The sequence below is a fragment of the Panthera onca genome, chromosome D1 (assembly GCF_046562875.1).
Source record: "Panthera onca isolate mPanOnc1 chromosome D1, mPanOnc1 haplotype 2, whole genome shotgun sequence".
Classification (NCBI taxonomy): domain Eukaryota; kingdom Metazoa; phylum Chordata; class Mammalia; order Carnivora; family Felidae; genus Panthera; species Panthera onca.
Genome location: NC_138348.1, coordinates 36,310,910 through 36,382,998, shown reverse-complemented (window position 1 = coordinate 36,382,998; position 72,089 = coordinate 36,310,910). Strand labels below are relative to the sequence as shown.

The 72,089-nt window shown below is 35.3% G+C and overlaps 1 pseudogene; it reads right to left on the bottom strand.

The window, feature by feature from the left end:
* Window positions 1-53,612: 53,612 nt before the first annotated feature.
* Window positions 53,613-54,176, bottom strand: LOC132662463 (vimentin pseudogene; annotated as a pseudogene).
* Between the last annotated feature and the right edge of the window lie 17,913 nt (window positions 54,177-72,089).

Below are 72,089 nucleotides of genomic sequence, written 5' to 3'. Positions count from 1 at the left end.
GAAGAAAAACCTGTGGATATTAGCATAAAGTTGTCATCGTACGTTTTCCAGATAGAAAGAGGATATATATTGTCACTCAAGAATTGTCTCCTTATTTTCTTGTCAGAGTACATTTGTAAAATGATAGTTACTTTATATCTATATTGAATACATTCCTTTTATATGGTAAGTCCTGGATAAAATAGGGCATTCTCTTATTTTTTTGGCTGAGGCATTTTTAAAAGGCAACTTAGTGGCTATGAGATAATTCATTTGCAAAATAAATAAATAGATAGATAGAGAGAAATCATGAAAACTATAGGAAGGGAAATGACCATAGGATTAGACAAAAATAGTGATAAATTAAATGTCTTCAGGTGTTAGGTATCAGGGGAAAGGGAGATGGCTATAAAGAATAGGATATGTGAGATGGCATAATGTCTGGACATTTCTTTATTAACTCATAAACGCTGCAGTGGGAGGGAGGAGTAGGAAAAAAAATGAAAAATTTTACTCCATGAAAATTTCCCGGTTGTTAGTAGGAAAGAGATTAATGAAGTTCCTCACGTCAATGGGTTTACTACAGAGGGGAAACAAATGATTAACAAGGGAACTACAAGGAAGTCATCAGCTGGGAGCATAGGGTTGCCTTGCTCAAACCTTACAGGGTTCTGGTTTTTGAAAAAGTAGGAATCCCTCCACTTAGTTTCCATGAAAGTCCAGGATTTTTACAATGTTATTCATAGGCCCAAAGACAATAAGCGATTTCTAAAACCTCTGTATTTAAAAGTAGTCAGAGATTTATATCCCATGCTTGATAATTAAATCTTTTATAATCCTGTATTGTTGTCTTCACTTTAGGCGCTAATGATTCTGCTCCCTATTCCAGTGTACAGAGGTTTTCTCCACACCAACAAGCAATTCTCAAACATCTGCTGGGTGTCCTATAATACAACTCAGTTTTGACACTGTCTACCCAGAGAGAGTTTTAGATCTCACAGGTTAAAGGTTCAGTCCCACAAGACCTTCAGATGCCAGTTGAAATTCCACACTGTCACCTTTCTAACCAAGCAGCTATAGATGGAATGTTCCAACCCATCTTTTCCTTGGGCTTGATTAATTTGCTAAGAGGTGCTCACAGAACTCAGAGAACCCCTTTACTTACTAGGTTACTGGTTTATTATGAAAAGCTATAACTCAAGAACAGCCAGAGAAAGAGATGCATAGGGCAAAATATGGGAAAAGGCATGGAGCTTCCATGCTCTCTCCCAGGGCACCACTCTTCCTCCAAATAGCCATCAACCCATCGCTCTCTTGAACCCTGTTCTTTTACGTTTATATGGATGGAGGCTTCATTGTGTAGGCATGATTGATCAAGTCATTGGCCATTGGTGATTGAATACAATTTTCAGCCCTTCTCCCGTCACCAGAGGTTAGGGGTGGGACTGAAAGTTCCAAATCTCTAATCACTTGTTTGGTTCTCTTGGCAACCAGCTTCCCCAATCTTGGAAGATTTCCAAAAGTCACCTCATTAACATAACAAAAACACCTTTATTGCTGTCATCACAGGATGTGCCAGTAGTTTTAGGGGCTCCCATGCCAGAAATGGGGATGAAAATCAAATATATATTTCATATTATAAATCACAGTATTACAGTGTCTTACATGTATACTTATCTCTAGAGATCTAGCTTCTTGAGATTCATAGCTTTCTTAGTTGACTCATATAAGGATGACAAAATCTATATAAAGAATAAAGTTTCGTTGTAATGAGCACTGGGTGTTGTATGGAACTGTTGAATCACTAAATTGTACACCTGAAACTAACATTAGACTGTATGTTAACTAAATGGAATTTAAATAAAAACTTAAAAAAATTTTAATAAGAACTTGAAAAAAAAAAAAGGAATAATGTTTCTTCCAATGGGTTCCTGGATGAAATCCAGAAGTACAGCCTATGCTTCTCTACTACAAGATGTTATAATGGCCCAGTTCACCCAAGATAGTGGTTTTAAAGCCAAGGACCTAGGATCCCTGTCGTAAGCAGTGGGATGTGATAGTGAAGACATAGCTTGAGAATTGGTACAACCACTATGGAAAACATTTTTTTTAAATATCTCTTCTCCTTGAATTGTGAGGAGAAAATTTACAGTATTCATTGCAACATTATGAAAATTGTATCTGGACTAACGGTGGAATATCCTAAAAGGTAGTTGTTCAGGAGCAAACTGCATGGGCCATGAGAATTCCAGAAGTCAACTTTATACAGAAGACCTATGAAATATTCTTATATGGGGTGGGTGAATGGTTCAGTCATTACGCATCTGACTTCAGCTCAGGTCATGATCTCATGGTTTGTGAGTTTGAGTCCCACACTGGGTGAGCTCGAGCCCCACTTGGGGTGAGTCCTGCTTCTCTCTCTTTCTCTCTCTCCACCTCTCTTTTACTCTCTCTCTCCCTGCCCCTCATGGGATTCTCTCCACCCCACCCCCACCCCTCGCTCACTTGTGCTATCTCTCTCTCTCTAAAAAAAAAGAAAGAAAGAAAGAAAGAAAGAAAGAAAGAAAGAAAGATTCTTAAATAAAGGGACATTCGTGGGCTTTGAAACCAAACAGACTTAGAATCAAATTAGAATTCTGACCTATGATCTATATATTGTTCTAGAACCATTTCAGAGGAATTGATAGAAGTTCAACTTCTTGCTACCTTAAGTATTAGGGAATTGATTGAAAAGATACTGAGATTCCTTGCAAAGTTAAAGGAAGAGGTGACAGAATGTGGCCAGACCATGGGACCATAGGAACCAACATACAGTACTCAACACCAACAGAACACTCTTTTATTTATACCTTCAATTCTCTTCCATTTCCTCCAGCCTCTATCCCCTCCTAAGGCACAGACAGGGCTACATTCACCTCTAAGCTGCACCCTTAAATAAGTCTTCTTAATTTTCACACCAGCCCCAGCAGGAAGTCCAGAATGGTACCAGTTTGGCCCTAATTCCCTTTCCAATCCAATTACCCAATCACTGTAAACATGAGGCTTCTTTTTTCAAAGCAAGCAGATCTGTCACAGAAAGAAACAATTTGTAAGGATTGTGCCAAGTAAAATCAATAGCTAATACAGGGTCTTATTTTATTTTACCTGAAAAATGTGACATTCTTATCCAACACATAGGTTTATAATAAGGATAAATTACATCATGTTATGGAAAGCACCGGGGGTACTCTGGGGGTTGAATAACCATTACCCTTACACCTCTTACCTCTTCTCACTGTCCTGGATAGCTGTTGCCTAAGACACGGGGTCATTAGAAGAGAAAGAGAAGGGGAGAAATTTTGCTATTGTACTTCTTCTTTACCTTAGTTTTCTGCCCCATGTTCCAAACATTTTACAAATCACCTATGAAAGTGGAAATAGACCAAGATGATGATACTCCTGTCAGGAGTTTCACTTCATGCCTTCTTGTCTGTGTTTTTATTGCATTTTATATTTTGCCCAATTATAAGATTATAGTTCCATCACAACGCATTATGTATATTTGTTTGCATATCTTTATCCCCTAGTAACTGATAGGAAGCATGTTTTATTCATGCATTAATCCCCATCAGAGATACACATGGTAAGTACTCAAAAATGAATAAATGAATGAGTTCCAGGGACTTGGGATTTATCCTGTGGTTATGTACTAAATTGCATCGCTTTTAGAAGATGCATAGTAATCACCATGATTTTTAAAGTGATGTGTCGTTTATTAAGATATATTTACTATATGACACACAGTACTAATTTCTTTTCATATATTGTTTCATTTAATTCTCATTACCCTATAAGGCATATAGTATTACTTCTACCCAACCTTTTCTTACTTCTACCCTACCCTTAAATTTTTCACGTACAAAAACTTGGAATTCAAAAGGCCAAGTGATTTTCCCTCAGTACCAAAATTAGAAAAAATCAGAGTCAACAGTCTGGGATATTTTTTAATATAACATTTGTCTGAATGTCACACACTTCACATAGGGAAATGTATAAGTAGAAAGCACTATATGCTGCTGGGGGCTTTGCTGGGGAAGATCATCTGTAGTTCATTGATCTGAGAACATTCCTCCCTGGGAGGGATTTGCTGGATCTGAGGCTAGAAGGTGATTGTTGTGTATTGCTGTATTTCTCACTTGTTTTCTTGTCTTATTTTGTTTTTTTATTTTTTTTACTGAAATATACCACTTTTTGAAAGCACTTTTCACCTAATTCTTTAGCATTGTCCTAAAAAGCACTTTCAAACTTATGTAGGGTAGCCCATCTTGGAATATTTATCTCAGAAAACTTGCAATTCAACACAATTATTATGGCTGAAGAAGTAGGTAAAGTCAGCCTTAAGAGAAGAATTGCTACCAATCACAGGGAAATCTGAATTTATGAGCCTCTCTCACCCATAGCAAGTGATGTTCTCATTCTTTCTCAGATATAATAACATCCTGGTAACAGCCTTCTACAAACTAAGCTCAGGTGAGAAACAGATAAACCTGGATTCCACTTTTTTCTATTGGTAATATGAAACACTGTTTAATGATGACAATGTCTGAACACTAATCCAGGATATCACTTTGAGGTAGGAAGATACATAGATAAGAAATATTTTTTTCATCAGAGCTTTTACTCAGTAATCCTAGAATGAGAATGGTTTGGGAAGAATATATCCCTCAACATCAGAGAGCACCAGTGAGCTCTAGATTGACACTCTGGACCACAGAATAGATTTTGTTTGTTTGTGCTGTTTTGGTTTTATTTGATTTGTTTTACTTTTCCAAGCAGTGGATTCTATCTTGGGTAGTATTAGATTCAATGACAAAGTTTCTTCTTTGCATTCTAGTTTTCTAAAATGGCAACATCATATCTGTTCATCTTCCCTTCTCAGTTCAGAAAATACTAAGCTGATGCCATATTTTAACACTTTTACCATAGCCCACGGTAAAAATGTGTTTTGCATTTACATGTATCCCTACTATGGATAAACATAACTCCAATGGAACAGACTTTCACTTAATAACCCTTACCATGACTCTGCATGATATAGTTAGATATTTTCTATCTTATCCTACTCTCTTCTTTTCGAATGTTATAAAACAAGTAATGACCACTAAATTGATTTCATGACCTGATAAAGGGTCTTGATCCTGCCAAAGCAAACTTCAAAAAGCAAAGCAAAGCTAGAGGTGTCACAATTCTGGACTTCAAGTTCTATTACAAAGCTGTAATGACCAAAACAATATGGTACTGGCATAAAAATAGACATATAAATTAATAGAACAGAATAGAAAATCCAGAAATGAACCCACAACTGTATGATCAATTAGTCTTTGAAAAACAGGAGAGAATATACAATAGGAAAAAGACAGTCTCTTCAATAAACGGTGTTGGAAAAACTGGACAACAACATGAAAAGGAATGAATCTGGACAACTTTCTTAAACTATACACAAAGACAAATTCAAAATGGATTAAAGAACTAAATGTGAACCACAAAATCATTAAAATCCTAAAGGAGGACACAGGCATTAACCTCTTTGATACTGGCCATAGCAACTTCTTACTAGATCTGTCTCCTGAGACAAGGGAAACAAAAGCTAAAATAAACTATTAAGATTTCATTAAAATAAAAACCTTCTACACAATGAAGGAAACAATTTACAAAGCTAACCTGTGGGATAGGAGACAACATTAGCAAATGACATATGTGATAAAAGATTAGTATCCAAAATATGTAAAGAATTGATATAATTCAACACCCAAATGCCAAGCAATCCAATTAAAAAATGGGCAGAAGACATGGATAGACATTTTTTGAAAGGTGTGCAAAAGGCTACAGACACATGAAAAGATGCTCAACATCACTGATAATCAAGGAAATGAAAATAAAAACTACAATGAATTATCACTTCACACCTGTCAGAAAGGTTAAAATCAACAACACAAGAAACAACAGGTGTTGGTGAGGATGTGGAGAAAGGGGAATCCTCCTGCACTGTTGGTGGGAATGCATACTGGTGCAGCCACTGTAGAAAACAGTATGAAGTTTCCTCAAAAAGTTAAAAATAGAACTACCCTACAATTCAGCAATTGCACTACTGAGTATTTACCCAAAGAATACTAAAGTACTAATTTAAAGGGATACATGTGCCCAGTGTTTATAGCAGCATTATCTATAATAGCCAAACTATGGAAACAGCCCAAGTGTCCATCAACTGATGAATGGATAAAGATGTGATATTTACATACAGTGGAATATTACCCAGCCATAAAAAGCATGAAATCTTGCCATTTACAATGACATAGATGGAGCTAGGAAATATTATGCCAAGTGAAATGAGTCAGAGAAAGATAATTACCATCCGATTTCACTCACATGTGGAATTTAAGAAACAAAATAAGTAAGCTTAGAGAGCAAAAGAGAGAGGGAGGCAAACCAAGTATAGAAGTGCTGAGTCAGTAAATTCTGCACCTGAAACTAATATTACACTATATATGTATATATATTACACTGTATGTTAGCTGGAATTTAAATAAAAACTTAAAAAATAAGTTGAGAATTAGGAGTTTCATGGATCTGGTTCAGTCTCCCATTTACTATATAACAATGCTACTTAAGAGATCCATCCACAGCCATATCAGCTGTTAAATAGTAATTAGAATAATGTCAATGCAACTGCCCAATAGAATTATTTTGACAATTAGATGCAGAGACATTTGAATATCATAACAACATGCTTCATAATTTACTTTTTCACCAGTGTCTGAAAAATAATTATGGCCTAATAACCAAAGTCATTCATTGTATATAATTAATTAATTTCTCCTTTATGTATCTTGAATGGGGCTAATTATCTACCATTCTTCTTTGCGGCTTGAGAAAATAATTATTCGAACCATTTCCTTCTTCTGTGTTCATATGGGAAACCTCAGTCAAGCCTGTAACACTTATATCCAGATTCACAAAGAATGCATATCTCTTAATCGATGCATCTTTTCCCAGAGACAGGCAGAAATCCAAGTATCTACTCTTGTCCACAGATTCCTGGTCTGTCCCTGTTTGCCACTAGTGTCATGCAGGTGCCCATCCCAGGGTACAGTACATCATGGAGGTACCAGGGAGAATATCTTACTTGCCATGCTAATTCACCCAAAACTAACCTCAGCTCTCAATGTTACAGCTATGTAGATTCACTCCCTTGACCAACTCAAAGGGCACCAGCCTGGCAGGAGAATGATTAGTTCACAACAGATCATGGAACCCATGACTTTATGGTCCCGGAGCACTACTCTTCAGAAACACTATATACTGTATACCTGCGTTTTGAGAAATAGAGCATATGTCTGAAATTAGTAGTATTGTGTCTATTTCCTCACCGTGTCAAATAATGGAAATGAATTAAAATATTCAGTTTTCACTCTCTATGAGTTTACTATCAAATAGGTGAGAGAAATATGTACTGTATTACTTTCATGCAAAGATACATTTTTTTTTAAATTTTAGCCTATCTATAATCTCAGTGAATCTCACAATATTTTAGTATTTATTTTTCCCTCAAAAAGTATTGTCATTAAGTCAATGAAGTGTTTTATCAACAGTGGCCTCTCAGAATCAAGTTAAGAAAAGATATTACTATCATATAATACAATACAAAAATCAGTTTGCACTGCCTAGATCTGGTTTAGTTTATGGATCTAATGAGAGAGACTTTGAATAGTGGAAGTTGTGGGAGCTGGGATATAGATATTTCTTCCCACTCTGTCCCACACACATACTATCAGCAAACAAAATTTACAATTGTGGGATACAAAGGAAGTCATTTTTGTGTTAGGCCATATTTTTTTTTCATCAATCTGAAGACATTGGTAAAAAAGAACACTACAAACACACTTCAGAACAATGTCATAAAGATTTCATACTCCCCTTACAGTGTTGATGTGGTCGGGTGCAAGTCGGTATAACTCCAGTTGTCTGTGTTAATTAAACACAAAGCTTATCTCCATGCTCTTCAATTAGCATCCCCATTTCCTATATAAGTAAGAATTTGACTGATGTATTGAAATCCCAAACTGAAACTTGGAAATATAAGGCCAAGCCATGGCGGGGGAAATGATGAAAAAAAGAAAAATTTCACTTGGCTTGTACAAAAGCTTAATGCTATCTAGAAAATTGATATTGTCACTCTTGTAGAAAGATTAGCATCTAGACTTACCAACATTCGTAGAATTTCCAGATCCATAGTCAAATTAGAGTCTACTATTGTGGTTTACAAATATTTACTTCCAAGTAACACATTTTTAGATATAACTGCAAATCTTTGAAAATGTTGCTTCAAATTATCTGTCTAGGGGTGTGTGTGTGTGTGTGTGCGCGCATGTGCGTGTATATCCACATTTAGATTGCCATAGAGTGATGAGGAGTTAAAACATCAAGCAACTTTGAGGTACTCTTATGACTACATTAAAAGGAAAATGCTAGCTTGAAGAAAAGTGATGTCTTTTGTTTTATTTTTATGTGGTTGTATGCCCACGTTCTTTCAAATTTTGAGGAGAATTCATTTTAATGTGGATGATCCTATTTTTGTAAATAGTGGCTCTCTGCTGGGAACTACCCTGAGGTCTTAGAGGCCACTGAAGTTTTCTGCCATTAGCCCTTTCTATATAGATAGTTCACAACATAACCATTTGCCTCTTCAAGGCCAGTAGGCGAGTCTTTCCAGTCTGCTAAGTGGAGTCATATAATATAATGAAATTATGGAAGTGACAGTCTCTCACCTTTGCCATATTCTATTTATTAGAAGTAAGTCACAGACACTGACCACATTCAAGGAGTGGGGAATCCACAGGGGCATGACTCATCATGGAGATGCATGTTTGACTCATCAGGTTTCAATACAGACAGGGTATTGTCTGTCTCAGAGGTGACAACCAATACATTTGCTCCTGTTTCCTTTGATCATATTTGGGCCATAAACATAAGGCAGGAGTGATTGCGGCAACAGCAGAGCTGGGTTGTACACACAAGGGAGATGAATCACTGCAGTATATTTGTCTGCATGTTCCTGGATCATGGCAGGTGAAGGGTGATTAATGCATGTGGAAACAGATGATTCAAAGGCAGATGTAAAGCTTGCTTTGTATGGGTCACTTAGCACTGAGAAGCCTGTGTGCACCTGGTCTATGGTAATAAATGCTAAAAATTAGAAAGAGGAATTTAGCTGGAAACGATCTAATTGCACCCCAGGAAGTGCTGATGATTTGCTGGGATATCTGCTAAAATGAAAGATTTTACAATAGACATCTAAAACAGAATTTATCACAGTACTGAAATTCCTCAATGTTGCCGATAGCACTTTGCAATTGCCTGTGTGAACAGAATAGGTTAGGCCAAAATAATCTCCGTGAAGTAGAAACTTCTTTGTGATATTTGTTTCACTCTCTTGTCATAACATCTGCTACAGGAAACGATCTCAAATCTGAGTCACCATTTTTATTTCATCTTTAACAGGTGCGTTTGAAAAATCTCAGCGTATGATCACACAAAGTTACTATCAGTTGATTTTTAAGGTAAATCATTATGGCAATAGTAGTAGTCTACAGGAAAATATATTGAATGCTTATTCGTCAGACTGGGTGAAGTAGCTATTAATGCAATACTCAAGATTAATCTTAAAAATTTGACTTCCTGTGTGCTAAATACATCGTGTCTCATGTATTATATCTGATGGTTAATGACTAAAGTGATACCCTATGTTATTTTCTCAGGCTATGCAATGAAAAGGAAGTCGAACTGGTCTTCAAATCAAGGTTTGTCTGACTAGCTAGTGTTTGCCATAATACTTATACTTTAAACCAGTGAAAAACAGATGTGCTCTTCTGAGGATGCTGGGAATGTGAGAGAGGAAAAGGGAGAAAGTATAACAAAGGAGCATTACAAGTCTTGTCTCATCAGAGACAAAAACAAAAAAACAAAAAAGCAACAACAAAAACAAAAACAAAACTGGGCAGAAGGCTGAAAAATGTTTCGTTGGCAGGACAAATAACAGTTGAGAAATGTTGCACTGAATAGTAGGAAAATTTAAACTAAGGTAAATTAAATATTGCAACATTTTTGCTTTTACATCTTAATATTGGCAATATTAATATGGCAAACACTGTATGGAGTATTATAGATTTTCTTCAATCAAGTTAAGTTATAAAATATCTGAGTATATTAATTTATTCACTTATTTATTAAACTTTTAACCTATGCCAGATAGTATGTTTAAATCTAGCTAAAAGGCTATAAAGACAACTCCTATCCCGAAGTGGCTTACAGTCTAATGAGTAGAGCCGGAAAAACCGTTACGGCTATGTAAACAAATGAGAATGCAAATAACTGCAGCTTTTTTTTTCACCAGTAGCTTCAATATCACCCTGGAGTCTAGTCACCATCATCTTTTGGTTTGATGAGGAGGAGGAATAGACTCCATTTCAGCATTTTTTAGAATATCTGTCTGCTGTTTACAGATAATCCCTTACCCACAATAGCAATGTTTGCAAAAGTTTTCTGATAAGGAATGCGAAGTCTTTGGAAATGTAGTACATGTGTGTTAGGAGGACCAACAAACAAAAAAAACTCATAATTATTTTGAAAAGAGTTTAACCAAGTTTTTCTGGTAATTATGTGTTTATGTAAAACAACTGGATATCCAGACACTAACAGACATGGAACAAAAATGTGGATAGGTCCTTGCTCAGTGGGTAAAAAATATGTATCATTAATTCATTATTCACAGGAATAGTGAAAAAAAATATGTCCTTATTGATTGATACCTGGGTTCCAACATCTGTGATGTTAAAATGTGACCATGAGAAATCTACTTATATTTAAGTCCTAATTATTTGTTTTAAAATTAATCATATCAAAGGGCACGCGGGTGACTCAGTTAAGCATCTGACTTCTGGCTCAGGTCATGATCTCTAGGTTCCTAAGCTCGAGCCCAGCGTCAGGCTCTCTGCTGTCAGCATGGAGCCTGCTTCATATTCTCTTTGTCCCTCCTCCACACATGCTCTTTGTCTCTCAACAACAAACATTTTTTAAAAAGCTATAAAAATAACCATAACAAATAATGTTAAGGGCTACTGTAAAAATTAAAGGTGACAAACTATTCACTAAGGGCTACTTTCAATATTTGCATATCATTAAAAGCTTAAGAGAACACAAGAAAACAGCTGTCACCTCAAAGTACAAGAAATACAATTTTATTTCTGTATCTCCTTATTTTCTTTGCATTGGCTCATGAATTGCTAGCAAATATGAAAAGAAATGTGCTTCCAGACCCCTCTCCCACTTGCCGCCCCCACCTCCATCTTGGTAATATAAGACATTAGCTTTTGTTTTTGAAGACATTGTTGAAAAATAACTTGACATCCCTTCAATAATTTTTAGTCCCTGCTAAGCAGGCATTTGTGGTTATCCAGAACACAAAGTACATTCTTTCTGTGGAGAATTAACAAATAGTCTTTTAGGAGATTTCATTGAAAATCTAGGCCTAACAAGGTGAAAAAGGCAAAAACAAACAAAACACAAAATTCATCATGTTCCTGACCTTTGCCCTTGTCATTATTCCATTTCCCCAAGGACTTAAAAGGAAACACATCCTCATCGATAAGAGATGTGATTAGAGAACGTTGTGTCCTCTGACTCTGGTCAGTGATAGATGGGTTTTTTATTCTCTGGTTTCTTCTAGAAAGCAAGTCTCACATTTTGATAAATATTTCTGAGAACACAGTATAAAAATAAAGAGAACAAGTTGCTAAAAATCTGACTTGGGACTCTTTCTGCATATAAAATTAAGGAATACAGGTGATAGATGATCTCTCTCCTGTCAAATCTCTTCATTTTAGAGATGTGGTACCTGAAATTCAAGAAACCTAAGTAATCATCCCAATATCAAACAGCTAGAAGAAAAAGGAGCCTAAACCCATATATCTTATTTCTGAGCCTAGAGTTCTTTTACTTATCTATTGACTGTAAATTCCACAGTTTACTATTTGCAAAAATTGTAAGGATAAGAAATTGGAGGGAATAGAAAAAGTACAAACATAAAACTGAAGTGTGTGCTTTCCTGAGTAATGTTATATATATTTTTTTCTTTCTCAGATGGCCCTTTTTATTATGTAAATAGAAAGTGTCCTTTATATTTAGATGGGAATGTGGAATGTGTTATTAAATATATTATAATGTTCACATATGTTTTTCAAAATATTTATATTTTTATTATGGAATATTTGAGGCATACAAATGAGTATTTTAGCAAGTATCTGTAATACTGAAATAAACACTCAAGATGCCGCCCCCAAATTTAAGAAGGAAGATAATACCATTATTCTGTTTCCCTTTCTGCCCTTCCTGGCCCCAATACCTTCTTCAGTTTCCCTTTACTCAAGAGATGATCATTATCTTGAAGTTTTTTTTTTTTAATTTTTTTAAATGTTTATTTATTTTTGACAGAGAGAGAGAGAGAGAGAGACAGAGCATGAGCGGGGGAGGGGCAGAGAGAGAGAGGGAGACACAGAATCCGAAGCAGGCTTCAGGCTCTGAGCTATCAGCACAGAGCCCGACGTGGGGCTCGAACTCACAGAATGCAAGATCATGACCTGAGCTGAAGTCGGACACTCAACCGACTGAGCCACCCAGGCGCCCCCTGAAGTTTTTTTTTTTTTAATCCTTTTCTTTTCTTCATAGACTTATACACCATTTATTCTTGCTTGCTTTTTAAAATCTACATAGTTATTTCATGTTGTATATTTTGCTCCTGTATTATATTCCTTTTCACTCAATAATTTGCTTCTAAAATTCACCCACAGAGATGTTCTATGATATTTAAAATGTAAAATAGAAATAGAAATTTCCAGACCATATTTGCTAGACAAAAAAAGTATTTTACGAATAATATTTGTTGAGACATGCCAAATTAAAAAAAAACTGAAATAATAAATTTATTTGTAAAGTGTTACGTCTTCAGATTTGGTAAAATTGAAATTCTCTCATCAAACACTTGAAAGTGAATGCAATACATTTGAACATAATGTTTAAGTTAGTTTGAGATAAAAGTCATGTTTCGTTGTGTGAGTGTACTTAAATTTCAGGAAATATAACATTCCTTTTTCTTCTTAATTGGGGTGGAAACACATACATGAAACTTACTCTATTAACAAATGTTTAAGTGTACAGTATAGTATTGTTAACAATATGCTTATTGTTGTACAACAGGTCTCTAGAACTTTTTCACCCTGCATGACAGCAATTCTGCTTCTCCTCTCCCTCTGCTCCGCCCCCTGGCAACCAGCACTCTGCTTTCTGCTTCTTTGAGTTTGACTACTTTAGAAAACTCACACAAGTGGAATCATGCAATATTTGTTCTGTGAATGGCTTAATATTATATACTCACAATTCACCCAGATTACAGCATATGCCAGAATTTCCTTCTTTTCTAAAGCTAAATAATATTCCCTTGAATATATATATATATATATATATATATATATATATATATGTATAATGCATTTTCTTTATACCTTCATTTATTGATGGACACTTGAGTTGTTTCCGCCCCTCGCTCCTTTTAATTCTTTTGGATATATAGCCAGAAGTGGCATTGCTGGATCATGTGAAATTTCTATTTTTAATTTTTTTTAGTATCTTCCACCCTGTTTTCAAGTTGCTGTGTATGTCCTGATTTCTCTATATCCTCACTTACTCTTGCTATAAAAATTTTTTTAAAAATTAACAGTTGCCTGTGAGGATAGGCCTGTCATCATCGAAATTAGCATTTCTGGTTAGTATAAATAAATCTTTACAATTTGTACCTTAAATAAGTACATGAGAATGAAGCCACAGTCTTATACACATAGCAATCCTATTAAGCCACAATGCGTGTGTAAGCACACACATGGACTTGTGCATTTGTATGTGGAGGTATATTGGATTTATCTTAGCAATTAATAGTTGAGTTGTTGCATTAATCTTTATCAAGTTAGTAGTTATTTAACCTTACCAATTGTAAATGATGTATTTTCATTATCTGATCTTTCGGTCTCTCCCAGATTTATACTTTCCTCCACACAATGAAAATAAAGTTTTTCTGCATATCAATCATGATAACTCAGAAAAAACAACCAATTTTTTGAATCCACAAGGAATTTAACATTCATTTTCTTGGAGGAAAAAAGATGCCTTATATTATGCAGAAAATTTCCATAAGCCTGCATACCTGTTATTCAAATTAGACTACCAGATTTCAATTTCAAACCAGCTTTAAAGACTACTGTCTAGGAATGAACTCAGGGAGGCTAGACAATATGACAGGTAATTGCTTGTTTTCACTTACTACGTGGTATGAAGGGGACTGGTACCTATAATGTCTGAGATTAATAAGAAGAGTATCAGCTCTGTCCTCAAATGCATGAAGTCTCTGGATATAGTTAAAAGGCATCTTTAAGTATTACAAGTAGCAACACTGCATTCAAATGCATTATACTAAATGGAAAAATGTCAAAGCCTGTATATAATAATTTTGGAGGTTGATATTTACCTTATCTGAATTAAACGTTCTTGAAAATGACATGCATAAGGTGTAGCAAGCATAAGTACACTGCATGGATTCAACCTTTGTAGGCAAGCGGATTAAGTGCCCTGCCTTTGTACACTAAAGAGATATAAATCCCATTACTGATTCTTATTAGAATTTAGACCATTTATGTATCCTTTCTGAACTTTTTTCCCTAAGTCCTAAAAGGAAAATAGTAATACTGACTCCATTGGGTTATCATGAGTATTCAATAACATAATATATACAAATTCCATAGCACAGATCCTGGTACATAGTGGACACTCCAAAAAATTATGGTTATTATTTTAATCTGTCAGATAAAAATAAGTAAGAGTTAAGCCTTTTATAACACAGTTATTTTGGGAAATAATCTACACCATAATCTTCTTTTTGTTGTTATCTGGAAAATCACTTCAATTTTATATTTTGATCATCAGGGCCATGAGAAATTATGAGAGATTTGAAAAGTGATAGGAAAAGTTCCTTCTCTCAAGAAACTCACAATCTGAGTTAGACTTTTACATAAATACTCCGAAACAAAAATCCATAATGGAGGTGTGATAGTTGGAGACATTAATTCTGGCAGGCTGATCTAGTATAATTTTATTTTAACAACACAGAGCCAGCCAGCGGAAAGATTTCTGTGATTGATCAACTCCTGCACTAAAAGTCTGTTTTACTTACAGGAAAAATCAATATAAAAGGATTGCTATGTTCCACTAAATATCTATAAATTCTTCAATGCATCTTATTTAAGGAGCATCATGCGTGCCACATTTGACTGAATTTGCTATTCAAAAGAATAAAAAGAAATAAGCTTAAGGAACAGATGACAGATTCATGCTCCAATGAAACTGGGCAAAAATCTCAGTCTCATGAATATAACAAATTATTAAGAAAAATTGTACTTTGAGGACTTTGCATGTCGGAGTTGAAGCAGTTAGGGTGGGGTGATGAGACAATTTATGCTTGGTGCTGACTAGAATGAATCACAGTTATGTGGCTTTCACTGAAGCTGAGATGCTTTTTATTTTTTCCAAACTATCAACAAGCTACTCTTCAGAAGCAAAAGATTATGAGTTTGGGTTTTTAGAATGGTAATAATTAACTTCTAAGAAAGGACTAAATACAATTTTAAAACTGTATGACACCAAAACACTTGAAGGTTAAAATTCTAAAGGATACAAAAATGCTGATTTTAAGGGGCACATGCACCCCAATGTTTGTAGCAGCGCTATCAACAATAGCCAAATTATGGAAAGAGCCCAAGTGACCATCGACTGACGAATGGATAAAGAACATGTGGCATATATAGACAATGGAATACCACTTGGTGATGAAAAAGTCAAATCTTGCCATTTGCAACAACATGGATAGAACTGGAGGGTATTATACTAAGCAAAATAAGTCAGTCAGAGAAAGACAGATATCATGTGATTTCACTCATATGTGGAATTTGAGAAACTTAACAGATCATCATAGGGAAGGGAAGGAAAAATAAAATAAAAACAGAGAGGGAGACAAATCATAGGAGACCCTTAAATACAGAGAACAAACTGAGGGTTGATGGAGCTGGGGGCGTGGAGAGTAGGTTAAATGAGTGATGGGCATTAAGGAGCGCACTTATTGGGAGAAGTGCTGGGTGTTATATAGAAGTGATGAATCACTGAAGTCAAGACTACTGCTACATATTTTAATATGAAATGCTTAGCCAAGATTTTTGATTATTGAGTTATTTTAGGTTACTCGCTTCAGTGTCAGTCACCATACAGCATTGGGCAAATATCAATCCAGTCTCTGAGTTTTAATTTACCATTTGTGAAACAGAAATATATAAGTCCAGTTAAGTTCACAATGTTTTCTAAAAGTCAGAAAGGACATCCCATATAAGAGCTGGTTACTATCTTCCTTAAAACTTATCTGGTCAGTGCATTCCTTGACTCACACCTCTTGGAGTTTCCTGGGGAGCCATCAAGGCCTAGCGGTGGGCTGGAGTGAATAGTGAGCCATGTCATTTAGAAAACATATTAAGATACTAAATGTACCAATATTGTCCTTGAGTGTTTATGTCCTTATATGTCGTTAAGAGTTTTCTTTCAGTATTTAATTCAGAAATTTAATGAATCTACTCAGTTTTTTAATTAACCATGATGACGTCTGTGAATGGTACTCAGTGTAAATCTCATTTTACTTTTTCATTCCTATTTGGATAGCTATTTTTTCTAGTTTCAATACTGACTAGTTGAGCCTTTCTCTCTGTTAATGCCATCTCTTTCTTAATCTCAGTCTTTATGTGTCCAGCTGAAAAGCTCTTTTCTCTTGGACGATTCATTTGACTTCTCACAGATCCAGTTTTACCCAAAAACTCTGGGGTTGAGTTTATGTATAATCTTAATAAAATTATAATCTATAATAATCTTCAGATCATTTTTACATCTAAAATTCAGTGATTCTAACCTCTCTGCTTATTCTTCATTCTCAAAATAGAAATGTATGGAGGAGTGGTGTTATAGGCTGAATTGTGTCCCCCAACAATTCATATGACCTCGGTACTTCAGAAAGTGACTGTATTTGGAGACATGACCTTTAAAAACGTCACTAAATTAAATTAAAATGAGGCCATTAGGATGGGCCATAATCTGGTATGGCTGGTGTCGTTTTAAGAAGAGGATATTTGTACAGAAGCATGTACAGAGTGAGACCACGTGAAAACATGGGGAGAAGACAGTCACCTACAAGCCCAGAAAAGTTTCAGAAGAAACCAGTCTTGCAGGTACCTTGATCTTGCACCACTAGCCTCCAGAACCCAAAGAAAATTCACTTCTGTTTTTTAAGCCACCCAGCCTGTGGTGTTTTGTTGTGGCAGCCCTGGAAAACTTCAAACATGCTAAAAATGTATTTTTCAAATTATCTAGTGGTATAAAAATGTAAAGCAGATATGTTTAATGCAGTGTTGCTAGCATTCATAAAACTACTGCAATATTTGGCCATCTGGTTTATTTCTTGCTCTATAGTTATACAGAACAAAATGAAGTTTGAAAACTGGAAACTGAATCCCTCCCTTTGGGATTTTTTGGACTCTCCCCCCCCCCCCCCGATTTATATCCTCCTACCTCTACTTCAGTGGCTGCAGTCTTGAGCTGATATTGAGAGCCACCTTTCTTTGTTTTCAGGTGATTTCCCTGCTGACTGGAGAATTCTTTTATCTGTGGCCTTTGAAAAGACTTCTATCCTTTCCCTTTTACAACTCCACTTCCAGTGATATTTGTTTAGTGTTCAGTTTTATGACCCATCTGCAGTCTTGGGCCCATGCAGTCCCAGGTTGTCCTTGCTGGTAATGGTAAAACATGGTTGGAAGTTCACAAAAAGTAAGAATTTGTAAAGTTTGGAGGATCTCCTGAAATCTCCTTGGCTTTCAGTCTCCAGAAGAGTTGCAGTGTAATACAGACCCTGCCTCTGCCTGTGTGCCTATAAACCAGTTGCTCGTCTTCTCTGAGTCTCAAAGTCCTTATTTGTAAAACAAGAACTTTAAAAATTCTCCATTTGGGGTACAAGATACCATATGTTTTCACTTTATGTGGATCCTGAGAAACTTAACAGAAGACCATGGGGGAAGGGGAGGGGAAAAAAAGTTAGAGAGGGAGGGAGGCAAACCATAAGAGACTTAAAAATTGAGAATAAACTGAGGGTTGATGGGGGGTGGGAGGGAGGGGAACGTGGGTGATGGGCATTGAGAAGCGCACCTGTTGGGATGAGCACTGGGTGTTGTATGGGAACCAGTTTGACAATAAGTTTCATATTAAAAAAGAATTCTCCATTTGGGAATTATGATGACCTAATTTGAAAACTGAATTGAAAATCTTAACTGCTTGCTTTTTATATTACATATGCTTGGTAATTCTACAAAAAGTAATCCCCACCCATCTTCATTCTTTAATATCATCCATTTTTAATTTATTATTTATTTTCTTCTAAGCTTTTATCAGTAACTGAAATTATATCAGTTACATTTTTTAGACCTATATATTTTTTTAAATTTTTTTTAACGTTTATTTATTTTTGAGACAGAGAGAGACAGAGCATGAATGGGGGAGGGTGAGAGAGAGAGGGAGACACAGAATCTGAAACAGGCTCCAGGCTCTGAGCAGTCAGCACAGAGCCCGACGCGGGGCTCGAACTCACATACCGCGAGATCGTGACCTGACCCGAAGTCGGACGCTTAACCGACTGAGCCACCCAGGTGCCCCATAGACCTATATATTATCTCAATTTCCCATGAAATCTCTAAGAGTACAGACTTTATTTTGTTCTCTGTTATATTCTGAGTAATGGGGACAGTGTCATTTATTATGTTCTAGGTAAAGATTTTTAAATAAAATAATAGAAATATTTTTCTTTAATTCTTAGGATATATCTTTGAAGAAAAAAATATGATTATTGTTTGACTATTTTTTCTCTAATTATTGCTAACATATCTAAAAGACCAGAATCTTTGCTTTTATATTCACAAAACCAAGAATAATGAAGACCAAGAGACACTATAATGTCTTATTCTATTTGGTATCCTATAGGCACTAGTACTGTAATTATGAACTAACTCAAGAGTTTTCACATAGGGAAGACTTGAACCATGGAAAAGAAATTATAATGTGCTCTGGTTCTCCAGTGCTTTTTCATATATAATCACACTTTAAAATCATTGGAGTTTAAAGCCAGAAGAACCATGAATTCTTGCTTTCTTACTATCACTAATGATGTTAATCACTCATATATTTACTGAACACTTATCTTTAACTGATAATGGTAAATCAAATAAATACTTTTTGTCACCCTATTAAAATTTATACTCTTAGAGAGAGAGAAAGTCATTCATTTATCTGATATACATTCATTGAATGCCTATCTATATATTTTTGAGTCATATTTTTCTTCTAGGTGTTTGAGACATGGAGAAAAAAGATACTGTCTCTATATGCAAGGAGCTCACCATCTGAAGAAGTAAACCAGAGACTATTCTACCATTTAATGGAAATAATAATAAGATATAGCAAATAATAAATTGGCAAGGCAATGAGAGGTTATGATCAGAAATGACATAGTATAAAAACAGGGAGGGGGACAAAACAGAAGAGAGTCATAAAATGGAGAACAAACTGAGGGTTACGGGAGGGGTTGTGGGAAGGGGATGGGATAAATGGGTAAGGGGCACTAAGGAATCTACTCCTGAAATCATTGTTGCACTATATGCCAACTAATTTGGATGTAAATTTAAAAGAAGAAAAAAAGAAATAACATAGTAAATTAGGTGATGAATGAGCTGTATCTTTAAAGGCATGCAAATCTGAACAGAACTAAATGGGGAAAGGATATTCTAAAGGAATCACCATGTGTGAAAGTGCAGACTGGAAGTGAGCATCATGTGTTTTTTATACTTCAGGTAGCTGTGTAGGCCTCTAGAAGAGTGATGGATACTGGATACTGATGGCTAATAATTCTAGAAAAGTGGAGACCAAAGCTTGGTCTCAGTCATGGTGCCAACTGAATTTTGATTTTATAGCTTAAGCTATTGTAAAGTCTAAGGGCAGGCCACTCCAAGATGAGCCACTTTGACATGAAGATTATTCTGGACTGAGGCAAAGGAAGCTCTGCAGGCTCGAGAAAAAATTTTGCCCCTCACTTGATCAATAGAAGAATCTGATTGCAAATCTTTCCCAGAATGAAGGTTATTAGCAGAAATAACTTTTATCAGAGTAATGTGTCTATGTGGCAGGGCAAATATCTTATCTAATTACCAAACATCTGTTCTTCAATTTATTGCCCTGTGAATTGCATTCCATTCCTCTGACGTCCCAGACTTCTACTCCTTTAATTCAGAATGACATTTATACCTCATTTTTCCTGTTTTTTGGAGTTTCCATGTCTGTGTGTATTCTCCATATGTAAGCTACTAAATCTGATTTTCTCCTGCTAATCTGTCTCATTCCAATTTGATTCTTAGTTCATCTAGAAGGACCCTTGAATGGGACCAGGAGTTGTTACTCTCTGACATCATGGAGACATATAGAGTATGACATGATCAAATTGGTACTGAAACACACACACACACACACACACACACACACACACACACAGCAATGTGGGGGAAAGAATGAAACAATTCATGAGATTGGAGGCAAGATAATGACCCAGACTCCCAAATGAGTACAGATCATTCAAAACCAAAGTAACATCTGAAACTAAAGACACGTATTTGTAAAGATCACATTTGGTAAATAAATTATGTAATATATTTCTTATATTTTACCTTTTCCTATTTATTTTTCTTTATCTTCAATCAATTCTCTTTGATTCCATCCACAATCATTTCTGTAACATATTACATGTTCACATTTTATAATTCCTCGTTCAACTTTCAAATGGAAAATTTATAAATGTGGATGCCATAGTTTTGCTAAACAATTGACTCAGAAAATAGGAATACTAAGATGTGTCTCACCAGATTTATGGTGAATATATCTTTAGATACTGTGTTTCCTAAATAATGGTTCTTGTATTTCACTGTCAAAATATAACATTCAGAGGAGCATGTCATATCTCTAACTTTTAAATATGATTTCTCGTGCATAAATTCTATATTTGAAATACCAATAGTAATAAAGAAGCTCTACATAGAAGTAGATCATAACTACAACTATTAAAATATTAAAAGCACCAAATAAACTCAAAATTATACTACTTGACTCTTCTAAAGAGCTTCATTCCTGGAAACATTATTGAAATTTCTGTTAAAATCTAAGAAAATTATAATTACATTGTCAACATAGCAACTTACTTAATTACAAAATAATAATCTGTATCACATTGATACTATATCATTGTTTAATTTGTATGATATAACCTGAATGGGTAATCATTTATCAATGAGTGCATTTATTTTTTTTATTTTTTAATTTTTTTAATGTTTATTTTTGAGAGAGAGAGAGAGAGAGAGAGAATGCAAACAGGGAAGGGGAGAGAGATGGAGACACAGAATCTGAAGCAGGCTCCAGGCTCTGAGCTGACAGGCAGGACTTAAACCCATGAGCCATAAGATTATGACCTGAGCTGAAGTTGGACACCCAACTGACGGAGCCACCCAGGTGCCCCATGAGTACATTTCTAATTATTTTTATATTATAGTCCCAAGATTATTAGCCTTTATAAAGTACGTTTTCATTAGGATGAAGGCAAAAAGCTAACGAGGTAATATTTTCTATGATTACTACATTAGCATTTCAGATTTGAAAAAAAAATTCTAGTGGTATGGTAAAGAGTGAAGAAGATTACTTTATTGATTATTTCTGTGATATTAGGCAAGTTATTAAACGTATCTCTTTCTCAGTACCTTCCTCAGGGAAAAGAGTATAATTTAAGTATATTTGGATTCCTTTTTAATTAGGATTTCATATGAATTTCTGAAATTTATTGTAATATTTAAATATTTATTGTATTCAAAATTACATAAGGAGGTTTACAAGAAAAAAAAATGAAACAGTTCCTTTAATAAAAGCTCAGAGTGGAACTTAAATTTCCATGGTTTTCAGTTATTCATGTTTTAAAAAGATGACTCTGGCAGTACTGTTAAAGTTGGGTGAGATTTTGGGAATGCAAGCTGGCGCAGCCACTCTGGAAAACAGTATGGAGTTTCCTCAAAAAACTAAAAATACAACTACCCTACAACCCAGCAATTGCACTACTAGGCATTTATCCATGGGATACAGGTGTGCTGTTTCAAAGGGGCACATGCACCCCAATGTTAATGGTGGCACTATCGACAATAGCCAAAGTATGGAAAGAGCTCAAATGTCCATCGATGGATGAATGGATAAAGAAGATGTGGTATATATATACAATGCAGTATTACTCGGCAATCAAAAAGAATGAAATCTTGCCATTTGCAACTACGTGGATGGAACTGGAGGGTATTATGCTAAGTGAAATTAGTCAGAGAAAGACAAATATCATATGACTTCACTCATATGAGGACTTTAAGGGACAAAACAGATGAACATAAGGCAAGGGAAACAAAAATAATATAAAAACAGGGAGGGGGACAAAACAGAAGAGACTCATAAATATGGAGAACAAACTGAGGGTTACTGGAGGTGTTGTGGGAGGGGGGATGCGATAAATGGGTAAGGGGCATTAAGGAATCTACTCCTGAAATCATTGTTTCACTATATGCTAACTAACTTGGATGTAAATTTTTAAAAATAAAATAATAAAATAAAATAAAAAGTTGGGCGAGATTTGGGATATCTAGAGGTTGAAAGACTAGAGACAAAAAGGATGATGGATGTTATGCCTAATCATGACTTACTCACCCATCATATATAATCTGAAGAAAAGTAAGGAGAAACAGACATCAAATTTAAGAATATTTTTTAAAAAACCACAACAGCTAAGAATAATAGTTGAGAATTGCATAAGGAAATCTTTGGCCTAGTTGAAAAACATACCAAATTCTAATCCAATAGCAGTCTGGGTCCCAGATTGAAACTGATGACAAAGTCAAGCTGGATTACTTTGGTGAATTTTAAAAACTGATTATTTTCAAATATTTGGGAGGTGAAGGAAGTAATCATAAAATAAGAGCATTGCTCCCAGTTTAGAAACATGGGTAGAAAGCCATTACCAGAATTCAGAGTGAGAGCTATATGGATCGTGGGACACAGGGATCCTCGTGGAAAAAAAATAAAGAGAATAAATATCCCAGTCTCATTTTCTTCTTGTTTCTTTTGAATTCATTCTGATACCTAACTGACTGAATTTTAGTAGAAGCTAGATGGCAAAGAGGCCTGGTATTGTCCTTAATGGTCAAAAACCTAGGGCACATAATGTAGTAAGAAAGGTAGATAAAATGTATTAAGGGTTAAATGGAAAACATTCAACGAAAATCACATAAAATAGTTACAGAAAGGGGATATCATCAGGAACACAGCCCTCTGGTAATTAGGGAATCATGTGCAACTGTACACATTATATTGCAGTTTTAAGATCATAGCCATCAATAAATCAGGCTACCATTGAATTCCAAACGCCAAATGTTTAGGAAGTATACAGTGAAGGCTTCATGAATTAATTAATGGAACAATGAGGGATTCAACTTACTTTTATCTTCTTACCATGCCCCATCTCTCATTTATGTCTACACTGTTATCTTGTGTACTTGGTGTGTGTGTGTGTGTATATATATATATACACACACACACACACCAAGTACATATATATATATGTTTATATATATATGTATATATATATATATATAATGTTGAACACATTGTATATTAATGTTGAACATATATGTTATACATGTGTGTGTATATATAGTGTTTGTGTGTGTGCATTTCTTTTAGTTCTGATTTGCAGCTTTACGTGAACATTGTCTGACCCTTCTGTCTCCCTCTCTCTGACTGCTTTATGTTAAAAAAAAAAAAAAAAAAGTCCCTATCGAATTCTGGTGCTGTAATCTCTGTTTTCATCTCAGTACTCACCTGAAAAGCATCATTTAGATAGAGTTAGATTCACATTAGAACAGTGGGAGATAATGATCAAGAAATAGTGAGAATGATTTTAAGCTATTTAACAGGTAGAATCAATAAGATTTGACAACTAATAGAATTAGGGTATAAGGGAGACATAGAGCCATAGTGAATGCCATGTAAAAGGGGGCACAAATTGAAACTGCAAAATATACCTCTTTGACATAAAGATTATCTGGAAGTGATTATTTTTTAAGAAATAGTAAGCATAGGAAAAGTTCTAAAAACTGCGAAGTTACCCTTTTATAAAGGACATTTACATCTCTAAGGGAAAATCTCCATTTGTGTTTTGCTCTCGCCTCTCTTCTTTCTCTCTGTATCAAGAAAAGGAGGGGAGGGGCGCCTGGGTGGCGCAGTCGGTTAAGCGTCCGACTTCAGCCAGGTCACGATCTCACGGTCCATGAGTTCGAGCCCCGCGTCAGGCTCTGGGCTGATGGCTCGGAGCCTGGAGCCTGTTTCCGATTCTGTGTCTCCCTCTCTCTCTGCCCCTCCCCCGTTCATGCTATGTCTCTCTCTGTCCCAAAAATAAATAAAAAACGTTGAAAAAAAAATTAAAAAAAAAAAAAAGAAAAGGAGGGGAAAGTGGGTGATGGGCATTGAGGAGGGCACCTGTTGGGATGAGCACTGGGTGTTGTATGGAAACCAATCTGACAATAAATTTCATATTAAAAAATAAATAAATAAAACAAAAAAAAAGAAGAGAAGGATGACTCTAAATCTTTAGAACCTTATCAACGGAAAGACAATAACTTAAGTCTGCATAACAACCTTACTCTTATGCACTGTGCCTTTCCTGGGAACTTCGCATAATTTCTGCCCCCATCACCCCCCCCCACCCCCCCGCAAGAAAAACCTTCTTTTGTCTTTAGCTGGAGATGGTATTTAGGGTGATGGCTTAGGCCACTTTAGAGATTTACTCAGTTTTCTTGGGTCTCTCCCATGTATACAGGGGGCATACATATCATTAAGCTTCTGTTTTTCTCCTGTTAATCTTTTATTATCAGAGGTGTCTCAGCCAAGAAGCTAGAAGGGTAGAGGGAAAATTATTTTTCCTCCCCTAAACATGGATTGTGACTTAATTAAACATTTCTATTGGTTGTTTGGAACCCTATCTTAAACAAGCAAACAAACAACAGCAGCAGCAATAACAACACCAATAGCAAAAAACAGTTCCAATGTGTTTTTAACAAAACTACTTAGTAGTTTCAAAAAGACATTGTTGTCTCCTAAGAGTCTGCATGAGAATTGCCATCAGAGCCCCACGGAGAAAATTGCATGACTGTAGAGAGTGTGCTGTGCACAGTCATGTTATTTAAGGGTACCCAACCAATTCTGGAGCTCCTGATGGTTAGCTCGTGCCAAATGAGATTTGTAATCACTGGAGAAAGTGATGCACATGTTGTGATTTAAAGGACTCTACAATGTTCTAAATACAATCTTCCCTATTTGAACATCTTTTGTAACATTTCTCCACTTTGGATTATAGTAGTAATGGTGAATGTCTTATCTACCCCTTTGTCTTGGTCTAGGAGCACCCTGATGTCAAAGGCAATGTATTTATTTATATCTGAATCTCGTTTAGTAACGACCATGGAACCTCACATAATCTGCCATATATTCTTATGTCTATTCTTAAGGCAGCAATGTAAATTCAGTTCTTTTCCATCTTTGAAACGGATTTTAGAAATGGCCTCCTAAGTACTATTCCTGACCTTCATCTTTTATCATTATAAGTCTCCTTTATGATATTTAATGCCTCATTATTATCCCCAAACCCACCGTTCTAGCCTTATCATCTTTTGTTTTGTCCAACCAAAGCTGGTATAAGCACCAATAACAATGACACTTGTTATTCTCTGAATATCCCTGCATTCTTGCCTTTGACTTTAGTCATGATTTTTCAAAAGCCTAGTCTCACAGTTATCATTTTTTACCCTCAATCTATTAAAATCTTCCTGGTCCTCAAGAACTATATCAAATAAAACTCCTACCAACTTTTAATCGCATAGCATGTTGGTAATAATTAGACTACAGCTCAGGGCGCCTGGGTGGCTCAGTTGGTTTAGTGTCTGACGTCGGCTCAGGTCACGATCTCACAGTCTGTGGGTTCGAGACCCGCGTTGGGCTCTGTGCTGACAGCTCAGAGTTTGGAGCCTGCTACGGATTCTGTGTCTCCCTCTCTCTTTGCCCTCTCCTGCTTGTGCTCTGTCTCTGTCTCTCTCTCTCTCTCTCAAAAAAAAAAAAAGTTAAAAAAATAAAAAATAATAATTACACTACAGCTTAATCCATGGGATATATTGGATGTTCAATAAATACTGGTTGTACTAAATCGAGTTGCAGTATACATTTCATTTAGATTTGCTCAATAGATAGGTCTATATTTGCCACTGAATTACATGACTGTGGTCAAGGACCAGGCCTAAATGATATTTGCACATAAGACAATGCTGTATATGTAACAGTCTTGAGATAAATTCTTGTTACTAATTGTACTAAATTTAAATATTTATTAAGTGCAAAGAAGGACATGTCCTTCCAAAGACTACCAGAAATACATCTTTAGCTTCATTAAATTGGGTTTTATGTTTTGTTTAATGAGGGAAAACTCACAGCTTGAGGAATGGTGGGGGTGTCTCACTAAGAGTGTGTCACAAAAGGCATGATTTGAACTTGTGCTTTAAGCTGTTCTGTGGATTGATGCTGGCAGAAAGGAGGAATAATTCTATGATTTGATATCTTTATAATTCTAGTCTAGGTTTAAAGAAGAATGAAGTAAATTTAAAGCTGTAATTTGTAAAGAAACAGCAGTTACTCATATCAGTAATGAAATATGGAGGTTTGTTTGTTGGTTTTCGGTTTAGACAATGTTCCTGTTTTTGTTGGTATTCATACGTGACCACCTAGTAATCTTATTTTTTTCCTACTTTATCATGGGCACAAGTAGTCTTGTCTGATGTGGTATCTTTGACAATTTTATGTTCAGCAGTAGTCCTTGGTCTGGCTTGTTCACCAGACCAAGTCCCGGCTGTCAGAAGCTACTTTTATTCTCACTAGTGAGTGGGAAAGCCAAATCTAATCTATGCCGCTATGGAGTAGCTGGTAATAAAGGAATGCTGGGCATAGATACGAACATCAGCAACACCACCTGCTGTTGCCAATATCATCATCTCTGGTAGAGATTAGTATTGCATATGTACTATGTGCCTAGCAAAGTACACAGAGGTCTGCAATCATCACCCCCATGTTATGCTCACAGAGACACTACGGACAAGATGCTACTAACCACGCTTACTTTACAGACCAAGAAATTACCCAGGTCAACCACATTGTAATAACTTGCACTTCTTTCCCTCAGTCACCTAATTTACTTCCTCTCCTGTCTTCAAACCCCTCAACTACCAGCTGTGTAAAACACTGAAGAGCTGTAATTTCTCTGAAATTTCACAAGTGTCAGAAGGTTAAGTCACCTTTAAGATATTTAGGAAATATAGAGGATTTGAAAACAGAACTCACAATACACTGATTCACTTTCTTTTCCTTCTAACACAGAATACATGCAGTCATGCTGAGCATTTACACTTTCTTAACACGTAACACCTCCTACTGAACGTTATAAAATTAAAATAGTGAAATCCACTAATATCAATAATACACACTTTTTTCAGGGAGTAATTTATTCAATACTTTGTCTTTCCTGAGGCTATCTGAGTCCACTGGTAGACTTCAGGAAAGATGAATTCTTTTAAAAGCAAAAGGCAGAAAACTCCCTGCCATCCATAATACTGAAGTACTTAAATTATCTCAGCCTGTTGGGACTGTGACCCTGAACCCATTTCTACTCTCCAGTCTCCCTCTAGAGTTTTTTTAGTCTCTTTAGAAAAGCGGTATCTGTATCACTAGCATACTGTTTTGAAATCAGCTGTAAAAACAGATTGTAGCATTTTTCAAATACAAATAACACAAGGAGGAAACTGGAGATGAATTATTTAAAATCATTTACAGCTTTTAAAACATAGTTAATTCATACTTGACTAAGTAAAGAAGGCGGGAGGGGAGACGTAGGCAAAATATTCCGCGTAGCAACTATGTTGTGAGTTACCACTTTTATTAATCCTTCTAGCCTTCACAACACCTAATACAATGCTTAACACATAGGAGCACTCAATAAAAACACTTGCAGAGGGGTTTTAGCAGTTAGACCAGTAAATTGGATTCTGTTGTTCTGTATCACAATCTCAACTCACTGATCATCATTCAGGGTGACTTTGGGGATATTACTTTAACTCCCTGTGCTTCATTTTCCATACAGTATAATACTACTTGGGTTTTGTCTTGCCTGCTGTGAGGGTGTCAGAATGTTATAAAGACCAAGCTTTACTGTCAATTACATTTGTATTCAATCTTAGTCAAAAGTTTGTTCAATCAGTTCTTTTCAAAGAGACGCAGTCCCCATTTGAAACTTTGGATTTTTCTGTGAATGGCTGAGGTGTCAGTATAACTCCAGGTAGCTGTTTGTGGGCAGATTGATTTCCTTCGACAGCATGGAAATAAAGTACAGTGGATGTAATAGTAAGACATATAATCAAATAAAAATGATACAGACCTGATTTAGATACAGACTTATATGGTACATGGCTTTTACAGTCCCTTGACAGACTACCATACCATAAAAGGAAATGTGCCTTTGATCATTTCAATGAGGCAATGCAGGAAAATCTACAAAATCCCAATATTTATTATCTGAAACTGAAGATCATAAAGATGAAAAATAAACCACAAGACAAGACTCAGTGTGGAATTGAACTTTGAAGACTCATTTAATCGAATGAACCGAAGGTTTGCCAAAGAGTGAAATCACACGTTATAAAGAGAGGAGGAAAAATTAAATGGACCAGACAGCTGCCGTCACTTTCACAGAAGCCAGAAAGAATAAAGTAAAACGGAATTTCAAATGTGCTCTGGAAAGTCCTCAGAGGTTGACGGGATATTTTATGTGTACTTTTGTACTATAAATCTATACACATGCTATCTCTTTCGATCCTGATAAAAGTCTGTGCTTGACTCCAACTTTGTGACTTGAGAGAGAATATGGCAATCGACCAGGCTTGAGGCAAGTGTGTACCTATAAAAATTGGGTGTGTTTAACTCCATTTAAACACAAGAGGATCTACTGGACAGCACGATGATTATAGTTAGTATTGTATATTTGGAATTTTCTAAGAGAGTAGATCTTAGGGTATTCTCACCAAGCACACAATGGTAACTACATGAGATGTTGGGTATGTTAATTAACTCGATTGTTGTAATCATTTCACAATGTATATGTATATAAAAGCATGCTCTACACCTTGAAAAACTCACATTTGAAACTTAAATATATAGAATTGCTGTTTGTCAACCATACCTCAATAAAACTGTGAGAACAAATAAACAAATAAGCAAACACACACAGGATTAAGAAAGACGAGGATTTTTTTTCTCAAAGGAAAATCAGTTTTTATTTTAGAAGTGATAATGGAGATTGGATGGGCAAAAGATATTTTAGGTGATTATTTCTATTTATATTGTATTTGTATTTAGGTATTTGCATACATGTACTTAGAGTGTATTTATATATTATGATGTATAAATAAATATATGAATATGCATGTATACTTATATATGTATGTATGCATACACACACACACACATACACTACAATAACTCACTTCTTTTCTACTCAACTAAAACTATTTAAGTACCAGGTATTTATTGATAATGCTATTTGTGTGAGGGCAACTTTGGGTGGGATTTTGCCTGAGATTTCAGTTTTGATTTTACAAAATAGTTTGTTCAGAGGCACATTTGGGTGATCTGATTTCATGAGTCAGATAACCTGCAGTATAATTAAGACCCCTGACATTTCTTGGAGTAAAGGCCACAAAGATCTAACACAAATTATTTTATTGTAGGTTTTGCAGATGAATTTCCAAAAGTATTGGAGCAATTTTATAGCTCAATCTATCAGTGGAGACTTGACATAGTGAATATTAATGCCTTCTTTAATGTTGTTCTAATACTGCAGGTTTTCTGAGTGAGTAAATTAAAACAAAACAAAATAAAGCACAGGATAGTGTCTTCAGTAAAACATAAAAATAGGCAATTTTAAAGATGGTGAAAGGGGTGAAATGCCATATCAACATATTTCACTGCAAAAGTGTTAAATTTGAAGAGCTTAAGGTAAGCTTAATGCCTTGATTGTGTAGCTTTCTTGTTAGCAACAGGTACTATAACTCTAATACAAGGCACTCTCAATAGTTGGTGAACATTAATATAATTAAGAACCTTAAAGAAATAAAAGAAGAAGTATAGCAAAACCAGGGCCAAACTTAATTATGCACTCAGACATTCCCCAAATTAAATCATAATCCCGACTGAATTATTTACACTGAAACTCTGATTGATGTAAGTGTCTCCCAGTCCCATTAGACTATGGAGGGTGGGCTGTCAGTGTAAATTTTGGATTTTCCTGAAATCATTTTTTCTGGGTACCGGGGCAGAAAAATTTTCCCTTCTTCCCTTCTAGATTTTTTGGCTGGTCTAATAATTAAATTTACATGAGACAGATTAATAGGAGAAAAAAAAACAAACAATTTTGTAGATACAGGAGACTTAAAGATAGGAAACTCCCAGAAGTGACCAAAGCAGACCATTTTAATACTTGTTAGACAAGGAAATAATATACTTGTGAAGAATTGACAAAACAATAGGGCTTGGGATTGGGGTAGCAAATTAGTGAAAAAGTATCAAAGTTTGTTTATACAGCCTTCTTAGTCCTGAATTCGCTATCTCTGGCACAGAGAGGGTACCTTCACACGGGAAACTCATTTCCTGCTTTCATGGGGACAAAAAAGAGGGTCAGAGTGTCCCTCATGTACTGGCTGTTTCTTCAGTAACTTTGATTCATATATATATTCAAATACATATATTTACCATAGAGACCTACTTCTGTTTTACATTTCGTTTTTACTTTTTTATTTTGAAATAATTATATTTTCATGTTGACTGGAAAGATACTACAGAAAGGTCCTGTGTGCCCATCACCCAATTTTTCCTAATGGCTTTATCTTACGTAATCATTGTACAATATCACAACTAGGAATTTGACATCGCTCCAATGTGTGTGCAGAGTTCTGTGGTAGGTTTTTAAAAATGGCTTCCGGAAGACATAGTCAATTCCTGATCCCAAGAGTCTGAAAATAGTACTTTATATTGCAAAAGGGCTGACTATTAATTTATAATGTAAAAGATCTGATGAAGTTAAGGATCTTGAATTATGGCAATCATCCTGGATTATCCAGTTGGGCCCTAAATGATATCACAGAGAAGCTATGCTTGATTGTTTACAAACATAGAAGAGAAGGCATTGGTGAAAAGAAGCAAGAAAGATGTAATCACAAGCCAAGGAATGTCTCTAGTCACTAGAAACTGGAAGAGGCAATTAAGGAATTCTCTAGAAGCTGTGGAGGGAGAGCAGACTTGCCAATATCTTGATTTTGGCATAGTGGTACTGATTTGGGACTTCTGTCCTCCAGCATTGTAAGAGAATAAATTTCTGTTGTTTAAGGCATCCTGGTTGGTGATAATTTGTTTCTCATTTGAATTATATGGAGAGATTGGATAACTGCAAATGCAATCAAGATACAGAACTATTTCATCATGCAAAGATCTCCCTTATGATGACCCTTATAGTTGCTGCCCTTAAGAATCTTTTTTATAATTTTTTTTATTTTTTAAAGTTTATTTACTTATTTCCATAGAGAGAGAGAGAGAGAGAGAGAGAGAGAGCGCAGAAGCAGGGGAGGGTCAGAGAAAAGGAGAGACAAAATCCCAAGCAGACTCCACACCATCAGCGCAGAGCCCTATGCGGGGCTTGAACTCACCAACAGCGAGATCATGACCTGAGCCAAAGTCAGAGGCTTAACTGACCAAGCACCCAGGCACCCCAAGAATCTTTTTATGATTTTTTATATAATGTTTTATTTGTATCTAATGAGAAGAAAAGAGAAAATTGCATCTAAATGTAATTTTAAATGTAAATGTAAATAAGGATGAAAGTATCCATCTTTCCTGGAAATAGAAGTCTCCAGAGTCTGTTGTTAACAAAGCGTGCTGTGGTTTTCCTCCCAAATAACATGGAAATCACATGTGAGTCCATTTGTGTATGCCTAGTTATATCTGTTGTGAATTCTACTGTTACCCAAAGGCAAGTACCCAGCTTGCACAACTACTCATATATTTTAATGGCTATTAAAGTCATTACGTCTGTTCTGTATTTATGTTTTAAACCTAAATCTCATTAAAAGAAGACAATGGGGGGGCGCCTGGGTGGCGCAGTCGGTTAAGCGTCCGACTTCAGCCAGGTCACGATCTCGCGGTCCGTGAGTTCGAGCCCCGCGTCAGGCTCTGGGCTGATGGCTCGGAGCCTGGAGCCTGTTTCCGATTCTGTGTCTCCCTCTCTCTCTGCCCCTCCCCCGTTCATGCTCTGTCTCTCTCTGTCCCAAAAATAAAAAAAAAAAAAAAAAAAAAAAAAACGTTGAAAAAAAAAAAAAAAAAAAAAAAAAAGAAGACAATGGGTTAGTAAAACTGCTTCTCTTCAAAATAAAACTTTGAATAGGAGATGATATGCATGTGTTCCAACAAATAGCAAATTGAAATTTTTTTTAAAAAAAAGAAATAAGATTTTTTTCAAAATAAAAATCGTTGAGGGCTGCATTTTTATAGGAAATTTGGAACAAATAAAAAAAAAATACAAAGCATAATACCCCCAGTACTGCAACCCCACCTCTGTGAGTTAATTACCAATGTATTTTTTATTTGATTATTCCTGTGTGATGAGTTTCACCAGAGGAGAGGAGACCAAATATGGAGTTGGCAAATGCCACTTGGCCTCAGTGTACATTTCTGGATGTTGTTCCCTCCTGCTCCCTAAATCCCTCAGAGTCTGTCTCAGATTACTACGCCTCTTTAATCAAAACAATATTTTAAATACTCTCTTTAGAACACTGTTCTTTCAAACACTGTGTACTCAGGTGAGGGACACCTGCCTGGGACTCTAAGCGTCTGATAGTCCTGCCCAGTGAATTCGGTGCCCTCTCCTGCGAAGTACTCAGGTTCCACTACTCGCAGGTTGGATTTCTCTTCCCCACCCTGACTGACCGTCCCCATCCCTGACAGCAGCAGGAATGAACGATTGGCCTCATTAGGTGTGCAGCGGGTGACCGGAGCGCGCGGGGCCAACGCTGCGCTTCCCCTCCCTCTCCAGCTGCAGACACAACGCACCCTCGGGCCTGGGGAGCAGCGGCAGGCGCCCAACAATCCCGGGCAGGGCTCTCATAGGCCCCCAGTGACATCACTGGCAAAGCGGATTCCAGGCGCCAGGCTCCTGGTTTCATCGATTAGTCTATCCCTGTCGGCTGCTGGGGAGGGCTCAGGGTAGGCTCGGCACCAGGAGTGACAGGACGTGGAGGAGGAGGGAGAGCAAAGGCAGCGAGGGAAGGAGAACCCAGGCAGGCGGCAGCGTGCAGTTCAACCCGGTGGGTGCACTCCTTTACTCCCTCTTCTGCTGGCGCTGGGCCTCAGCCCAGCTGGACCAGGTGAGTCCAGGACCATGAGTGAACCGAGCGTACAGGAGGGGTGTTGCCGGTGCGAGGCTGGCCCTACTGAAGTCACTTATGGGAGCTAAAGGCACCCAGTTTGGCTCTATGCATCTCCTTCCTCTGCTGGAGAGTTGCTAGGATCAGGATTCTGATCTACTGGGGCAGCCGAGGCCTTTTGGAGGAAGCCTCAGGACTGCTTCCTGTAAGGACAAAGGCTTTTTCTTACCAAAGGCATGTTTCTCCCCAGCTGTAAGAGCAGTGCTACTATCTAGGAGTTATGGAGACCAAAGAAGTGGAATAGAATCAAGATACAAGGAGGAAATTGTTACCAGAGGAGGTCCCTGCAACAACTTCCTAATGCAGGTGTCTGGTTTTAGGATGTAGAGAACCAGAGAAAGCAGATTGGTTCTAGGATACCTGAAACCTTGTACAAAAAGAGAGAGAGAAGCAAGCAAGCAAGCAAGAAAGAAAGAAAGAAAGAGGAAGGGAGAGAAAGAGAGGAAGGAAGAAAGGAAGGAGAAAGAAAAAAACAAGGAAGAAAGGGAAAGAAAAATGCACAGTTCTCTGAAATGACCTGTTTTAACTTCTGGAGGAGGCTAAGTGGTGAGAAAATGCATACTTTTTTCATTTGTGTGTCCTCAGACCTGAGCTAAACAGCAAATAGGGCCACTTCTAGGTGGAAACACATTCAGAGTACTGATGCTCTTTCACTGACTCCAGATGTGACTATTTAAAGCTATTATTTAGTATTCCATTGTGTATATAAACCACAATTTCTTTATCCATTCATCAGTTGATGGACATTTAGGCTCTTTCCATAATTTGGCTATTGTTGAGAGTGCCGCTATAAACATTGGCAATGAGAAAAAATGAAATATGGCCTTTTGTAGCAACATGGATGGAACTGGAGAGTGTGATGCTAAGTGAAATAAGCCATACAGAGAAAGACAGATACCATATGGTTTCACTCTTATGTGGATCCTGAGAAACATAACAGAAACCCATGGGGGAGGGGAAGGAAAAAAAAAAAAAAAAAAGAGGTTAGAGTGGGAGAGAGCCAAAGCATTAGAGACTGTTAAAAACTGAGAACAAACTGAGGGTTGATGGGGGGTGGGAGGGAGGGCAGGGTGGGTGATGGGTATTGAGGAGGGCACCTTTTGGGATGAGCACTGGGTGTTGTATGGAAACCAATTTGACAATAAATTTCATATATTAAAAAATAAAAAAAAAATAAAAAAAAATAAATAAATAAAATAAAGCTATTATTTATATATAAGAGAATACACAAATTTTAAGTGTATAGCCAGATTGAGTTGGGGAAAATATATGTAGATTAAGATACAGATACAGATATTTACATCACTTCAGAAATTCCCTGAGTGTCCCTTTTTAGCCCAAACCCATTCAAAAGTAAACACTTTTCTTATTTCTACCACCATAGTTTACTTTTGGGAGTTCTTTAAATTTTTATAAATAGAATCATACAGTGTATACACTTTTGTGCACAGTTTCTCTAACTTAGTAAAAAGTCTCAAATTCGTCAATATTTTTGAATCAGTAGATGACTCCTTTTTCGTGCTGAGTAATATTCCATTGTATGAAGAAACCATAATATGTTTTATCCTTCTACTTGCTCATGGGGCATTGTTTTCAGCCTTTGTCTTATGAAATAAAGTTGCTAGGAACATTCTTATAAATCTGTTTTTGGATATTGGTTTGCAATTCTTTTGTAAATCTCTCCTCCTCTCTCATTTTGATTGTAATTGCTGGGTTATAAAATAGGTATAGTTTAACATTTTTACAAAACACAGGCCACCTGTTTGTGAGAGTGTTTGCACCTTTTTTTTTTTTTTTTTTTTTTTTTTTTTTTTTTTTTTTACTGTGACCAGCAAGGTAAGAGCGATCTAGCTTTTCCACATCATGCACTGCTCTTGGAATTTTAAACTCTTTAATTTTAGCAACTCTAATCTACAGTTTGCCTTTTCTTTTTATTTATCGTACTCTTTGTAAAGCAAACAGTTTTTTTTTTCATATTGGTGAAATCCAATAAATCATCTTTTAATAATTAGTGGTTTTTGTTTTCCGTATCTAACAAATGTTTTCATAATCACAAAGTTGTAAAACCATTTTGTATATACGCTTCTAAAAGCATCACTATTTTAGCCTTTATCTTTATGTGTATGATCAACTCAAATTAATTATTTGTGCTTGGTATGATATAGGGGTCAGCGGTTTTTTGGTGTGTGTGTTTATTTCATTTTTCCATATGGATATCCAGTAAATAATTTCAACATTATTTGCTAAAAAAAAAAAAAAAAAAAAAAAAAAAAGACACGATTCTTTTCCCATTGGATTGCATCAGAGCCTCTGTTGAAAACCAATTCCGTGTAATTGTGTGGGTCTATATCTGGCATTATGATTTTGTCATTGACCTATTATTTGTACATCCTTATGATAACTTCAGATTATATATTTTAACAGACTTTTATAGTAGTTCTTGAAATTAGGTGGTATAATGTCTAAAATTTATTCCTTCTCAAAATGTTTTTATTTTCCTAACTTTTTTGTATATCTACATATATTTTAAAGTCAGCATATTAGTACCTGTAAAATGTCTATTGGAATTGGATTGATATAACATTGCCTCTCCTGAAAAGTTTGAGGAGATTTGACACCTCAACAATTATAAATCCTCCAAGCAATAAGCCTGATATCTTTTTTAATGTTTATTTATTTTTGAGAGGGAGAGGGAGAGAGAGAGAGAGAGAGAGAGAGAACAAGTAGGGGAGGGACATAGAAGTAGAAAATCCTAGGCAGGCTTCATGCTGTTAGCACAGAGCCGAATGTGGGATTCGAACCCAGAGCCGAGATCAGGAGTTGGACAGTTAACCGACTGAGCCATCCAGGAGTCCCAGCCTGATGTATCTTTCATTTACATAGATTTTTGAAAATTTCTCTGTGCAATGTTTTATAATTTTTAGTGTATCAGATTTGCACATTTTTGGTTAAATTTAATTCAGTGCAATTTATGTATTTTGCTACAATTGCAAATGGCAATACATTTTGCAATTGTTTGTTGCCAATTTTTAGAAATATGATCAAATATTGAATATTTACTTTGTATCCTTCAATCTTGTGACATTTGCATATTATTCCTACAATATTTTGTTGTGGAATCCTTAAAAATGTCGTATATACACAGCTGTTTTGTCTGGGAATAAATATGGTTGCATGTTTTTCTTTTAAACTATTATGTGCTTTTCATTTTCTTGCCTTATTTCACTGACTTGTTTCATTTGACTAGGTTCAGTAGCACAATGCTGACTAGGAGTGTGGAGTGTGGACACCTTTCCTTTCCTCAGTCTCAGGGAGAAATCACTTAATATTTCACCATTAAGTTTTCTGGTAGCTAAAAGGACCCATAACCAGACTCACAAAGCCCCTTCTTTTCCTGTTTTTGCTGAGAGTTCTTATGTATGGATGTTAATTTTTGTCATTTATTGAATCTATTGTAACTACATATTTCTTATTTATACTTTTATTATATTTGTTGAAATGATCATGCATTCCTGGCATGAACTTAATTTGGTCATAATAGCTTGTCATTTTATATATCACTAGGTTTTATTTCTTCTTTTTGTTTAAAATTTTTAAAAATATTTATTTATTTTTGAGAGAGAGAGAGAGAGAGAGAGAGAGAGAGAAAGAGAGAGAGAGAGTGAGGGGGGAGGTGCCAAGAGAGAGGAAGACACAAAATTGGAAGCAGGCTCCGGGCTCTGAGCTGTCAGCACAGAGCTCGACATGAGGCTCGAACTCACAGACCGCAAGATCATGACCTGAGCCGACGTCAGACACTTAACCAACTGAGTCACCCAGGCGTCCCCCCTAGGTTTTATTTCTAATGTTCAATTGATGAATTTTGTATTATGTTCATGTATAGTATTGCTTTGTAGTTTTCTTTTATTGTAATATCCCTTTCATATTTTGTTATCAGTATTATCGTGGTTTCAGAAAATAATTTGGAAAATGATATTTTTTTCTATTTTCTGAAAAAATTTTTATAAGATTGGGATAATTTCTTTCTTAAATGTTTTATAACATAGAGCAGTGAGTGAACTAAATAGTGCCTAGTGTTTTCTAGTTGCGAGGTTTGTGTTTGTGTTTGTTGTTGTTGTTGTTGTTTTTGTTTTTTAAGTAGGCTTCATGCCCAGTGCAGGCCAACGTGGAGCTTGAACTCACAACTATGAGATCAAGACCTGAGCTGAGTTCAAGAGTTAGATGCCTAACCGCCTGAGCTACCCACGTGCCCCTAGTATTTCTTTGACAAAAGACAGACAATAATTCAATTTTTAATAGATATAGACTTTCTATTCTTAATTTCATTTTAATAAGTTTTGTTCATTAAAGGAGAGTATATAAATTGTTGAATTTAGGGATCATGATGATGTTGATATTTCCTTTTAAAACTGTAATGTTTATAGATATAATAGACATATCTTCTCATTCATAATTTTAGTAATTTTATTTTCTTGATGCATTCTACATGGGATTTTTCAACTTCATTGATGTTTTCCCCCAAAAAAGCTTCTATTGGCTATATTATTTTCCCTTCTTGTTTGTTATTTTTTAGTTCATTTAATTTCATTCTCTTATTTTCTTTCTTGCACCTACACTGAATTTTCTAGTTTTCTTAGAGTAGAATCTTTTAAATTAGTTTCAAATGATTTTATTTTCTAAGTATTAAATCTAAGTATAAATTTTCCTCTAAAATTGTTTTAACATTTCCTCATAAATTTGGGGGTATTTTTTTGTTTATCTTAATTCAGGTTGAAATATTGCTTAATTTTTCTTATTCTTTCTTCTTTGATCTATGGTTATTTAGAAGTACAGTAAAAACTTGGTTTGTGAACATAATGAGTTCTGCAAACATGCTTGTGACCCAAAGCACTTGTATATCAAAGTGAATATCAAGAACCATTGGCTCAGTTGTGACCATGTGACATTCGGCCTCATAATACTTGTATCGCAAGACACTGCTCATTTATCAAGTTAAAATTTGTTAGAAATGTTTGCCTGTCTTGCGGAACACTCACAGAACAAGTTACTCACAATTCAAGGTTTTATTGTATTCTATTTAATTTCAATCACTTGAGAATTTTTCTGATATCTTTTTGTTACTAATTTCTAGTTCAATTCATTTTCCTGAGAATATACTGCATGATTTTAATCATGTAAAATGCATTAAGACATATTTTATTGTCCAGCATATGATCTATCATGGTGTATATTCCTTATGTGCCTGAAAAGAATGTGTGTGTGTGTGTGTGTGTGTGTGTGTGTGTGTGTGTGTGCGTGTGTGTGCTTGTTTTTCATTTAGTGTGTATTATTTAGTATTTCATAAATGTAAAAATAAGTTAATTTCTGTGGTAGTAATATTCAAAGTTTTGATTTTATTTATTTATTTACTTATTATTATTACTTGAAAGATAGAGTGAGAGAGAGAGAACAAGAGAGGGGCAGAGAGAGAGAGGGAGCGAGAGAGAATCCCAAGCAGGTTCCATACTGTCAGTGTAGAGCCTGACATGGGGCTCGATCCCACAAACTGTGATATCATGACCCGAGCTGGATGCTTAACCAATTGAGCCACCCAGGAACCCCCAAAGGGTTGATATTCTTATAAAAATTCCCAACTATGGATTAAGGATTAAGTACTGTTAATTTTTTTTCATCATGTTCTTTGAAGTACCTTTCTGAGGGACAAATTTTCTTAGGTTTTCCTTCACAGCGATTTGACCACTTTATCATTAAGAAACTTCCCTCATATCTCTGGTGATATGCTTTCTTTTGAAGCCCACTTTACATGACATTGGTATGGCATCCCCAGCTTGCATCTTTTCAAGTCAATAAAACTTTATTTTCAGGTTTTCTTGCCAATAGTATTAGGATAGAGCCTGTTCTTCCCTCTGGGATTGTCACTTATTTTATGCAATTATTCTAATCACCTGTAAGCACTGACTAGAGAAAAGCTACATAATGCACCTTTATCCTTGCACTTACTGCTTAGGCTTGGTAGGTAGGGGCACTAAATAGGATAGAGAAGTTCTTAACCTGCACCTCAGCAGGTGGCCACCTAAAGATCAGGAGACCTGGCATGAGCCCTTTGAAATTGTTTGCAAATTCAAAGATTGTGTGTGTGTACATTTTTCTAGGTAGGAGATCTGAGCTTTCTCCAGAGGATTTCTTACTTTCCTAACTAAGGACATCATTGAAACAGCATTCTGAAATCTGTAAAGATTCTGATTCTGATTTTGATTCTGATTCTGATTCTTAAATCAGATTGTGTAACTCGAGCCACTTTGCACCCAGTGCTACTCACTAAAACTTATTTGTGCTAATCCCTCAATGCTGCATCGTTGAAATTTTGGTTGCTACAGTTTATGCCTCAGCAGTTTTTATGCCCTTACGTAGCCTTTTTTCTATTAAGAAAGTTTTAAAACACATTTGAGCAAAAGAGATTTTTGATAAGGCCATAATTATCTCATGCTAATAGGTACAAATTAGAAATAAAATGAATTAAAGAAATACAGTGATCATTACATAGGGAACAACTTCTGCTAAAAAAGAGCACCCAGGCCCTGCCATACTCCCTCTTATTTCATGTCCTTTATAATTGTACGTTAGAGTACACAATATGGGTGCATCCTTGAATTGGGAATTCTTACAGAAGAACAGTAGCAAGAGCATCCCTGTTATGGAAGTGGAGTCAGGTGACCTGCATTTGGTATCAGCCCACGCACTACCTTTCATCATGATTATGGGCAGGTCATATTACCTATCTAAGACCCAGTTTCCACATCTCTGGGACCAATGCTATCCATTGGAAATATACTGTGAGCCACACATGTAAGCATATAGGCATTTGAAAACTTTATAGTAGCCATTGAAAAGAGTAAAAAGATAGCAAAATTAATGTTAATTATATATTTTAGTTAACCCAATATCAACATTATTATCATTTAATATGTAATCAATAAACATAGTATTAAAATGTTATATATTTTTCTCAAAATAATAACCAACCTAATATTAATGAAGATTAATTAAACTAATCAATTATTAATTAAAATAATAACTAATTTTGGGGCGCCTGGGTGGCGCAGTTGGTTAAGCGTCCGACTTCAGCCAGGTCACGATCTCACGGTCCGTGAGTTCGAGCCCCGCATCAGGCTCTGGGCTGATGGCTCAGAGCCTGGAGCCTGTTTCGGATTCTGTGTCTCCCTCTCTCTCTGCCCCTCCCCCGTTCATGCTCTGTCTCTCTCTGTCCCAAAAATAAATAAACGTTGAAAAAAAAAATAAAATAAAATAATAACTAATTTAATATTCCTATGTACTAAGTCAACCATCTGCGACTTTTACGGCTCAGTTTGGATTGACTGAATTTCTCATTGTGGATTGTGCTTTCCTGCCTCTTTAAATATCTGGTAATTTTTTTATTGGATGACATGGCTTTGTGAAGTTTATGTTATTGGGTTCTGCAGATTTTTAGGTTTCTAAAATTGTCCCTGAATCTTGTCCTAGAATGCCTTAAAGTTATTTGGAAACAGATTGGTCCTTCTAGGTCTTACTTTTATATTTTACTAGATAAGACCAGAAGGATGTTCAGTCTAGGTTTAATTTCCTCCACTGACAAGACAAGTTCTTTCTTAGCACATTGCCATGTGAATTATGAGGTCTTCTACTCTGGTTTATGGGAGCTGGTGTTATTCTTGGTCTTGTGTGAGTGCTAGACCAATCCATTTGGTTGGTTTCCTAGACCCAAGCTTTCCTAAGTCTGTAATCGCCTGTAATCCATTTGGTTGGTTCTTTCCTCAACCTAAAATAGTTTCCTTCTGTGCATGTAGTGATCAATATTCAACTAATAGTTGAGGAGGCTTCTTTGAAGATTTCCAGTGTCCTCTCTGTGAGAAGTTCTCTCCTCTCTGTATTCTTGTCCTGGGAACCGCAGCAGTCACAGCTTCCCCAAATTCCCAAGTTGACGTGCTTGACTTTGACAGCCTGAGGGGCTCTGCCTCAGTTCCCTGTCTCTACCCCATGCAGTGGAGTGGAGTAGAATGGTGGGCAATCATATGACTTATGTTTTTCTCTCCTCTCAGAAATTTTGTTGCCTGATGTCCACTGTCTAAAGAACCATTGTGCCATATAGTAAGTCTGGTTATTTAGTTGTTTCACATGGAAGGGTGAATCCAGTGTTTATTAATCCATTTGGGTAGAAGAATAAGTAGTCAGACACAGAACTTAGGGGAGTTGATCCCCTCTGAACCTTTTTGCAGTCCAGTCCCTCAATTTGGAGTAGCTTTAGAGACCCCAAATGTCATCCTCTCCCTCATCAGTCCAATAAGACTGAATTTTGCTATATGAGTTTGTCCACTGTGCACTGGATGGATGGTGATTTTTGTTATTTGTCCACATTTTCTTTTAAATATTTGGTCCAGATTATGTAATTTTTATAGTCAGTAAATTTAGCCCATTATAAATTATTCTACAAAGAATGTAGAATGTCCATTGAAATTATTTATATTCTGAATGTAGAGGAGCTATAAATATATTGAAAACTTAAAATGCAATGATTGAAGACCTTTGTGATTCTTCTCTTAAGGTCCAGAATTTGTGAGAGGTTTACTTTCTTATTCCAAAAAGGCCACATAGTTTTGAACCATTTCATTTTCCAGGGCCTTGTCTTTTGGCTTTTGAATACCTTGCCATTGACAGAAATCACTTTTCTTGTGGTGCTCATTTAAAACAAAATCTGGGGGCACCTGAGTGGCTCAGTCGGTTGAGCGTCCAACTTTGGCTTAGGTCATGATCTCAAGGCTCATGGGTTGGAGCCCCGCGTTGGGCTCTGTGTACACAACTCAGAGCCTGGAGCCTGCTTCAGATTCTGTGTCTCCCTCTCTCTCTCTGCCCCTCGCCTGCTTGTGCTCTCTCTCTCTCTCTCTCTCTCACTCTCTCTCTCTCTCTCTCTCTCTCTCAAATCAAATAAAATAAACATTAAAACAAAATCATCTGTCAAAGATAGAATTTTCATGAATAGAAACGTTATCTACTTGTGCATTGGAGGCAAGCAGGAGAATGAAATTAAAAACAAAATATAAATATGAAATTTCAAGATGATGTAGAAATTCTGTCATCTTCTAAGAAATGAGAATTTACAAGTCTTTGGTCCATTCCTAATCTATACTCCAGAGCGGGAGCAGAGTATGCCATCCAAGTGTGCCACATTGACATGTGAGTTGTTTTGAGCATAAGGCAGTTAAGACCCAGCAGGCTTAGGAAAGCTTTATGCCTTTCCCCTTAAACTGCCTAAAAGAATTTAGATAGGGGCCAGAACCACAAAGCAATTACCAGAGATAACTTTAATCCCAATGACTTTTCTGTATGGCATGGCAACCATTTATTTACCAAACTCTTGCTTTTCTCGTCTCTCTGTGAATTGTCTTCCTCCCTTTGAAGTCCCAGACCTCTGCCCCTTCTCCTAAGCTCTGGATAGTATACAAACCTCAATTACCTGAGTGCCTGGGAGTCTCATACTTCATGGGGCTCCCATATGTATGAAATTAAATTTGCTTTTCTCTTGTTAGTCTTCCTTTTCAAGTTTATTATTAGACAAGCCAAAGAACCTAAAAAAGAAGGAAGGAATTTCTCACTGTCACTCAACCTAGCATGACTGGGCTTTCCTTTCAGTGTAAGGATAGTTGTATCATTCCCAAGTTTTCTGATTCATCTTTGTTTGCATATGAAATCCAGATGAACTTCACAAAATAAAATATGAATATACATTATTCACTCTCTGCCTTGGTTTCCAATAAAGTTAATGCAATATAGATTGTCTTAAAGAAAGCATGCTGTTCCTCAATGTCATTATATCTTGCTCCATTTATAGATATTTAATTATTTTCAATTTTCAATATCAACCATGCAATTTAAATCAGAGCTATTCTTTTGAACTTTTTAGCCCTTTTATCTAACTCTAGAGTGGAATTTAATAATCTACTCTTCTAGAAAAAAATGTTCAAGATTTTGGACTTTAGCTGATGCTTCTCAACATATAACACTTACAAAATTGTAAAAAAATTATTATAAAAATACAATTTGCAATCCCTCATGATGCAATAATATTCAAGAGAGAAGAAATAATATTCTTAAAGTTGCAGTAGTATGTTTGAACATGCTATAATTTGTCTCAGAAATCTTTATAGTTCCTGGCTGCCAGAATATTAATGATGGTTAAATTAGGTAAAGAAAAAAACCATAAATAATTTTTACTGTGAGTTTTTACAGGATAAAGAATAAAGTATTTATTTAAAAATTTACATGTTTATTGGAACTAAAAATTAGAGTAGATGGGGCACCTGGGTGGCTCAGTCAATTAAGCGTCCGACTTTGGCTCAGGTCATGATCTTGTGGTTTGTGGGTTCGAGCCCCATGTTGGGCTCTGTGCTGACAGCTGGAGTCTGGAGCCTGCTTCGGATCCTGTGTGTCCCTCTCTCTCTGTGCCTCCCCTGCTCGTGCTCTGTCTGCCTCTGTCTCTGTCTCTGTCTCTCAACATTAAAAAAAAAAATTAAAAATTAGAGTAGTCATTCCTATTAGCTAATTTGGACAAGAAACTTTTGAAATATAAATGTATATGAAGACTGTGATTTTTGTTCCTTAAGTTATCCTCCACTGACAATTCATTGAGAGAACAGAACAAAATGAAAGAATGGTCTTGAAAAAACAAAACCCAAAGAATCAAAGCATACCTTGTTGGTGTCGTACTGTTTAATTACTTATATAACTGAATTCTTATGGTCTTCCATCCCTGGGAGGAAATTTGAAAATGAATATGGGGCTCCCAATGTTTCATTTTGCAAAAGAAGTTATGATTTAATTGACTTAAACAGAAGGCCACTCTTCTCCCTCTCTTCTTCCTCCTATTCCAGTCCTTCGTTTCCTTCTAGAGTTCCTATACACATAGAGTTATGATGCACAGATTCAGACAAGAACCATTTGCAAACACTGCTCTAGCACTAAGTGGCAAATTCATTTTCCTGACGCTAAAATTGCTTAGCTCTTCAGTGGTCACCTTTAACAGGCAGTTTTGTAGTTCAAAGAACTTCTTGTAACCTAAGTTCTATGTAAAGCAATATCTGTGCTTAGCCAGTATTGAATTCTTTTCAGATTTGGGGGAATGTGAGATTGAGGATCCTGATTCAAAAGCATATTCTATTACATAGTATTTGCTGGTTTTTATTTAATAGGTCAAAACATCAGCATTGTTTTAAAGTAAAGAAACGTGTTAACTGCATTAGAAAAATTATATTCATTGTATAATAATATAATGACCGGGATTAAAGGTCTTAATTTAAGTATGAAATCTTATGCAATTTTAAGGTTTTGCCCAATCCTACCTTTTCATGAACAATTTTAGTAGCTGAAGCCCTATTGCTCTCGTTAGTCCATAATTTTTCCCATATTGAACATACATTAGGGCCCCGGTGAGACTTTCTTTGTTGCCTGCAGGCAAACTCAATATTCAGCTTTTGGCAAAAGCCAAGCATTTTGCTTTTTTTGAAGGGGTAAATCCCATAGAGATGAGAAAGCTATTTAATCTTGACAATTGGCTGTTCCCCTCAGGAGGTGGCAGGTAAATTCAGTAAAAGGCAATTTAATGACATGAATAATGTGACCAAGATAGAAACTCATTTAAGGTGTGCACAAATAACCACGGTCAAAGAAAGTAAACATGTGTTGGTTTAATAGATGCAGCAGAGAATTACTGCACTTTTTAAAAGAACTTCATTCTGAAGAAGTATTAAATTGCTATTTCAAGACAGCCAGTAATTTACTTAGCAAGGAAAAAAGAAGTTTAGATATTCAAAGAAAAAGTAATATGAAGTGTTCTTTAGTTCTCGGTGGAAAAGGACCGGTGGGGTGCTTGAGGATGCTTGTGTTTTATTCTGTGCAACTTTTTTGTTCCTTTATGCTGTGTTTCTACTGTTTGTTTCTTTGGTTTCATAAGTATTAAATGACTTGTTAGGGAAGGAAATTCTACCAACTTTTGGTAATTTTTGCATCAAGCAAGTGACTTTAGCAGATGAGTGATTGTAGTCCTCTCAGTCGGGGGCACTTTAAGCATCTCTCATGGGCCCTCAGATCCTTAGCAGTCATACCACACATTTATTTGTGTTCTATTTTTTTTTTAAGTTTTTTAAATAATTATTTATTTTTGAGAGAGAGAGACAGAGAGAGAGAGTGCAGGGAAGGGACAGAGAGAGAGAGAGGAAGGCAGAGGATCTGAAGCAGGCTCCATGCTGACAGCACAGAGCCCGATGTGGGGCTCCAGCTCACCAATTGCAAGATCATGACCTGAGCCGAAGTCAGATGCTTCGCCGATTGAGCCATCTGGGGACCCTTGTTAGTATTCTATTTTAAGGAAATGTTATATGTTGGTGATATCTCAGGCTCCTCTTTTGCCTTTCCTTAATCTAACCTTAATATCAAGCAAATGAATTTGAGGTTGGAGCCAGTTCCAATTTAATGTCTCTGAAATACTCTCAAAGAAATGTGAGCTAGTTTTACATAGTTCTCTTCACAAAATAAGGTTTCCACACACCACTTCAAATGAATCTATACACATTCATTTATTTGTGATCCGTTTTATACTATTCTGAAGAGACAGGTTATAGAAGTTTATTTTTCCTATATTTAGAAGATATTAATATGCCAGTGAGGTTTCTTTTGGGGTGGGAGTGTTACTTTCCTGGACAAAGAATGTAAAATGTTCCTAGGAATATGCATTTTCCTTTTACCACTAATCTTTCATCTCTGCCACCTAAAGTGCTGGAGATATTGTTTTGTTTGGTATTGTTTTAAGAAAAAAAAAATGGAAGCAAATTAGATTTCACATAAAAACTTTGAGTAGCTAATAACCAGTCCAGTGTTTGTTTTGTTTTTGTTCTGTAAAGCTGAAAAGTAACACATTTATATAAAAGGTTTATCATTTTCCTGGAAAAGTTCGACATGGAAGAATATGCAACGGGAGAAACCCATAGAACCACCTTGCTCTTCCTCATGTCATCAAAACAGGCACATCATCTTTGGTGTAGCTGCCTTTAAGTTGTGTCAAAACATATATCATCTTATATCAGAAAATATAGATTTGGGCATGAATATCAATATGTTTTATGAAATTAATTCTAGAGACTCTGTCAAGCATCTATGTCAAATTGTTGGGTGTTTTTCCATTTTCCCAAAAGTCAAAAATCAGAAACATGCATCTGATCATATGAATTAAAGATAATATAGCCTGGACAATGTTAAGTGTATTGTAAGCAATCCCAGACATGTGAAGTAAGTAGAAGCTTCCTCCATTAGGCAGAAAGTCTTTTGAGGGCAGGGTCTAAGTCAACGATTCTTAATGCCCCGCATGCCTCATTTGCAAGAGTCTGACAGTTGTGCTCACTGAGAAAACAATCAGAATTTTTTGTATCTCAGGTGACCTCTAAGCACTATTCCTACTTTTATAAAATTCTGTGTCTTTCGGTGTTTATAGAATACATTGGGAGAATGTGATCTGTGTGGTAGAGTCCCATAAGTCTTATGATCATACTTTTGACAAGAAATTCCTTTTCAGTTGTATTTGTAGTTTTAGTCCTACTCATATAATTATGATAATTTTCAAACAAATTATACGAGGTAAAATTATTCCAGATTTCTGACCTCAAGGAGGAGACAAACACATTTTTTTACAATATCCTGCTTACTCCTACTCGCCTAAGAATTACTTAGTTTTTATCCATCATATTCTCTCTCTCTACCTATCTCTCTCTGTCTTTTTCTCTGTGAGTCACACACATACACACACATAATGAAACTTACTTCCTACATTGTTTCTTTTACCCATGTAATTTTAACTGGACACATCTTTCTGTGCTACTGAGGTAGGGAAGCTGAAGGGACTCCATTTTAGAAAGGTTCCATCTCTACTGTTTTTCTACTAGGCCCCATTTACTCATGTTCTATATTTTGCATCTGAATAAGCCAAAAAAAAAGCTACGTTTCCACTCCAAGGGGAAAGCAAGAAGTTAACTATTCTCCAAGTTTTGTTCTAGGGCCTCAAACACCTGATAACATCTAAGAGCCAGATCCCAAACATATTCCAAGACATTAGCTTCAAGCAAACCTCAGCTGATGTTGGCATCATTACCCCAGAATAACACCTACTATTCACCTGTAACCTTGGATCAGACCCTACCCTGGATTACTGAAAGAACATGTACCCTAGACCCCTTTCTAATATAAACCCCCAGCCCCAAGCGATGGAGAGACTCACTCTCCTTTTTCCTTTCTGAGACTCTCAGTTACTCCATTTGCTATACCCTATCACTTATACTATTTAATAAACTCTGCTTTCACTTTTTCTGGTTTGTGTTTGATTTCTATCCTGTGTGAAGCCATGGACCCTCTTGACTGGTCTTGCAGGACACCCCCAGGTTCTTGGACTCAGCCTGCCTGCTCTATCCAATTATACTTCATCTTTCTTTCAAGGCAAATGATTGTCTCTAAGAAGTGTCTCCCTGATCAGCTTTCAGCCAACATCAAGTTATAGAGTGAATCTGCCATACACCTCCTATTTATTCTAATATTAAACTCTTCAGTTTATATATTTCTCCTATAATTCTATTTACTCTTGTATATAAACTCTTCACGAGATATAATTCTGGTCTATACAATATGTCCTAGTGAACCATACCTTATGTTAATCAACCTCTTCAAATATACAACCCTAAGAAATGAGTTCCTTTGGTTTTAAAGAATCATTTAATTTTCAGAATACAATATATATATATATATATATATATATACACATATATATATACATATATATGTGTATATATATATTCAGAATACTACATATATGTGTATATATATATATATATATATATATATAAAGAAAAGTATAAAGACAAAAATTAAAGACTCCTATAATCCTAGTACTTTAACAGTTTCCATTTTTTTAATCAGTTCATAATAAGGAGATCAATATATAATTAAAGTTGAATAACGATTTGTGATTAGATCAGTTCACTTAACAAGTTGCAAATGCCTTGATATAAATCAAACTCTGAATTTAGATTAATTCTAAAAGCTGATTACTTTCTATCTTTGATAGTTCATGTTTAATAAGACATTACAATGCAGATTTTGATAATGTTACTTAACCTATTAGATTGGCACATTTAGATTATTTACTTCTTTGCAACTAAGGATCAGGGTAATAAGGATTTACAAGTAAATTAACCAACGGAAATAACGTATTATCTTCATAGCTTAAATGAGGTTTAACCTAATTTCTCTGAGTGGGTAATTTTTAGTTGACGTCATTCTAAGTATATGCCTGCATCAAAACTTAGTAATATAATGACTCTGATCTTAATAAAGCATCTCTAATCTTGGATTTTAGAAGCAGTGCAGTGCAGGAGAAAACATTAGCTAGAGATGCAATTATTATTTATAGGTGTGTTTTGTTTAAACAATGTAAGTTGAAGATTTTGAGATGTATTCTGTTTGTGTGAAAACTGCTCAAAATGCTCCATGTTAGGTGAGGCAAATGGAGAAAAATGGGTTGAATTGATTTTTTTTGTTGCTAGTATGACAGGAATGAGACAATTTAATTTACCCTAAACAAAACTGTTGGATACATACTTATATGGAATAAGAGTCTGGCTCTCAAATTAATGATTTGGATTCTGGAAGTGCTTCAGGAGTTAAGCTGGACATTTTCATCATTTTCTGCCAAGTGATAGAGATTTTAATTGCTACATTGCATTTGGGAAAAGAATACAATAAAGAATATTTAAAAATAAAACATAGTTATTAGAGGCCACACACTGTAATTTCAGGCAGGACTTTTGGCCTCCTGCAGTGACCACACAGTGTGATGGCTTGAGACTGGATGCACCAGGCATGGCCCAACTCGAAGGTCCTCTTCTATAGAAAGATTCTACCCTATCAACTATTGTGACATTGAGTTTAAAGCTTATCTATTTTTTTCTTTTCATTTCAATTCAGAGGTTGATCCTTTTATATAGACTGTAAGTAACTAAAGAAGAAATGATAATCTATCCTTTTCCTGAGATCTACTGTACACAATAGCAACAATACGTTTATTGAGCAGAAAATAGCATAGTTGGCACTTTATTCCATTAACCGCTTCATATTCGTTGGTTTATCATCCAGGGAGGAAGCAAGCCATCAACTGACACCACAGCTTCAAAATGAAATCAATCCACCATATTAGCTATAAAAATAGTATTGAAAAGCAATTTTTGAGGTTAAAAGGCTAAGCAGCAATAGGTTAGGCTTGTGAGAAGGATATGAAGGCTGGCCTCAAATATCATGCAATGGAAATGTATTCTTTGTTAGTTTGCAGAACCAGAAAGGAAGCATTTCACCGTTTTGTTGTGTTCTAATGTTAAGATCTCAAAGATCATTCAGTTTTAAGCATTTGGACCTCCGTAAACTAGTTTACAAAGCTCATGAGGTAAGCTATCAGTCATGGAGCAGAGACAATTAAGGCAACCTTAAAAAATGTGCAGAATCTTCCTGACTTTGTTCAACTGAAAGAATCCATCTCTTAGCTTTCAAGATTTTTATGAAGCTCCCATGAATAATAATCTTTGCTTCAGGGAAAGTGTCCAAAAGTCTTGTTAAATCAAACTCACTCTTGATTTGAAAGAGACAATTATAATGATGTCATCTCCTGAATTATCTTAAATAAATTTAGAATCTGAAGGAACCATAATGATTAGTGAGCTCATACAGATTAAGGACATCTGCAAATATCAGCAAGGACATCCCCTCCCATTCTTCATCACTCAGGCAATGCTCATTCTGCACAGAGTAATTCAACAAGTACTTTTATTTTTTTGTACTTCATCTTGTCCCTAAAATTATGTATTTTTATATTATAGTTGATGACTTCTGTAGTAGATGAGCAAAGGCATAGATAGATGATAGATAGAAAAAGTTTGCTGGATGTGGTTCCTAAAATAATCTTTACAAATTATGGTGGCCCTACAAAGACAAAAACATTCCAGCTCTCATGCAATTAAAATCATTACTATCTTCTTGATAAAATTTATACTCACTTTCCTTAATGTTGTGCTACGAAGTCTGGCTTTCCAATTTAAAACCCAGAGTTATTTTAATATGGAAAGTTTAGTGAGTATTATATTGGTATTTCCTTTTATTTTGAGTTTTATTTCTTTGATTTTCAAGCATCCAAACACACACACACACACACACACACACACACACACACACACACACCTACACACATGTGCACTGGTTTTTTGCCCTGTTGTTTGACATATATTTCTCCTTATGATTTTTAGTTTATATTTTTATTTTTTTAAATTTTTGTAACTTTTTTTCAGTATTGAAAGACAGGGTGTGAGTCAGGGAGGGGCAGAGAGAGCAGGAAACAGAGTCCCAAGCAGGCTCCAGGCTCTGAGCTGTCAGCACAGAGCCTGATGCAAGGCTCGAACTCATGAGCAGTGAGATCATGACCTCAGCTGAAGTCGCCCGCTCAACCAACTGAGGCACCCAGGTACCCCTATAGTTTTCTTTTTAATTACTCAGGTTTCAATGAATATTTCACATATTTAACACTTAGCACATTGATTTATAATAATTATAGTAAAGTCTTTTCATAAATGTATGAAATTGGATTATTTACTGAGAGTTACCTTTTTTTACATGAGGACAATTCATTAGTAAAAATGCCATTTTTCTCTTATTTTCAAGAGTCTATAGATTGAAATACTGAGCCTTTTCTTATCTTTTAGCTTTATTCATTTGTCTACATTTTTCTTAATCCCACTGAGTGAAAGGATTCAGTTCTAGTGATGTCTGATTCCAAGTTGATGCGTAATTGCTACTTTCCTACCATTATACAAAGAATTATATTGTTTACATTTCAGCACTCATTCATTTAACTGAAATACCTTAAAAATTACACTTGACTGAAATGAACCATTTTGACACCTGAAAGTTTTCATATATGTTAAGTCCTATTCTTTCCTTGAGTCTATTTCTTGAGTCTAAGAATTGGTGACCTTAGCAATGCCTCAAGTTAGGTTCTCCTCCAAACCTTTATTAGCTTAATAGATTTCAATTTTATAAAATCCACTCAAGATCCCATTTCTTTTTTACAATATTCTTACTGATTTCTGATAATATTCAGAATGTTATCTGCGCTTCTTCCATGTTATATTTTCTGATACATATATTTAACTTCAAATATAGGAGATTTCTTCTACTAATCAGTAAAGTAAATTATGGCCTTTTGATCTTGATTTCAGACTACTAGAACATTACATAAAGAAGCAAGTATAAGAAGACTTGCTCGCACATATACACATGCATGTGGGTACCATTAATGCTTATGGCAAGCAGTGGGCCAACTTAGAAAAAAAATAAGCATAAACAAAAAACAGGAATAGTTTAAATAGTATGGAATTTTAGGCAGTATTAAAAATGATGATTTGTACTGAAATGAGACTCCACAGTTTGAGAAGCTAAGTAAACATAGAAAAACATCTGTTTGACATATTTTATTGAGCATTAAAATGGTATATTACAAAAATATACATAAAACATGCTCATAAATATAAAAAATCCAGAATTGCATTTATATTATTATATATTTCAATTGTATAAATACAATAAACTTGCATTTATACATAACATAAATAATAAAGTTAAAAATAATTTTCTTTCATTGTATAAAGCTTGGATTATACAGAAAAATTCATATAATAAAATTGAAATTAACCATAATATCTAATGGCACAAGATCTTTTTTGAGTTTTATCAAAAATTTTATTCTAGATTTTTAATTTTTTCAAAGAATTTCAAAATAGAGAAACAAGAAACACTTAATCAAGTAGGTCTTTCTGGAAAAAAAGTCTAAGTTAATATAGCAATTTCACCTTAATTTTTGAGCAACTATGCCAAGAATTCTAATTGCTAGCTTCTGTGTACCACATTTGACATTATGTGTTTACAAATTCTTATTTAAATGCTCTTTGTACATGACCAGCTCAGCACACTGCCCTGTCACCTACACATCTGATGGCTGTTCTTCCTGTTGGCCCACAATTACTTAATTGATTAGGTTGTTTCTTGCGTAGGATTTTCCCATGTATGGATTATCTTGCAGATTTTTCTTCTGGTTTTGGATGTGGAAATTTCCATATATTTTTCATTACATCCTGGGAAATTAGTCACAAATTCCAAAAGTGATTTTTGTTCTTCGTCTGTGTTAAACAGCTGTTTCTTTTCAGTTAAATTCTCTTTGTTGGGTGTGCGTGCGTGTGTGTGTGTGTGTGTGTGTGTGAGAGAGAGAGAGAGATTATTGCTTGCCTCCTTATTTTAGTTTAGTTTAGCTTTACAAAGATTTATTGAAGCAGAAATGAGTTGGTCAGATACTTGTTGGAAAAAAGTAGTTTTAATGGTATTCAAAAATACTTTTCAAAAAGCATTCCAGCACAAGTTTTCTTCATAAAGTAGATTATGTTGTAAACTTTTTTCTCAATCTTTTAGGAGTGTTGATATCTAGAGGCTATTTCTATTCCAAATCTATCTTGCGCTCCTGAAAAATTGCAGAAATCCTCCTGAAAGCTGTTTCTTTAAGATAGGGATTTCCTGCTGGTTATATATTGCCACACCAGGTGTGTGCAATTTTCACTCAAGGTCATCATGATTCTGGGAAATTTCATTGATAACCTGTACATCTCTAGTTTCAACCATCATAATCAGAAGGGTCCTTTTTGAGAGAGTGTCAACCAGAAAGAGTGAATCCAGATCGGTTTCCCTCAGGTTCAAGGAAGAAAAGTTTGGAAGGAGCAGAGCAATCCTGCTCTCCTCACCTTCCAGCAGTTTCTTATAGTTGGCAGTTTCAATGTCAAGAGCCATCTTAACATTCAGTAGGTCCTGGTATTCCTGAAGGTGATGAGCCATTTCTTCCTTCTTGGTCTGAATCTCACCCTGCGGGTGGCCAATAGTGTCTTGGTAGTTAGCAACTTCAACAGCAAAATTCTCTTCTGTTTCACGTATCTGGCATTCAGAGACTCACTAGTTCCTTTGAGTACAACTACTTCACAGGTGAGGGACTGCACCTGTCTCTGGTACTGATTTGACTCCTGCTTCACCTGGCTCAGGGCATCATTACTTAGGTTAGCGGTCCCAGAGGTTAGCAAACTTGGACTTGTACTATTCTGCAGTCGCCTGAAGGTTCTTGGCAGCCATGCTTTCATGCGTACATATATTTCATACATACAGCAGGTGTACATCATGTAGGGCTTGCCTACTTATTTTAAAATTAGTTTCACTTATAATGAAAATTCTGAGATCTCATCTCAATTTATTTTCTTTCCAAACACTTTTCTCTCTTTTGTTGATATTCTTTTAGAAGGACATACCTGGAATTTTACATAAATATTCGTTGTCTCAACAAGTTCTAGCTGAACATTATCATGTATTTCAGTCACCTAACCATCATACCTTTGTGTTGCCAGGGCATTTCATGAGGGCTTCTTTTAATATTTGTTTAAACAATAACTTTTTGTTAGTTATAGTTTCATTACTGATGTTGCCAGCTGTCTATGGTTATTTTTTCAAGTGTATTCCCTCACTCTTGGTTTGTGTATATGTAAAACCTTATTTAATAAAAGCCACATTGTAGGAATTAGGATTATTATGAGATATGTGTATGGCACTGAATCTATATAGTTCCCTGAACACATTTATATAATTTATTTGTGCCCTCTTTCCCTATTCTTCTCTACTCACCTCCACCTTTACAGTACCATACGTTTTTCCTATTCTCTTTTGTAACATTATTCCTAAGCTTCTTTATTTCTCCAGTACATGATACACAAGGAGGGACATTTTTGAACTAATATGTATTTGTTTAGATTTTTTGAATTACACAGGGACATTTTTGAATGAATATGTATTTGTTAGATTTTTTGCCTTTATTTACTGCAAAAGGCATATCTTTATATTTTCTTTTGTTTTTTTTTTTTTTATTTTTTTAACTTTTTATTTATTTATTTATTTTTGAGACAGAGAGAGACAGAGCATGAACGGGGGAGGGGCAGAGAGAGAGGGAGGCACAGAATCGGAAGCAGGCTCCAGGCTCTGAGCCATCAGCCCAGAGCCCGACGCGGGGCTCGAACTCACGGACCGCGAGATGGTGACCTGAGCTGAAGTCGGCCTCTTAACCGACTGAGCCACCCAGGCGCCCCTCTTTACATTTTCTTAATATCAGGCTAGAGTTGAAGATTTAATAGGTGAATTTACCTTGTTAATTTTTATGATAAATATGCATATTAAAAATATATATACATACATTTTATTGTATATGACACCTTTTTGTAGAAAGGATTTGAAGTAAAGTGCAAATTAAATAGATGCACACATATGTATATACGTATATGTATATTTATGGCTTTGAAAAATTAGCAGAAAATAAGGATCATAGAAAGGAGGAGAGAGAAACATCCCAGAAGGGCAAAGTAATTGAATATTAAATTCATTTCTGAATATTGTTACAGACAGGAATATTCAATAAGTTAATATTAATCATTTGATATAATCATCAGAATAATAAGAAAAGATATTTTCATGACAACAAGTTGTCAAACAATTATTTTGTAGACTTATCTTTAGTCAGTGTTGAGCAACACGCAGGGTAATGTCATCAGGAAAGAGTTAAAATACGGAAGTGACTATTTCTCTGCATGACCTTTGGTAATGCAGACCATTGGAAGTAGGTCAACTGAATTTCTAAACTTCTCTTTAAGATATTTCCCATCACAAATTATATAAAGATTGACTCTAGCTCTGATTTGTTTGTAATAACCTCTGTTGAAACAAGTCAATGTGTTGCTGTTTTCAGTGCTACCATTGTGGATACAATAACTGTTGGCCTTATAATGATGTAGTTAACATAAATACTGACAAATTAATACCAGCCTACTTTCTACAATAAAAAAATTGGGGGTTATTTCTGAAAAAGTTCTCTGCATATGTATGTAACAATCTCTTTATCATATTTTTTTAATTTAATGTTTTGCTTATTTTCTTGGAATGCTTTTTGAAAACACTTCCAAATTCTTTTTTGTTTTAAAATTTGTTTTTACATTTATTTATTTTTGAGAGACAGAGTGAGACAGTGGGTGAGCAGAGGAGGGGCGGAGAGAGGAGACACAGAATCTGAAGCAGACTCCGGGCTCTGAGCAAGCATTCAGCACAGAGCCCAATGTGGGGCTTGAACCTACAAACAATGAGATCATGACCTGAGCCGAAGTCGGACACTTGACCGAATGAGCCACCCAGGCGCCCCTCCAAATTCTAATAATGGCCCAAGATGGCTTTTTTATTAGAGACATGCTTTCTTAAACTGAGGCTATGTGTATTGAAATTAGAGATATATTTATATTGATAAAGAGAGAGTAAGTAGTAAAAATAAAGAGACCATTTTTTCCCTTAAGGACAGCTTCATTCTTTATTGGGTTAGCATATTTTCTAACATAAGAATCATAAAATAAGCTTTCTTCTTTGTATAGGTGGGGTCTACCTCAGTTTTTAGCTTACAATTTGAAAGTTTTATTTTGCTGCCTAGCTTTATTTTTAAATAAGGCAAGCTGTGTTAGATAAAAGAAATACAATGTTGAGCTACCCGTGTGTTTGTTTTCTTTAAGAATAATAATTTTATTTATCACAAATATGCTGGTATAGCATTTTTGTTGTTCATCACTTTATACTTCTATAAAATATAGCGAAAGGTCTTACACATATTCATCCAGCTCTAAAATGATTAAAATTATTTATATGTCATTACAGAAGAATTGATCAAAAATATGAATAGTGAAATCATAAAGGGTGCCTGGGAGGCTCAGCTGGTTGGGTGTCAGACTCTTAAATTTGACTCAGATCATGGTCTCAGATGGAGCCCCACATCGGGCTTTGGGCTGATAGTGTGAAGCCTGCATGGGATTCTCTCTTCCTTCTCTCTCTTCTCTCTCTCAAAATAAATAAACATTTAAAAAAGGAAAGAAAAATCATAAAGAAAATAATAAAAATAAATTAGATATATGAATATATTCTTATTCTTCCTAATAATGCATGAAGTACAAGTAAAACCAAAGTATAATGTTTCTTATACAACAAACTTGCAAATTAAAAAAAAATTCAGTGCTGACCAATAAGTAGTCACAAGCAAATTCTTCTGTATAGTCAAGGCAGAGTACCAAATGATATAACTTTTGAGAGGACAAGTTGTAATGTATTATTAAATGTTAATGCATATACTGTACTAATTATACTTTTTGCAGTTTATTTTATGTAAGTATTTTCATGAAAGAGAAATTATATAAATATGCTAATATCTGTAACACCTAGAATAATAATAAAATAAGTTAACAGTGCTTTACTTCTCAGAAAATTTATTTTATTTTTTTTCATGCTAACAGGTATATAGACCTCACTCAAAAGAGCCAATCAATCAAATTGTGCCAAGATTATAAATATATAGAAAGTTTATCTATCTATTGATCTGCATGAGATGAATTTGTAACTGTAACTTCAATTGTCCTCTTATTTATATTACCATTACACCAGTCACTTTACCCAAGATTCTAACTGGCTTCTGCCAAGTGCATGCCATTCTCACATGAAGTTAATCTGTAGCACTTGCTTATGCTACCTGTATTACATAGGAAATAACTCAAATAAACTTAGCTTTATTGTCACCATCATCTCCATCATCTATATCACTTTCCTTCATCATCACTTTTCATGCACACACACTCAGACACACACAACACACACACACACACACACACACACACACACACACTCACAAGACATTTAAAGCTAAATGGATCTTTTAATATTTTCCAAAATAGAATGGAGTATTATACTTGCAAGGGACACTTAGAATACTTTGATAGATATGCAAGATAAGCATGTAAATATTCTTACCGTAAGAAACTTTTATCTTTGAAATATAGTATTTACATTTTGTATTTTTAAGAGTATAGCAAGATAATGTCATAAGCACCGAAATGTATAAATCATCTCTATTTTCATGCTTCAGTTATACACAAACCTCAGGCTAAGAACTCAGGGTGTCTTCTGTAAGACTTTATTGAGTATGGCATCTCGTTCAGTGAAGAGCATGGGGATGGAGGCTGGGAAAAGATGAATTTGAAGACTGATTTTTTTCATGATCTTTGTAGCATGGTTATTGTCCCATTCTAAAATGTTAAATAGATACAGTTGTCATGAAGACAAAACAAAACAATACAGAAAAAGTCTGACTAAGAAACTTGTGTAGCTATCACAAAGCACAAAGTAAAACGCTCAGCCGTGAGTTGAGGGCATGCTCTCACAGATTTCAGTCCATATGATGACTGCCTGCAGAAAGGAATATTAAATAAGGAATATCTTAGTTTGAAGTTTGCAGTGTATCTTAGTTAACCTACTACCTCCTGGTGTTCCACGCTTCTAATAATACAGTATGGAGACTTCCTGAAAGAAGATCGAGGTTAAGGAAAAGCTTGCCTCTAGACAGAAGTTTCACTGAGGGAGATTCAAAAGTTCTTCAGCTTTTTGTACTGTTGTCATCTTTCTTTACTTTTGGTCCATCATTTATCCACTAAGGAGTGTGGGCCTATGTCCACTGTGACCTTTCAGCTCGAGCAATTCAAAGGTCAATATATTTGTACCTCTATCTAGTCTTCTATATAAGACAGTGATGTTATACTTTCGTGTAGTGGGTGTGTGTTTGTGGGTGGGGTGGAGGTGGAGTTGAGGTTATATAATTTGGCACCAAACGGATCTGTGTGCAACTGTTATTTTTTCATATGCTACCTAATTCCTTCGTGTCAACTGACAAACGTAAGGACAGAGACCAATCTATTAAGGATGGCAGAGCAGAAATAATAGTAGAGCTCAAAATATTGAGTAGCTTCACACTCCATGGATCTCCTACCTTTGCATTTTTGATACATGAGAAAAACAGTACCATATTTGTTAAGGTTTAGACTGATGCATCCCTTAGAATTATAATAGGTTTATTTTGACCCATCAGTGATGTCAGCTTGCCATGTGTGTTTCTTTAGCTGTCTAAGTATCATATAAAATATATTCTGGGGGCGCCGGGGTGGCTCAGTCGGTTAAGCGTCCGACTTTGGCTCAGGTCATGATCTCACGGTTCGTGGGTTTGACCCCGTGTCGGGCTCTGTGCTGACAGCTCAGAGCCTGGACCCTGCTTTGGATTCTGAGTCTCTCTCTGTCTCTGCTCCTCCCTCACTCACACTCTGTCTCTCTCTCCCCAAAATAAATAAACATTAAAAAATTTTTAAATATATTCTGTTTGATATGCATTTGTGATGTTATGAACAAAACAAGTGTGTGTGTGTGTGTGTGTGTGTGTGTGTGTGTGTGTGTGTCTAATGCTGCAATTCATGAGTATAGCTACCTTCCTGGGACACAGAGGTAGAAGTTAAAGGACTAACTGTAAAGGAAGGCATGAGATAACATTTTTTTCTTGTAAAACACTAAACCCATACAGATATTACAGGGCAGTTGAGCAGAGGAAGTGAGACCAGATAATAAATTTCCAAAATTAATTAAAATATTTACCTAAGGACACTCTGGAAGAGTACTCTTTGTAGAGTGTGATAGATGATTACATAAAACAGTTTCCATACAATATTCTAGTTAATTGGCTTAAAAATGATTAGGTAATAGTCACTTCCAGTCATAAAAAGATTTGGTCCACAGTTCTGATGAATGGCTGGGTCACTTTTAGCAGTTCAGTAGGTATTTATAGATCTGTGCTGAAGATTAATGCACATTACATTTATTTGTCCTGACGATTTAGGGGGTTAATCAGCTAGATTTTCTCAAGTACTGTGGGAAGAAAGATCTGGAATTGGACTCAAGAAAAATGTATAAAGGGTAATACTGTCAAATCTCTGCTCCAAGAAAATTAAAATAAAAATAAATGTATTTCCTTTATGTACCCACCATGCCAGAAAGAGTAAATAGTAATCAAAAATCCAAATAGTGGCATTCCTAACAGTTTGATACTTTGTCAAAAAAAGTACATTTGTTGGGGCACCTGGGTGGCTCAGCTGGCTGAGCATCCGACTTTGGCTCAGGACATGATCTCGTGGTTCGTGAGTTTAAGCCCTGTGTCGGGCTCCGTGCTGACAGCTCAGAGCCTGAAGCCTGCTTTGGATTCTGTGTCTCCCTCTCTTTCTGCCCTCCCATGCTCACACTCTGTCTGTCTGTCTCTTTCTCTCAAAAATGAATAAACATTAAAAAAAACACCCTACATTTGCTTACATTGTTTCATGCTAGGGTGAATTTATTTATTTATGCCCCCACCCCATCTTCTAAGAGAGATGACATATTAATGACATATTAGATGGATGTAAAATAGTTGTCCAGGAAAACTGATTCATTTAAGGACAAAAAGTTTCATGTGGCTCATTTTATTTAATTAACATTGTTGTGAAGGGGGAGGTCTTGGATTACTCTTCTTTAAAAAACCTGCTAGAAACCACTCCAGACTATGAACATATCTGATAAAGATGAAATATACTTTTGCTCTATTTTCAGATTGGAGTAACTGTCTAACTGACCATGTCCTCAGGTAGCAGATACACCAGATCTTGAGGGTTACTCTAAATCCAACAGGAAGCATGCATAGTTGGATCACCATTTCATTTGGGAAGCAGACATGGGCATATAGCCACAGCAGAAATAGCAATTATTTCTGTGAAACTTTTCCTTCTTATACGAAAGCTATATACTATACCTTTGAGTGAGACCAATTATAGGACTTTATCTAAAATTTTTTACTAAAGTAACTATTCGCATTACTGTTAATGGCAATTCTATGGGTATCAGTTGGGAAATTCACAATAATAAAAAAGAAACAAAATTGCAGTTGCTCAGAAAAGAGAGATCAGGAGAAGAAATCGAAGCACTGGTTTAGAAAATCTTACGAATATTATTCTGAATGATTGAATTTCTAAAATTGTGGTATCTTTTTAATATTCAAATTACTTTATGGAACTTCTTCAATGATTTAAGGTTTATGAATACCTATGAATCAATTTTATTGCTTTGATGTACAACACATCACTCTCATTACACTGACTCACAGATATTTTCCATTAATAATTCCTACAAAAGTCACTCTGGAGTAAATAAAAACAGAAGCTGCCACATACATTCTGTTTTAAAAATATGAGCCAAAATCATGTTATGGATGTTCCGTTGAGGAATACTTTTGGAGTTCTATTTTATGTTATTTCAAAACATTTTACTAGTTTAATCCGTTATTCATATTATTTTAGAATTAGATGAGGAAAATTATCAGAGAATTTTATTTTACTAAATAGACAAAATTAAGTAGTAGAAACAACTTCATTAGAGCAATGCATCTAGACTCAAAACATAATTTTAATTCATTGTTCCCCAACTTCCTACCCATTACTGAGTTCCCTGTATGGAAACTAAACAAATTAAAAACAAGTAAGTTGTTTTTAATCTGCTACAAGTCCCTTTATAATTTCCACTAACTTGTTCTTATTTTATTATCTGGAGCCAGACCAGTACTTCTTTACTCCCTGTGTGAAGTTTCTCCAGTATACATTCTTAGCTGATACATTTTTCTTTAGAGATAGCCCCAAATAAATCTCAGGATCCATTAATACTTAAAACAGGGATTTTTTTTCTCATTCAAAGAGAAAAGTGAGCAATAAATGAGTTTCTTATCACCTCATGTCCCCTTGAGCTTTCGAATACAATTGTACATGGAAAGTCTATTTCTAAAATTGCATGATTACTTTTATTATGACTGGATACTTGAATTGATTCCATAGCTGTATTTGGAACAATTTTTAAAGATTTGAAAAAAAAATGGGGAGCGCCTGGGTGGCTCAGTTGGTTAAGTGTCCAACTTTGGCTCAGGTAGTGATCTCACGATCTGTGAGTCCGAGGCCCACGTGGGGTTCTGTGCTGACATCTCGGAGCCTGGAGCCTGCTTCAGATTCTGTGTCTCCCTCTCTCTCTGCTCCTTCCCCACTCATGCTCTGTCTCTGTCTCTCTCAAAAATAAATAAACATTTAAAAAATTAAAATAAAGATATGGGGACATCTGTACTCAGTTGCTCCTTTCATGTAGAATTTTAAGACTAACTCATAAGTTAGATTATCAATATGTGGCTATGCCTCTATTGTTTCTACAATATAAAAACTGGGACAACTCAAAGTTTTTCAGCAGTTGTATTCTACGAGTGATTTATTTGATAACTGATGTCACACCACTACTGACATTAACTGAGTTTAACTCTGTCCCCACTTTTAAGTGAAAAAAAGATATGAACATGAGTCACTAGGGCAATTGTCACAGTACCAGAAAGTGAATTGAGATTTTTAGACCCAAAGTAACATAAAACTTTTGAAATGATAAATCACATCTATAGTTACAGTCTTATAAATAAAAATCATTGTTTTAAAGAATAGTGAAGTTCATGCTAAATCTTGCTTTTATATTTTTACAGCCTTAGAAAGGGAAAAAAAACTGATGATAATGATAAGCAAAAATTTTGGCATCTCATTTCTATTTGAATGACATGTTATGTTGCTTTCCTATAAGATGAATCCTTAAAAAATAATATTTCTTTTTAGATTCAAATATGCAATTGTGTGTATTTTTAAATCTGTCGGTTTGAGGAGGAAAGATTAAGGTTGCAAAGGTTTTAATTTTTCACAAAAAGTAATTATTATATTGTCAGGGATGAGAAAATTTTTGTTTTATTAGGCAGGACCTCATAAAAGGAAATGTGGTCTATTATTTAGGGGATGGATATTATCTCAATATATAAGATCCTTAATTTTACTAACATTTTAATTTATGGAAACACTAAATTACAAAAATGTGAGCAAAGGTTGACATAAGTGGGTAAAAATTAGTTACCCCAACCTCTTTATATCCAGCCAGATTCTCTTTTATGTGTGATTGACAAAACATAATTTTTTATGTAATATCTTGAAAGTGTATACCCATGTGGATTCCCTTGGGAAGAAATAATTTGGATGTGCAATAAACTCAAAAATGAATAAAAGTTTTTATAATGTGTGAAAAGGGTTGAATAATATTTTTAAATTGTTTATTCCATGTTTTAAAGAAACTATCCAAAGGAAAAATTTCAAAATATATTTTGTGCTTAGGATTAATTGATCTTCTTATATCTGTGGGTTTGTAGTTTTCATTACATTGGAGACATATATTTTTTTATTACTTATACAAGTATTTTTCCAGATTTTTTCACTGAAAAGGATATATGTATGTGTATGATTATCCTATGGCTCACTGATGCTCTGTTTATGTTTTACTTTCTAATCTCCCTTTCTTTTGTTTATTTTTTGTCTATGTTTCATTTTAGATAGCTTATATTGTTATGTCTTCAAGCTCACTAACATTTTCTTCTGCAGTAAATGATCTGCTCTTATCCTCAGCTATTGCATGTTTTATTTCAGACAATGTTTATTTTTCTAGCTCCCAAAGTTTGACTTAGGTTATGTTTGGGATTTTCTATTTCCTCCATTCAAAATCTCAGTATTCCTCTACTTTCTTGTACTATGTATAGTTATAATAACTGCTTTCCTGTTTTTGTTTATTAATTCTATCATCTGTATCATTTTAGGGTCTCTCTCTACTTTAAAAATTTTTTTTAATATTTATTTCTTTTTGAGAGAGAGAGCACAAGCAGGGGAGGGGCAGAGAGAGAGGGAGACACAGAATCTGAGACAGGCTCCAGGCTCTGAGCTGTCAGCACAGAGCCCACAGTGGGATTCAAACCCTTGAACTCTTAAACTGAGAGATCATGACCCAAGCTGAAGTCAGATGCTTAACCAACTGAGCCACCCATGTGCTCCATCAGGGACTCTAACTATTAATTCAGTGTTCACCTCTTTATGGATTTTCTGCTTTTTTACATACAGATAATATTTTGATTTGAATACCAAATGCTGTGAATTTTGCTTTTTGGGGTATTGGATGTTTCATATCCCTATAAACATTCTTGATCTTGTTCTGAGGCATAGTTATTTTGAAAACATTTTGTCCCCTATAGGCTTGTTTTTAAAATCTGTTGATGAAACCAGGGAAGCTATAAGTTAGGACTCATTTTACCCCACAACCTAGCTAAAATCCTTCTGAGAACTCTACCTGATGTTCTGTGAATCATGAGTTGTTTTCCATTTTGGTTTGTGGCAATAAGAATTATTCCCGACTATGGTTTTGTCTCAGATTAAGTGGTAATATAATCCTTATAGATTGTTTTTTCATTAGTTTGGGTTAGTAATAGTCCTCACTATTATATGCGAATCATTTCTTAGAGCTAAGAGCTCTAGGAATTGTTTTTGTAGGTTTCTGGAGCCCTCTCTTGCATAGACCTCTTTTCTATGTTATTCTGCACACAAGACTGTAGCCACCATGACTTACACAGATACCAGTTCTCCTTCTAGGTAATTGCGTTTTTACCATAGAGACTTTTGAGATTTCCTTTCTGTATTTTGGTCACATGTCCCTGACCCCTCTTGGTTTGAATTCACTATGTAAGTTGTGTCTGTTAAGTTCCTGTTATTTTCCAACTCAGCTTCTCTTTTGAAACCTGCATAATCCATAGGTAAAAAGTTGGGAAGAGTTTAGATAGTTGGTTATCTACTCCCTCTAAACCCCCTCTAAACTGATGTTGTTTTCTCTTGCTTTTTTACAAAATGTTTATTCATTTTGAGAGAGAGAGAGAGAGAGAGAGAGCGCGCGGGAGTGAGCATGAGTGGGGGAGGCGCAAAGGGAGAGGGAGAGAATCCCAAGCAGGCTCTGTGCTGTCAGTTTGGAGCCCAATGTGGGGCTCGATCTCACTAATCATGAGATCATGACCTGAGCTGAAATCAAGAGTCAGATGCTTACCAAACTGAGTCACCCAGGTGCTCCAGTGTTTTAACTTTGAATTGTATTAAACAATTATTCCTCTTTATGTTAACATTTAAATTATTTTTCATGTTATTGTGGCAAAAGGTAAAAACTTATTCCAAGTTTTGCATTATTTTAAGCCAGGGGTAGGCAAAGTACCACCCACAGGCCAAATCTGGTCTTCAATCAGTTTTTGTAAATAAAGTTTTATTGGAACACACCCATACTCTTTGATTATATATTATTCATGACTGCTCTCACGTTATAATGGCAACACTGAATAGCTGTGACAGGGCTCATATATCTAGCAAAACCTAAAATATTTACTTCTAGTCCCTTACAGAAAATGTTTGCCAACCCGGTTTTATGCTTTTTTAGTACCTGTGTGTTAGGGGTGCACTTATATATAGTTAGTTTTCATGTATCAAAGCCAAAATTGCATCTGTATTAAAATTCAGCTATATAGCTTATAAACTATTTAATTTTATCCAAGTTACTTGACCTGTTTAAAATAGCCAAAATTCAAAATGGGAATATTTATACATTTAGTACTTATAATTAGGAGTAAATAATAAAATGCATAGAAAGTACTTCATTCTAGTACACATTTACTAAAGACGTTTATTTCTCCTTTTACTAGAATGAACCTCATCAAGAACAAAATACAAAATATCTACATTTTATATACAAAATAAAAACATATATACATCTGAACCATCATTAGATTGGAAGTCGGTTCTCTTTCATTTTTGTCTACGTGTCAATGTTAACCTGGAAATACTTAAGTTCTTCTAAGAAGCAAGTACTCATACAGAATCTTTAACAAGGATCCAATTTTTAGACTGAAGCTTATAGGTAAATTAGATAACCTTTATAGCTATGAGATATTATAAAGACTCTTTTTATAAGTCCGGACATGTTTTATAGCAAGAATCACTTTTTTTTCCCCAAAAATCCATTTGTTTCAAGGTAGTTTTCTCTTTCCTTTTTTCTTCCAGAGGTTTACTTACCATTCCGTACATATTGTGTCAGATACCCAGAGGCATAAGTGAGAATGTCAGTTGTGAGCTGGGCTGCAGTACATTCATGCCCACACCATTTCTGTAGACTCCCCCACTTTTACATTTTAAGTGCGAAAAATCCATTTTCACATTTAACAGGCCATTTCCCTAAGTGGTAACTCTCTGTGTCTGAGAAAAGAGGAGTAAACTGCCATAGTCATGAGTGTCCTCTACCTCTCCTGGGACTGAAAAGACTTTGAAAGTGTTTTTGTCTGCAGTTCTGAAGAAGAAAGATTTTGGGCAGACCACACAGGAAACTGTTTTTCCTCCTGGTGCAATCTCTCTCTGTGGCATCCAGAGACTGGAAGTCTGACGTTTTCTTTTCTTTGTAAATGTGACACTAACGTGCGGATGGCTGGGTTTTAGCTGCTGTGTCCAGTCCAAAGTGCCAACAGGAAGAACATAAAAGGCTATATTGAGAACTGCAGCTTCAGAAAACTGAAATCATTTGGGTAGGCAAAGCTTGATTTTCTACCAGGCTGCTTTACTTTCTGAATGTTCTAAAAATAAATGTATGAAATGTCAGACATATCCTGTGAAATATAGTAACGGAAATAAAGACAATATTTTAAAATATGTATGTATATTATTTATGTATTTGGATCAAGGCTAAAAGAAAACAAGAAAATGAAAAGTCTGTTTGTTTGGTCCTGGGCTGGTAACACATTAAATAAATTTCTTGTTTTGAAATGTCTTACTATGTTTCATAATAAAATAAAACTTATTTTAGAAAGTGCGCATGTAAGGTTAAATGGTAAAATGTGAAATTGTTTTGTGAAGGAATATGTTTTATACTGTGTATAAAACTTTAAACTACCAATTTACTTTTTATCAATAGTATTTGTTAGGAAAATGTTTTCCTTTTTAAGTGTTTTTCCTTAGCCTTAATTTAGCCATTTTAAGTCCTTTGAAAATACAATTTGATCCCCACCATTTTCACTAAACTATCAAAAAAATATTGACTTTGTTTCTTTAAAATATTTTATTCATTGACATATGACTTGTTATTGATTTTATGAATGCCTGGTGGGATATCTGAGTTTGTGTACCAAAATGCTCTTAAATTGCAGTGTGGACTGTTCACTGCCATCAAAGATTGTTAGCTTCAGAGTCTAAAAGGATGACAATAGACTCGAGTTACCTTACCTTGCATCTTATCAGAATCAGCAATAATAGCCAAAGTAGAAGATGTACATGTAGTATATACTGAAAACATCTTAGGCATTTTAGTTAATTGAGGATGTGGTTACACATGAGTGTAACGTAGTTGCCAACAAAATTAATATAATCCAACTGGGAATTAATAGAAAAACAATATCTCAGAAAAGAAATATCCTCTATTTACCAGGCTGACCTGACCTAATTGAACTAGTTTAACTGTCAGAGATGATTGTGAAATATCAAGAATAAGAGAAATATGCTCTGTTAGCGTAAGATACACTTATTTTAGGTGCTTGCATGAAGTCTAAGACCACTATAACAATGTGGATTTATTGCTATTTCCATTCCCCATTTTTCTGAGGCATACAAGCATATTTATGCAGAATTATAGGAACAAAGTTATTATAAATACTCAAACTGCTTTGTTCTAACGTTTGATTTGTTTGTCTTACAAATCCATATTCCTGACTCTGATCACACCTTAAATCATGTTGGTATTGAAATTATCATAGGATCACTGGAGATTATTTTTTTCTTGGTCCTGGCTTAAAAATCAAGGCATTTTATATATTCTATTGATAAAATATATTCAGTAGCAAATCAAAGTCATGTGGAACTGGGTTAGCTAAATACATTCCTTCTGCAGATAAATATATTAAAAAGAAAATCACTTCTTTATTTATTTCATTTACTTTTTTCACTTATTTTTTTAAAAATTTCTGTTGGGGATGCCTGGGTGGTTCAGTTAGTTAAGCGTTTGACTTTTGATTTCAGCTCAGGTCATGATCTCGCAATTCGTGAGTTCGAGCCCTGCATTTGGGCTCTGTGCTGACAGTGCAGAGCCTGTTTGGGATTCTCTCTCTCCTCCCTCTCTACTCATTCCCACTTGCATCCCCTCTCTCTCTCTTTCTCACTCTCTCTCAAAAAAACATGAATAAATAAACAAAAATAAAAATAAATGAATAAAAATTCCGTTGTATGTTAGGAATATAGCAGTTTAGAAAATCAACTTACGGTGTTGACTTTAAAACATTATGAAGAAAGTACTGTAATGAATTTGATCAATTCTAAAATTAATTAATATTACTCTTAAAAAAATCTTTCAAGAAACCTCTCAAGCACATGTCAAAAACTAGAAGTCTATTATTGGTCTTTACTGAAGCTGCTGATATTGTTTAAGCACAATTTCCCTACCAGTCAATAGGCTTCTATCCTACTGGAGACAAATTCTAAGTTATATCTTTAAGTTCATCTCTGTGCTGCCCATGTACAAAATTCTCAGAACTTTTCCATAAAGTACATGACTTTAGAAGAATTTGATCCAACAGGTTTGTGCTGTTCCTTATACTTTTTTGTGTAGCATTTAGCATCATGGCTGTCATGTACAAGGAATTCAAAAAATACAAACAAATCAAAAAGTGAATATATTAAAAGAAATGTATGACAGAATTTCTAGGATAGACATATTTTGTGATATTTAAAAAGAAGCCTAGGATATTCTTGCTGTTTCAATTCTATGCTTATTTTATAATTTAAGCTACAATACATCCCTTGGTATTTCATCATGTTTCAGTACAGTTTACATATGTTTGCACATACATCTTCAGAATTCTTCATATTTTTATTTAGTTCAATGACACTCGCCAACTTATTGAAATGAAACTTACTTGAGGTATTATATTCTGGTTTAGTTTAAGAACAATAGTGTTTATGTCCTCTTATTTGCTTCAAATCTAGAATAGACAGTTAGAAGCAGGAGAGATCTGCATTTGTTGCCTACAACATTAGGAAGATTCATTTTCTTTACCCATTAACTGTCATATGAAATAAATAGGCTGAGAGTTTCTTTGTGATAAATGCACTCTGTGTAATGCAATGAGACAGTCTCTTAATTTGAGAACCTAGTCTAGTGTCAGTTAAATCTCCTCTGCTGATTTAATTAGCAAGAACTCAATGTTAATTATTTTGCACTTAAACTTTTGGAGTCTCAGAGATAAAAAAAAAAACATATAATCCTTTTTGGAAATGAAAAAAATAAAATTCCAGTAGTAAAATCAGTTTGTATGGTTTTTAAGGGTGTGTAAATGTGTTAAACAGCTAATGAATTATTCAATGCTGTACATGTTTGGAAGATGTACAGATTTTAATGAGCCTCCCTAATTTTACTTTCATACCATCTTACATTTTTATTCCAAGTTGTTATTGAATATAGTGCTCATTAGAAAAAAAACCTCATCAATTTTCCATATCTTGAAAATGAGGAAAGATAAAATATTTCTCACAAATTCATACTGTAGTTTTTGTTCTAGAATTCCTTCTATTGATTAAAAAAAATAACTGATACATTTTACTGCCCTATAAAAGGTAAGAAAAATAGAAATAGAAATCTCATTTTGATTATGTTTTTGCCCAGAGGCTATATGTCAATTACATAAAGTCTAATTTTCAATGTGTGTCGACATTCTAGCCTATTTTGCTAAGCCTCACTTCTGAATTCCTGGCTTAGACAAAGCTCAGTAAGGAGACTGCTAGGCATAAAAAACTTTGCTTCATCCTAATTTTTTCAGAGGGACAGAAAAAATATCTCTTATTCCCTTTACTGGCAAAGTGACATTGGGATGTATTGGCATGGTTCCAAACATTTAATGCTAAGAAGAAATGTGTTGGGTTTTTGTTTTGTTTTGTTTATTTGTTTTTAAATTTTGAGTGGAAAAAATTAAACACAAGCTCAAAATAAAACTGTGTTTGAGTGTGTAAAGAGATGTCATGCCTCAGAGGATAGAGGACATAATCTCACACCAAAGGATCTAAGAAACAATGCACCAAGGACTTAACAATGGATGTCTCCAGATAGAAAGAGTTTAGAGTTTCCTTGCTTCCTTTGTTGTTATTGTGGTTGTGGTTGTTGTTGTTGATGATGATGATGTGTTTTTTCTGCAATAAATGTGTTCTGTCTTCTGGAATAAGATAGTTAGATTTTTAAGAAGGCATAGGGACTTCTAAAGCTAAAGGCTCAAATAAAAGTAGATGAGTATCTAAGAAATGCTATTTCAGAGCACAAAATTCCACCTATTTCAACCTCAAACCTCCATTGGTGGTTATATTTCTGTGTTGGTTGCTATTTCTAAGTCAATTATTGAATGATCGATTAGTACCAGTTAATGTTATAGTCTATCCTGGGGTAGAACATTGATCTATGGAGAATTAGGTATTGAAAATTAGGAGCAGGGACTCAGAGAAGTCTTCAATAAAGGCATTAGATCAAAGAGGGAAAGGATGGCCTAACATAGGAAGTAAGCAAATGCCAAACTTTGTTCACTTAGTTTGGCTAAATTCAAAAGAATTTTTTGCCCATTTCCAAAGAAAGTCAAGTGTACTTAATATTAATCCATGCTATTATACTCCAATTTATTTTATTTTAATTTTGGAATTGAGCTTCTTACAGTAGCTTGGGATCCTTATCAGGAACAACAGCTCACTTTGCATGGTCAGAGGAGTTATTGCGTAGGAGTTAAGCACACGAGCTCTGGAATATGACCTTGTAAGGGTTGTTTAATTTCCTCAGAATGTCTTTAATTCAAGTGGACTTGGGTTTTATAATTATCAAACCATGGATTGCATAAAAGTTGTAAGAGATTTACTATTAAGACAAAAATAAAATAATATCAGTAACCCTTGTTGGGCATTTCTTCATTTTATTTTCTTCAAAAGCAAAACTATGAAGTAAGAATATTATTTTCTCCATTTATTTTCTTCTTTTTAAAAAGTTTTCTTGAGGTGAAATTGATATAAATATTGCACACATTTATTATTTTTTATTGTTTATTTATTTTTGAGACACAGAGAGAGGGAGACACAGAATCTGAAGCAGGCTCCAGGCTCTGATCCATCAACACAGAGCCCAATGCAGAGCTCAAACTCATCAACCATGAGATCATGACCTGAGCTGAAGTCAGACGCTTAACCGACTGAGCCACCCAGGTGTCCCCATACACATTTAATGTATATAACCTGACGTTTGGACATATGCTTACATCTGATATACCGTCACCACAATCAGGGCACTAAACATATCCATCACCTCCAAAAATTTCCTTGTGGTTTTTTTTTTTTTTTGTAGTTTTCTTGGGGTTTTTTGTTTGTTTGTTTTGTAGTTGTTGTTTGTGAGGAGATCTAACTCTAAAAATATTGAAGTGTACAATACTATATTGTTAACTATAGATACTATGTTATATGGTTTTGTCTCCATTTCACTGGTGAAGAGCTGATGTGTAGAGAGGTGAAGTCACCCATACTGTACCTAGCCATTAAGGAGAGGGACAAGGAATCACATCTCACTACTATCATCTGCAAACCATGCTGGGAGTGCATCCTACCATGTTCAAGCAATTATTTTGTTCTTGATTGCTTTCATTCAGGGGATGTAAATTGTGTTTCTCTAACACATAGAATATCATCATGTGATATTCATCAGGATTCTTGCTAACTTATAAAATGTTGACTTTCTCATAGAACTTAACTATAGCCTATTTGAACGTTTTGAAAATATTTTCTCATGAAAATTTTTCCAAATGAGTCCAAAGTTGGCAGTCCACACAATTATCAATGTGAATTTTGCTCACTTTTATCCTGAGTTTGTTTTCTGTAAGAAGACAGATTAGAGAGATTACACTACAAAAATACCGACGCTATAGTTTGCAAGGAGATATATCTGATCTTTTACTGTAAACTTCTGGCTTCAGCAATTTTAAAAACTAGATATATAGAACCAAAAGTCATTTTCCATTTTAAACAATCTGATTTTTTCAATGTTTTTAATGTTTATTTATTTTTGTGTGACAGAGAGAGAGAGATAGAACACGAGCAGGGGAAGGGAAGAGAGAGAGGGGGGCACAGAATTCGAAGCAGGCTCCAAGCTCTGAGCTGTCAGCAT